Below are 72089 nucleotides of genomic sequence, written 5' to 3' on the forward strand. Positions count from 1 at the left end.
GTGGCTCGATGAAAGCGAGAGATTTCGGTACGGATCATGAAGGTGCCGCTTCAGTTCCCCGAATCTCATTGTACTGTGCGATTGACCAAATGTTGTGGCCGCTGTGTGCATACAGTATACAATACAATACGATTTTATTTATATAGAGCATTTCACAACAGCTACGGCTGTAACAAAGGCACTTTACATACAACAACAAAATAGCCATAATGCTACGAGTGAAATCAATAATTTAACACAAAACACTACATACAATAGACACCGGAAAAACAGCCGAAAATGTGTCAGTCTCAGGTCAGATCAAAAGCCAATGAATAGAAATGTGTCTTCAAACGGGTTTTAAAAATGGACAGAGAGGGGCCTTGCCTAACATCCGATGGTAGATCATTCCACAGGGAAGGACCTGCGACAAAGAAGGCTCGCCATAAATAGTAAGATACCTCCCTGCAACTCGGGAGTCTTCAAGAGTTCTTCCATCAAGATTTTATCAAAGGCTTTGTTGAGTGTGTTATTGCTTCATTGATGACATTGTCATTTCCCTCCGGGGACTGAGTCATGACGCTCCACCTATTTTATTTTATATGTATGCTTGATTCATAAATGCAGAGTCTGTTCTCGTGTCGGCTCGTCAAAAAGCAATACTTCATGTCATGGCCGTCGGCATCCAATAGTGTTACACTGACAAGGCACACACTTGTGTCTGCGCGAGGCAGGGTTAGCAGCTGGTTTGCAATTAAGGCAATAATCCCAATGAGACACGCTAACAATGACACTTCCTGCCTCAGCGTAAGTGGCACATGCTTGACAGCAATTTGAAAGGAAGTGCAATATTCAAGAACCAGAGTCACAGTCGAGCAAAAGTAAATGCTTGCTTGTTTGCAATCTTTGCAGCGTATTATGCTACAGTGTCAGTTGCCGTTGCTTGCATTTGTCTGTGAGGCAGGGAAATTTTACATCGGTGCTACTGGGGGGCCACATAGGACTACACGCTTCCTAACCAGATGTAGGACCAAAATGCTATTTTTAATATGGACTAAATCTGTGCAAAATGCGTGATCTTAATGTTTTTCATTTTTGATAAAAACACTTTTCTGTGCATGTATAGAAGATCCACTATCGTAACAACAAAGAGTTTGAAGCAAACAACAAAAATAACCACATACTGTTTTTTTTTTTTACCAGTGCAAAGGGCTCTCTTACATAAAAATTCATGCACGCATTTACACAATTTTGTGTACTCAGCTGACTTCACGTGCATGTTTTTGAATGTGTGAGGCAGCCGGAGTAGAGAAAACACATCCAAGCATGGTGTGAGCATACAAGTCATAATGAGCATCATAAAGATATTTTTCAGTTTGGTGTACTCGACCCATTATTTCAATCCAATGCAGTGCAAGTAGCATATAGCAAGAGTCAAACTGAAAAGCAATATAATACAAAAGGTAACTGGTGTCAAATTCCTTTCCTTCTGCTATTAAAAGCTAGAACGTCTAAAGTATATTATACGGTATTCCTATGATGGCCAGCAGTACAAAGTGATCTCTATGTCAACCCAAAGGACAAGTCCAATATAATTTGGGTGGATTAATGACCTAATTCCCTCCAGCATACTCTACACTTAATTCAGATGAAATTGTCATAGCCAGACATGATGGTTTTATGACCAACCGAAGCCAAATTGGTGACAGCGCAGCGACACGTGTTGCGCAACATGTAACAGCCAACAGCGCTCACATGTCCTGTGCACGCATTACATGAGACGAGGCAATACCTCTGCCTGATGACTGCTACCCTGTGAAAAATAAAGACAATGGACCAGTTTGTGCGCAGCATAGAAACTATCCACCTGTGTTTACTTAGTTGAGCCCTGCTGTTGCTTCCAGTGTCAACACAGAAAGGACTTCCTCTGTCAAGAACCAGCGAGCTACGCCCACTTAGTGTGTCAAATCGGGACTAATTGCCTGCATTAAGATGACAGGTGAAGGTGCGCGATGGATGTCTCAGTGGGTGGGTGCATTTTGGGGAGGGTCGGGGCGCAGGCTTGACACCACTCCACTCCGGTGACCTGCAGGTGAACTTGGACCAAAGTAACAGGTTCTCCAATTAGGCTTGACACTGCAGGAAGTCGTTCTTACCTCGTTGTACAACAATTAGCCTAGAGGGCCTCCTGCAGAGACCTGCAAAGTGCACAACCTTGAAACCTTCCCAGCCAAGACCTTTGCCTATAGGAAATCTGAGACACAAATGTTTGCGGTTGTCGCCTGCAGTCGTCACAGATATTATAACAGTTATTTAAAAGAAAAAAAGGTGGCGCAGTAGTCATACCCAAAGTGCTTTAGCGCCGCTAGACCGCCTACCCATATTTTGGCCAATATTGACATCTCAAGGACTTTCGCAAGCATTCCAACTTTGAATGCGATCCAAATAAAAGTTTGACGTATGATCTGACAAGTGTGAAATGTCATCACACAAACAAGTCAGAATATAAGGGTATGGGCGAATGAACATTGAGGGGAAAAGAGAAAATACATGTTACAAAGGTGTGATTTCACGAAGTGCTCAATGGGCGCAGGGTAGAATGTTCAATCATACTTCGGATTTGTGTAAGCGCCGTTGTGGAAATACGCAGGTATAGGATGCACATTAAGAGTGTTTACACAAGGCGTTAAAGCGCAGCATACATCACTCAGTGCTAACCCTCATTGTTTGCTTTAGAAATCATCCATGTCCGGTATTTTGCACTAAAAATACACTTTGGAGCATTCTTTGCTTTGCATGAGGTCAGAGTGGAGCCCTCGGGCGCACTACGGGCCATCCTGTCGGTTGTACCGGATAAAGGTGATCAATGTCAAAACACGGAGTGCTTCAATGCTTTGTTCACTTGAATTTATGGCAAGGACTATGTAGCTTCAAAAGCTTTATGCGGCATGGATTGACGTGCCCCGACGTTTACTCCGCCTACTGCAGAAGCCGGAATTACTTGGATTGTCATAAAGAGTGATTGCCAACCCGGACCATTGTTCCACGGCAACATTAGTGTGATGTGAGAGATCATCATACTGTATGTACCGTGTGAAATTTTCAGAGGCAGTTAGAGAAGCCAAAAAATGTACTCAAGTAAGAGTACTCAAATACAAATGCATAAGGGCCAGTGCCACAAGTACACTTTTACTTTTACTTACAGGGAGCAGATAGAAGGCCTATATTTTCTATTTCAAGTGTGGTATATCCATTTGGAATCTGGTGAGGTCTCCTCTCAATACAAAGTCCAAAGTGCTGTCTCTACCAGTAAAGCAATTAAGCCAATCACAGCTCACCTTTTTTCTGATGTCATATTCAGTCGACAAAAGTGACAAAATGGCCGCCCTCTGTGATGGATAAAAACAGGTGGATTTCGCTGCTTAATTCATAATCCATAAAGACAATATTAATCAGAATATCAAGTTTAAACTATAGAACATATTACTGTGAAGATTCTTTGGGGGGTTGACTTTCTCTTTAAGTCAATGGGAGAATCTGAGCTGCCCAAAAAGTACGCAGCAATATGCATTTTCTGACTTAAAGTCAAAGTCAACCCACTCATATTTTTTTCAAGAATATGTTCTATGCAGGCCCACTAGTTGAAACAAGGCAATATGTTTAATATGAAATATGAGTTAAGCAGCAAAATCCAACCGTTTTTAGCCATCTCAGGGGCTAAATTTATACTTTACTACTGTCATGGCTGACAACCATTCCAGGGTCTGCCGAATGTCAGCTGGGAGAGGTTCCAGCTCACCCGTGAAAATAGATGGATAATGTTGGTATGCCGTGAAGCAAAAAAAAAAAAATAAAGACTTTGGAACAAAAACAACAACAAACAATTGAATCATTTCTGTCGCTTTAATAGAATTTCATGAGAAGGTTTGAATGTAAAAACAGAATTCAATCTATGAAAACTCAAAGCAGCCACAATAATACCGGGGAATTGAATAGGTAACCATTACGTGCATTTAAATATATAAACACACAAACCTTAAAGAAGGAAAATGAGCACAGTAAACGAGCATTATTTACATCAGAAAAATACTGCATTTTTCATATGAAACAATTGCAAATACATGTCGGATTTGTGTTCAAGCTGCAAAAATGCTCGCAAGGCAGAGGCAGAAAAACGCTTTTGAAACAAAGTCAGTTACAGGCCGTTAAAGGCAGCAAAAGCCTGCAGGCTGAAAATGTTTGCCACTTTAAATGTTGCTGTGAATCTTTGGCAAAGAGGCTGTGATTTATTTCTTTGGAGAATCTGTCTGACAGCTTAAAAGTTCCTAATGGCTTTTGAGGCAGAAAGAGGAGCCGTCCTGACACCGCAAGAGAAGTAAAACATCCCGGACGGCTGCAACACTAGACATACAAACTATTTTAATAATCCTTATTTCAAACAGCAGTTAAAAATACTGTTGTAAGTATATATATATTTATATATATATATCGATATCAAAATGACCATATATCTTATAATTTACAAATTTCTACAGTATTTGCAGGTATAATCTTGAACAAATATGCACTGTAAAGCTTTCAACAAGAACTCAAATGACAAGGTTGAAATTAACTCGAAAATATATTTGCTTCCCTCTGAAACCAACAAGGCACTGGAGCATTTGTGATTTTTTTTTTTTGTTTTTTGTTTTTGGCAGTGAAATAATGCTACATACTGTCGTTACAGCACGGTAAGGCAAATCCGAACACTTTGGCACACGCGTCATGTGAGGCAGCCCGGCGGATCAATATTGTTGACATAAATTATTTCATGTCTTGTGACTATTTAAGGCCTACTTGATAGAGGACCACACTGCATTTGTAGCCAAAGTACCATTGCATTCATTTTCGTACCATGAGTCACAATTGGGATTGGCAAAGAAACTCACGTACTTTGATATCGTCTTCACATTCTGACGTTGACCCAAAGGTCAATTTAGACTGAGCGGACGCTGTCTCTAAGGAGCACGATAAACCAGACAAATGCATAACTCACAAGTTGTGCTACGGTTTGGTTAGTATTTGAATCTGGCCAGCCCTCCGCAGCATTTTTCCTCAAAAGTACGTAAACTGCAAGTATGTATTTACACTCAGCAATAATACAGTATGTAGGCCGACACTTCTGTTTTTACTCCCATTTTTTTAGATGGCATTTTTTTTCTTCGGAGACATTGCCGCAATGCACCTCCAAAGGCCTCGTTCCACTGGGTTTGCTTTTTCTTTGTCTTTTCTGAGATGTCGCCACAGAGGGATCGAGTGCAAAGAGAAGAAAACAGAATCAGGTCAAATACAAAGGAAATAAAATGAGTCCTTTGTTGTCACAAAGAGAATTTGACATCTTTCTTGAGTTGGGAGAGAAAACAAAAGTGTTGTGTTTATATTTATTGAGTATATTTTCATCCTTGAAAATTTGTGTAGCTCCTCTGTTAGCGCAACATGTCTACAGTGTTCCTGAGGCACAATTTGTTTGCAGGCTTTGGGCCGGGGATCAGTCTTTGGGTGTGTTCTTGTAGCTTAGCTCTCTGCATGAGTCTCTGAGGGTATTAGGACGGGCATCGCCCCATCGGCACCCTCCGTCACCCTCGCTGCATTTTGACATGGTGGATCGGCGGTGGGCGCGGAGCTCAGAACTTCTGGATCCAGCTGAGGCGCCGTTTCTTCTCCGTGAGCCGGCGTGGCGTAGCCCTCTGTCTTTCTCAGCTGCTCCTCTTGCTCCTGCTTCAGCCGCCGCTCCTCTGCTTCTATTTCCTCAGTAGTGGGAATTGAGTTCTTCTTGGGTCTGCCCTTAGGCTTGGTCGGCGCCTCCTGGCCTCCTTTGAGCACCTACAAATACACACATCATCTGTGGATTGTTCTAGTAATGAATGGCCCCAGCAGTCAAAGGCAGTGAATGCGTTGTAGTCATTAAGAGAAGACATGACTGCTGGATACCCCTTTTGCACCCATTTATCTTCAGAGTCAACAATCTCACTCGTTGACCTGATCCTCTTTGACGATGTGTTTGCTCGCTTTTTTTCGTTACCATCACTCACACATCTTCGCCCTCCTTCGACCCCGCCCCCATGGGTACATCTTAATCACTTCAAGCTGTCTGCTCAACATGTGAAACATATCGGCGCTGTCATGTGAGAAACACTTATCTTCATTTTTTTTTTTTCATTTGCTTATTTCTACATGAATCATGTTTCCGCGTTACATCGCATTTAAGTGAAAAATAAAAAGGTTAAGATAAGTGTTTTCCACAGGAGAGCGACGATATGTAAAACATAGTGGAACTGCTAAACTTTCTACTATGACAACGACCATTGAATCATAAACAGAACTGGACTGGGTCGGTCAGTTGTTTGGTGCACGCAGAACTATCCGGATTGTTTTATTACTAACCCGGTTTACTCACTCTTACATTTGTGTGAGGGTTACGACTCTTAAAGAGAAAGTCAAACCAAACATTTTCTTGACAATAATATGTTCTATGTGCCTCCACTAGTCTAAACACGCATTCTGATTAATAAAGCGTTTGTGGAATATGAGTTAAGCAATAAAATCAACCCATTTTTATCCATCTCATAGGGCGGCCATTTTGTCACTTATGTCGACTGAAAATGGCATCACAGTTGCTCAGGGCTCAGGTAACAACCAATCATGGCTCAGTTTCAGAAAACAGGTGAGCCGTGATTGGTCGTTACCTGAGCCCCGAGCAAGTGTCATTTTCAGTCGGCAGTAAGTGACAAAATGGCCGCCCCCCGAGATGGCAAAAACAAGGGGATTTTGCTGCTTAACTCATATTCCTCATACAAAATATTAATCAGAATGCCATGTTTAGACTAGTGGAGATGCATAGAACATATTATTGCAAATAATTTTGGGGGGTTGACTTCCACTTTAAAATGTTCCTTTAAAAATGCATTCACCATTAAAAGCGTTTAACAATAGTTTCAGTTTTATTTACATGATTTCAAATGGGAAAATTGGATTAAAAGTGTACTTTGATTGGCGCACAGTAGTAGCACATCTAACATTTGAACACTTAACCTACAGTAAAAGCATATATAATGTCATATCACTTACCATCTTCTTCCACTTCATGCGCCTGTTTTGGTACCACGTCTTCACCTGAAGCTGTGTGAGGCCAAGGGACTGTGCCAAATCTAACCTGAAACAAAATCAAATGATCACAATTGGCGCCTTAAAAAAGCAATACAGTAATGCTCGGTTTCGAATGACTCTGTCAATAGCAGTTTCATTTAACAAGAGTCGTTTCAGGTTTGCACTCGCAGTGTTTTTAAACATCTGCACCAAGATCACTCATTTAATAAGTGGCTGCTTAGAGAAATAGTAAATGCATCCACCACATGTGCTTGGTCCATGACTAACAAGGCTACTGTCTGGCATGTAATCGGATAGCCTTTCATTCAAGAAGGGGAGAAATGAGATTTCCTCTTGTTCTACTCTGTTCAAAGTCTTTTGGAATCAGGGAATCCAAACAAGTGTGTGTGGTACTTACTGTGTCCAAGTCGAAACAAAAAAAAAGGAAAGAAGTAACGAAGATGAAACAGCTCACTTACTAAAGACTCTTTGTTTTGCAGAAACAATTGAGTGTATTTATTACTAAGTACTTCCTTTGGGGCTGTGACTAACCGTTTAGTCTTGGGTGTAACCAAACATAATTATTGCTGTTGCCATGAAGCTAATGATGATGACAGCAGAGAGATTGCATAAAATCATTATTGTTCAAAAACAAAACAATGTCTGTTTTAACATTCGGGGGCGTAGTTTTGTTGACTAGTACCCGTGCGCTCGGCGAAAAAATGGGCGCAATTTCATTTTTGTGCCGGGGCAAGTCTAGTTTGGCATTTTTGTGAATTTGGTAGGCTGCACTGCGCGATGGTTGGTGTTCCGGCAGACCGAGGGCGTTTTCTATTCCGCTCACCCGGGGCACCTGCCAATTTGTTGGTAAAAATGTAGACAAAACTTTAGACTACCTAAAACCACGTTTTACTCGTGGCGCAAGTGGTGAAACGCGATATTGGTCGATTTGATTGAGATGCATGCAAACAGATTCGGTGCTCCGCGGAGGTGTGGGCACTCTATTAACAGTTGGGTTGAAAAGAATACAATTTTGGGTCAAAAATGGACCGATCCACTACTTGAGGCAATTTGACCCAGCTAAAAAAAATAGGTAGTTTTGGACAAAACAACCCCAAAAAATTGGGCTTTTTTTGTCAAACCAACGCAAGAAGGTGGGTCAAATTGACCCAATTAGTGGATCGGTCCACTTTTGACCAGAAATTGTGTTATTTTTAACCCAACAGTTTTTGGGTGTGGTAGATGTCATCGTATTTTTTTCATAAATGTGACAATCCTGAATGATTGTAAAAATGAATTAATTTAATGGATTATACAGGACTATAATACAATACAATACAATTTTATTTGGAAGACGAAAATGGGCCACAATGTAGATGTTCAAACAAAAGTGACATTATTTCTCATCGACTCAGCACTTCGTAAAAATGCATCACGGATAGCAATGTTGAAACAGAAAAAATCTTCTCATTTTACCATCTAAATTAAGAATCAACTTCACCTGCGAGCAGGTTTTGATGGGTTTTTTTTTGTTCTGTTTTCTTTTCTCTGGTGAAGAGGAACACAATGACGACCATTTTGATGGCATTAGTATGCTTATTTTTGTCCAGGCTGTTCAGTACAATAAGTCGGAATGCATGGAAGCACAAAAAGGAAGATAAGTACACAATTTATAGTTGTAATGTTTTGATATACTGTATTGGAGCATCACACCTTTCATAAGGTTCTTAAGATGTGCTTATTCAATTTTCATATCAGTGCTGGAATGCAATATTATTGTCAAGACACAATTATGGTCCAGCCATGCGTACAGAAAAGGGGGTTTTGCTCACTGAGCTATTTTGCCAGTGGCGATATGATTTAAGAAGAACTTTTCCAACACCTGTGGCCAAGTTAAATTGAGATATTTACAGGTAATATGACATTAAGGGATTTTCCACCAATTTAGATTAGATACACCTTAATAGATTTACACATTTGTCCAAATAAATGTTCAAGCATGCATGTACGCAGGAATGTAAAGGTGTCTTTGGTACATATCCAACAATCTAATGTTAAAATATTGCCCAACTTTACATCAAGGCCCAAATACCATATAAACAACATGAAGCTCCAGATTAAAAAAAAAAAAAAAAGTGGCATAGTTTAGGTAATTTTATTGTATGAAGCTAAGTGTCTATTATATACACCTGCACGTGTTGGAAACATTTGTCGTAATTCACTTTAATACATTTGCTTGCATTGGCCACCATCCCCTTTTTTCATGAATGCGGCTGTGTTTCTTTTTTTTCCACTTCTTCTTTATTTTACCATTAAAGAGCTCCGGGGTGAAAACATTACTCTTGTCTGAACTGGAATGCTGAGGTAATACTCTGGCAGGGCCAAAATTCACATTATGCTAGACGTTCCCCACGGGACAAATAAAATTACGACGTTAACTTTTAACCATCGCTTGATAATTGCGTTTGCGGCTTTGTGAAGTTGTGTGTACGTGTATGTGTTGTACTTTGGAAATGTACCCAATGGCAGCTATCCATTTTATCAAAATGCCACACTTGAGTGATGCTTGTATGCCAATGGAAATGCTCTTGCATGAGGTTGTATATACCAACATCCACACCCCTCGCCCAGAGTCAACTGGGATAGGCTCCAGTTCATTTGTGACCATAATGATTACAAGTGCTGTAAAAAAAAAAAATGGATGAATGCAGGTAGTAAGGTAACCCAAATATTGAAATATAGAATAAATGTAGAGTATAGAAAAAATAACGGGCATTCTCATATGGTCAGTAAGAGAAACAGCCACCCCATTCAATATGTGTGAGAGGGTTGGAAGCACCAAGTAGGCAGCAATCGCGTGGTAGGCCTAATTGAAAAATGTTTTGGTCTTATCCCAATGCCAACAATCAATCTTGGCGAGCAACAGAATACATGTATAGTGTTATGTAATTGGGATACAAGGTAACTGTCTTGCGCTGAATTTACAGGGGAAAACCCCCCGCCAGATTACAAGTAGCTAGACATTTAGTAAAAATTGGGATTCATTTGCAGGATTACAATTTTAAAGTGTCAAGTTTACAAATAACACTCAGTAAACAAGTAAGAGGTAACTGTTTGGACCGTATTCAGTGAAGAATTTACAGTTTTCATCTTAATAATTCGCTGTGAAACTTGTGAGCTGCCAAGGTTATCCAGACTGAAACAAAGGAGCTAGCTGCAAGCTAGTTAGCTGGCTAGCCCCGCACACCACCAGCTGAAGTAAGTACTTCATCTCCCGTCATAAAGCACCCACAGCTTTACTAATTAAAGTATTTATTATTATTAAAGTCAAGTCAAAAATGTTCGTTACAATAAAACGTTCTATGCGGCTCCACTGGTCTAGACACGGGATTCTGATTAATATTGCGTTGGTGGAATATGAATCAAGCAGCAAAATCCATCCGTTTTTATCCGTCTCAGGGAGCGGCCATTTTGCCACTTGCTGTGGACTGAAAACAACATCATAGTTGCTCAGGGCTCTGGTAACAACCAATCATGGCTCTGTTTCAGAAAACAGGCGACCCCTGACATGGATAAAAACAGGTGAATTTTGCTGTTTAATTCATGCATCCATCCATTATCGATACCGCTTATCCTCACGAGGGGAGCCTATCCCAGCTGTCTTCGGGCAGTAGGCGGGGGACACCCTGAATTGGTTGCCAGCCAATCACAGTGTTCGATTCATATTCCACTAAAGTAAATTCAGCAGAAAAGGGATAGTAGCTAAAACTGTTATTGTTGGTAATCATGAACATTTTTAGTCTGTAAAATATAAAGTAGAGTTTCTGTAAAGGTGATAAAAATGTTTCCACATTCCTTCCGGAAATATTCTGGCGACCCAGCTGCCAGATTTTGGTTTGTAAAATTTACTTTTTTTTGTTTTTTACAGTGTGCCATAACATTCATGCTAATTTCCGTTAGCCTCTCTATGGGTTTTCTCGTTGTCTGTTACCTTTGTAAGATAGCAGACTTATGTTAGATGAAATTATGTAGTCGGGTTGAGGATTCCGGTGTTTAAATATAAAATGATTAATTTGTATTTGTTTATGTATTTTGACTTCATCTAGGAGCTGCTTGAACAGCTTGAAGCAAGCACGCTTTACTTTTTGTTTGGAGAAGTGTACAAGTGAGAGAGTGAGAATGGGCTGTCCTTATCAACTACACCGACCTGTCAGGTGTGGACAGGTACTTCTGCTTCTGAAACTTCTTCTCGAGGCCCATCAGCTGCATCTCCGTGAAGATGGTGCGGCTGCGACGGGGCTTCTTCAGGCGAGGGGTGCCGCGCTCTGTCTCGGAGTCGCTGCTAATGCTGAGGGGCGTTTGGCTGGGCGACGGCTCGGAGCCTCGGCCGTGCTGCGGCGACAGCAGGGGGAGGCGGGGTGGCACTCCAACCGGGGATGAAGGTGTGTGCGTTAGGTGGCCTGGGTGGTTTGGAGGCTGCCGTGTGATGACTGAGAGGAGTGGGTAGGCACGTAGTGAAGAGGAGCCTGAAACATCACGTACAAACATAGCATGTAAGTCACATATACAATGTAATAAACACGGGAGCAACAGATGAGAGCAGGTCACTGTAAGTTTAAAGGAACCTTTTATGCTGTTATCGACCGCGCGTAATTGCTCAATTATTAATTGCCCTGCGTTTTCTATGAAAAGTGTTTTACTCTTGACCTCGCTCTAGTAAAGGGCACTGACCCCGATGACGCAGTCTTGTGTTTTACACCACTCTCCTCGACCCTTCACATGAATGATTATTTCGCAGAGGACGTTAAATATGATCAGATGACATGTTGGATGATGTACACGCACACACTGAATCAGCTGTTAAAAAAAAGAAAAGAAAAAAAAACGTCAAAAATCGCAATAAACTCAATTGTACCTCTCCTGTGATCTCTCACTCTTGCATGCAGTCATGCATGTGCACGCATAGTCGAATTTGCCCTCTATCAGAGCACACACAAAGCAGCGAGACGCCAGAATCAATAAAAAGTAACACTTGTCTGGAGCCAGTGGGAGAGAAGGGAAGAGGGTGAGCAAGAGGTTTAGTTGATTGAATGGTCAATGAAAGTCAATGTCACACCGTATCTGCCAGAAACATCTTTACAGCCTCTTGAACAACACAATAGCAGTCGTCCCGGAAGTAAAATGAAACTTTGTGACTGTTGACAGCGGTACTGGCGGCTCAGGTGAGCATTTCTGTATCTGAGTTTTGCTGACAAGAGGTGGGCATTTCACAAAATTTTGCTGGTCCGTCATTCGTCATCCGTCAGCGGCCAGGGTACTCGTCCATCATTTGTTAGTCCGTCCTTTTTTGTGACAAACTGAATTGTAATCATCAGTCCGTCAGCTAGTCCGTCAGAAGGCGGTCCCCCTAAAACCTCAGAAAAATGGGCGTCTGTCAGTGATGGGACGTCGCGGTTAATGACGAAGACACTGACGGATTAAAACCCACTTCTGTCATTAGTCAGCCCGTCATTTTTAAAAGGTGTCCCATCATTCGTCACTTGTCAGCAAAACAGGCAACCGTCAGTGACGGACTGACAGACCGGTCCGTCATTCTGACGGAGTGCCCACCCAATTGTGATGGAAAGCCCAAGCGAATATAAATAAATGGATGGATTATATGGGTGGATTGTATTCACACAAAAAAATCCGATGACAAACGGGGGCACTTAAGGAGGAATGAGCAGGACTTGTCTTGCGTTGTAGTAAGACCTATAAAAGATGCTTACAGACTGTATAACGCCGAGCAAACCGTGCATTCTCCGTATAAGCACATCCACCGTATGGGCACACCTGCTTGCTCTCTACACACAGACACATACAGACATAGATGCACGCAGAAACACGAAGAGACAGTACCTGCAACTGACGATGACATCATGTTAAGATGCTGAGGTCATACTAATCCTCCAACATGAGATTGCTGCCGTTATAACAGGCCTGGACAAGATCTTTTTTTTTTTTGGTATTTGTGTACACAGCTACTACTTACATTTGATCACAATGTGTTTCTCACTATGAATCACCTCCGCTGACACTTACGATATCACGTAAAAAAAAACAAAAAACATACGAGTTGTATTGCTACTGAGGCTGTTGAACGGCACAAGGGGGGATTAGATTCGGGGCCGGGGGGGTTGCGGAGAATGAGAAGACATCTTGTCAGCAAAGAGCTGAGAAGAGAAGGAGCAAAAGAGGAGAATGTTATCGTCACTGGTGACTTTCCACTGACAGCATGAGCTCGCATCTGACACGCTGTTGACAAGCGCCACGTCCTGTCAATAGGCTACAAATAAACTGTTTAAGGAACTGCAAAGAGCACCAGTGCAACAGATACGCTTGATAATCAAGGTCGCTATGTAAGAAATGCTTACGGTAACCATTACGGCTAAGAATAGATCAAGACGTTCAATTTCCTTTTATTACAGATACTATCAACAACATTTCCTCCATTGGAAATGTACATACTTGTCAAGTGACTGTTCTTACAAGAATTGAGAAGGGAAGCAGACAAAAAGCACTCTGTTATATTTTGAGCTTGAATATTTTCCAGCAGTACACTTGAAGTGCAAATATATGCGTGTTGGACTGTGCCCAAAAAGAATTTCGGCTCGTCATATAGCGTTCAAACAACCATCCAGAATATTGACGAAAAAGCATGTATCGACAAAATGTTGTCAGTTTTTTTTACTTTGATCAAGAAAAAAAAAATTGGGGTGGGGGGAGGGAGGAATTTAAAAAAAAACACACACACGTGTATATATATATATATGTATAAGTGTTTTTTGGTGGTGATAAAAAGTAGTATTTGTATATAATCAAACCATGAGCTATTAACAATTTATTATTGTTAAAATATTTTGGCAGGGATTGAATAAATATTCAGTATACCATCTTTATCTTTCTTTAATCCACAAATGCAATTAAAGTCAATTTTGTTGTTTAATTTATTTCTTATTTTTCGTACGGAGGGATATTAAAGAAAAACTCGTAATGCAGCATGTATCTCTAAATTGTTGACCTTTTGTACAAGATCCTATTAAATACTTTTGAGAACAGGCTAGCATTTAATATATCTTTATTATTTTATTGTCCACGGTATACCATCAATACTTATTACACCAATTTTATCATGTAGAAAAGGGTTGGGGTTTTTTTTTGTTACTGTATATGGTGAAGCATCATTTGTTTACATTTTGTGTCATTGTTCAGTGCCGTTTTCTGCATGAATTAAAATATTTTCTGAACTATTTTGTTGAAACTATTCTAATGGGCATGGAAGTCATGCTCCATAAAATGCATGAAATTGTGGCATTAAAATGTGAATATAATCCTACGAGTGTTTCTCTTAATGTATTAATTTAATTATTTTGTTCCTTGAAATGCAGCTGATTGAAATCACGCTTTATTTGAAGAGCGTAAATCTATGTAAGAAAAAACATCAATCATTAAGTCACTTTAAAACACTATATAGCTCTCGAGTTATTTATGGTAGTTGGTTATGTGGAAATGTTGTGCTGATCAAAGTTAATCTCAACTGAAAAGTGGCGAATACGTGTGTGTGCACATACTTGTCTGTATGTGTTGACATGGGTGTAATCAAGCCTAACAAGGCAGCATTATGCTTAATGGGAAGCTTTATTGTCTGACACAGATTTAGGCTTTAAGACGGGATGAAAACTCTCTTGTTGGCTTGGATTTCACTTTGAGCCTGTACAAAAACCAGCGCATGAACGCAAGCACAAACACACTTTTCTTGTTTTGATGGGATTTTTCACCATGCTGACAGGTGAGATTAGGTCACAGTGGATGTTCAACTGAAAGCTCCGCCCTAAGTCTCCCATAAAAAATAAAGGGAGCTGCCATTATGTTGTTTTGCTTTTTAAAATGCATTTACTAATCCATATGTCATTTATGTGCAAAATAATAATATGTGATTGAGGAACTGGCAAGGGAACAGACAAGCAACCCAAAAGCAACAGTTGGTTCTCAGCTCTCAACTGTCGGGTTCTTCTGACACCTATGTCCTTTAGCGGCATCTGCTGGCAGTAGGTGGTCACGACATCCATCAAGTCCTCAAATTCAGTGCAAACTTTCACTGCTGAGGCCCACGTCCGCCTGATAGCTTCTATATCAAGCCCCAAAGGCAATAGATGTTGGAGAATATAGTGTGTCTCTCACCCCCGCAGCCCCGAATAAGTGAGCACCGTGTTCCAGTGCCCCGAAGCAGGTTACTCTATCCATGCGAGCCGTGTAGTGCCAGGCTGCCAGCCATAATGCCCTTCCGTATACATCATATCAGGGATGGGGGGATCACTCCTCCTATTTTTGTATCCCCCACCGCCACCACCACCCATCCCCACCAGCACTGGCATCATCAAGTTGCACTGGTTATTATTGCAGACTTTAGAGCAATTAGCTTTAATGGTTGGTGGAACAGGCAGTAGTAGCCTTTGACTGCATGGAAGCTATTTAGAATACCACAGTTAATGAGTTGGTCTTGACATGTCTATCCATCTATTTCTCTATCCATCTATTTCTCTATCCATCTATCTATCTATCTATCTATCTATCTATCTATCTATCTATCTATCTATCTATCTATCTATCTATCTATCTATCTATCTATCTATCTATCTATCTATGCACATTTCTAATATGCAATACAGTGTTATGATCACTCCAGCTTGTATTGCCTTTTTGCGACTATTTTTGCGCGTTTATAATTCACGATTTTTAAAAACACGGCCGTTTTCATTCAAGTATAATATCATATACCTGCAAGAGGTTTCATTGAAAGGTAAAATGTCATTTAAAACTTGCATAGAAATCGTAGCTCAGTTAGATGCTCTGAGATATCATTCCTAAGCATAACTTCAATAACTTTCGCGAATAATTAACAAATCATCAGACGCCCCCCGGAGCACAAAGGATGTTCATACGGAACACTTAACTGCACGGCGTGATTTATGACCTCCCGAGGTGGGTCTATATGACAGTGATGTGGAACTCATTGGAGCACTGATATTATATACAATGAAATAATAATTGGGTTTAATTAACGAACTATAACAAAAACAATAATTATTAGTCTGCACGGTGGTTAAAATGCTTAATTGCAACAATCTTTATTTTTTTAATCTGCCAAATTTGTATGACACACGTCACTTTTTACATGAATCAGCGTTTGCCAAGAGGACATTAAAATATAGTAAATATTAAGATGGCCTGTCGTGCGTAAAAGCGTGCGTAAACGTTGCCACGCGCTGAATTGGGCTACCTCTTTGGAGTTTTCTATGAATGAATCAAGTGAGCGCAATGCCTATTTCTCTTACCCGAACAAGAGTGAAGAGGCTTCGGTCGGACGATGAGCGACGGGCACACGGAGTAGAGGGAAAACTTCTCAAAATAATCACAAGCCTCCTTGGAGAGGATCTCGTCGATCATGAAGGTCTTGTAGCGTCGCCTGGCAGCCTTCAGCTGGCCGGGGGAGGAGAGCCTCACCTCGGCTTGACAGTGCATGCTGGCTCCCTGTGTGTGAAGGCTCGAAACAAGTGCAGGAAGACTTTGAGGCAGGGCGGGCGAGAAGTCGGAGCACTACACCACTAAGGCTGCTACTCGCATTTTGCGTTGAGAAGATATGTTGGAGATGAGCTGACTGAGAGCCTCACTTACATCCACTTCTATATAAACGTACACAGATCTTTCCCCCTCTCTCTCTCTCTCGCTCTCTCTCTCTTTCTCTCTCTCTTTCTTTCGCGAGGTCTCTCTGTCATGCTTCCTCCATCTGTTTCCGCCCTCCTCTGATGGACTGTCGCGATCGAAAGCAATAGCGGACGACGAGCTCCATTCATTTCAATCGGTCCTTTATTTTATTTTATTTTTTTTCGTTTTTATTTTGCAGCATTGAAATGAAAACATGCGAACCCATATGAACTTGTTTAGTGTCAATTCTAATTGGATTTAGTATGCAATTAACACAATTTTACAAGGATGTTGTGCCCATTTGCACAATGATGAAGATAAATAAAAGAAATTCTGCCGTGACCAAGTGCTCAGCGATTCGTTGACTCTGCTATAAAAATAAAACAAAAACAAATGTTTGCAATTGCGGTTTTAAGTGCTAACCAGGGCGTTTTTGATATTTATTGGTATGAATCAAAGCTGATCAGCATAATTATTTTTCGTAACGTTATAGGGCAAATTTGCGATTTTCTACAGTGAAAACGTCTTATTAAAATCATTCATTATTCAACATTCTCACAATAGCCTAATAATTTTAATACGCGTTTAAATCTATTAATTTAAATTACATTCAGTTATGGCAATTGTGTTTTAACGATTACTAAAACGGAACGATAAAATAAATATATGGAGGAAACAGGCTTAGTTCCGATCTTTTCGGATGGAAAGTGGTTCAGCCAGCTTTAAGGATCATAAAGCGGCTTATGTTAATTCATTTTCATAGATTTGTCTTCAGCCAAAGTTGTCTGACATTTACATGCAGGTTTTCAGTTAATAATGATAAAGCAATGTGCACAATGTATTGTGACTGAACAGTGTTTCTCATTTTAAGTAAATAAGTCAAATGAATGCATGGTACCTTTCCGTTCTGCATAGGTAACGAGAAAGACAAGAAATTGGAGCTACCCTATAGAAAAAAAAAACTGCTGCAGCTGTGCACACTGCAGTCATAATATTGACTCGGTGGTCACTTCATTAGGGACACCTGCGAAATGTAAGGAGATATACACACACACACACGAAAAAACACTATTAAATTACAAAAAAAAAAAAAACACATCTAAATAATTTTCATGTGACAGACTCATTAGGAAGTTTATACCTCTGTATTGGACCTCAATAGACTAGTGTACAGGTGTACCTAATAGTACGCCCAGCAAATGTGAAATAATTCAAGTTATTTAGGTACACCAGCACAACACCATACAAAAATAAAATAAAAATTAAAAAAACCTCTCACAATCTTATTTAGTTATAGTTTAGCTTAGTTTAATTGGACCTCTTTGTGTAGGTGCATCTGATTTTATTACCTGCAAATAGTCATGTAGCTATCAAGTAGCAAAGAGCATTCGGCTACCAGGAAGTACCATCATAACATACGAACGTACTTTAATGGAGGCTGGTCATTGAGGCTTGGGGGTGTGATGTTGTTCATTGGGGTGTGGTGGAGTTTAAGTGGATCCAGTAGCTAGCAAGCTGCCTAATCTGGCTGCTTCGGAGCAGGAGACGCCAGCCAGATCAAGCAATTAAAGCAGTAATACCACCACATGTGTCCCAGTAATAATAATGAAGGCCTTCCGCCTGACGCCCTGCAGAGGATAGAATTGATTAGAGCACACACGAGGGTGTAAATGCACCTTTAGTGCCACATGAGGTTGACGCTTCAATTGTTCCTGGCGGCTTTAAGCACTTTCGGAAGGCGAGATTATGACCTCGGCGTTGGTTGTTATGGGATGTGATCATCACTTTTGTTGCCGGGACACCTGGGCAGGGATTCGAAGAGAACGATAGCAACATGAGATGAGGCGGATCAAAGCGGTTCCTATTCCAGGAGGATTGTCCCAGAATAGCTGGTCTGCGTCCACGTTGGGGTTACGAGAAACACCTCCGTCTAATTGCACGTGTCGGGAGTGAACAGAGTGGGTGACAAATCCGCGTCGAGGCTTGAAAACATCCTAAATAGAAAGGTGACATGTAGTAGCTGATCATGTGGCTGGGATACGTTTACCGTGGTAATTGGCTTCATTGAAAGGATATGCGTGGCGCCACCTGTAGATTACTTCCTAACCCGCTGCACAAGCATATTAGTTACACAGTGGGCCATTTATAGGCGCACATAAAGCCACGCGCTCCACGCAGCCTCACAGCGTACAATAGTTTGCGCAGTGATGAAAGAGGACACACATGTTAAGCCAAACTGTTTATAATCATCAAGGCTTTAAAACATCACCAGTTTGTCTTACAAAATCAAGATTTAAAAAAATAAAAAAAGGAACATTTTTAGTGAGCTCAACACTGTAGAAGTGGTGCTGGTGGAATACAGATTTTTTGCAAATTACCTGAACATTGTACAACTACTTAGCACCATGATTACTTTTTTTGTTACATAATACAAAGGGGCCAAAAGGCCAAGACATGTCCTTTTCTGTCAACTTAAACAAGAATCACATTTCTGTCAGTGGCCAGATGTGGTCTACGAGATGGGCCACTTGATACGTAGAAATTTAAAAACATTATAAAAGTAAAAGAAAACAAAAACAGGGTTAAGATACTAAATCTTTTCGGTTCATGTACAAATCAACCTGAGTATATACACTCGAAAGATATCGTCCACGTGATCATAAATGAGTCTCTTTCCTTCTCATCAGTAGCGTCTCCACCTACTATCTTGGTAACCGCGGTTACCGCTCCTGTCGTCACGGTGCCTGCTGCCGCCCCGGCCGTCATGGTGACCCCAGGCGTTCTGCTGGTGATAGTTGTTCCTGTGGTGGTGCTGCTGCCTGTGGGCGTCGTCATCGTAGCGCTGGTTCCCTCTGCAGCTGTTAGTCTGGGACGAGTGGGTTTGGTAGGGGGCGCTGTCAAACTGCCTCAAGCTGCCTGCACCCCCTGCAGACTGATGCCTCGGCATCTTGGAGAAGTTGTTGGCCAACTGCTGAAGCTGCTGCATCTGTTGCTGACACATCATGTTCATCTTGGAACGGAGAAGAAGAATTAACACATCTCCTATTGGATGGCGACATGGACAAATACAGGCGGAACTTTCATCTTTATGGAGTCTGGAAAATAAGAGGGTTTACCATGGCATGCTTCTGCAGACTATCTGGGGATGAAAAGGACCTCTGCATTAGAGCTGGTGGAGTGTACGGAGGAGACGTGAACTGCGGCGGCATCCTGGAAGAGCAAAATGATCATATATTTATCCGCTCATCAAGCACACAAAAGCGACATGAACCCGTGGCGGCGGCTTGATCTTAAAGCACTTCAAGGATGGCCTTACCTCAGTCCGTGGGGATCAGGTGCACTGGAAGGACTCGAGCTCCCAGGACTGTTGCTGTGGGTGCTGCCTGAAATGGTGTCGAAAAAAAAAAAGTCCATGCGGGACAGTTATAATCTGGGGTTTACGTCACCACGTCAAAACGTTGCCCGGGCATGTTATATATGGTTACAAAACTGAGTTTCCGGAGATTTCAATGATGCCCAACATTATAAGACACAATCAGATCTGCAGGCTCAGCGAGCATTTAAGTCAAACGCTCGCAAACACACACAAAATACACGACCCACAATTTCAGCCTCATAAATGTCCAAGATAATGTCATAATCCATCAAAAACGATCCCGTTATGTCGACAAGGGTCCAGTAAACGTATTCCAGTAATATACTTAGTCCACACCAAGCCTTACATCCATAAAGCCACAGTATTAGCAGCTGCAACCGTTAGATATGACTAAGGCATGCAATGTATCAAAACATAGGTCTTTTTTCTTTGTCACCAGTTCAACAACAACCAATGAACAATTTGTGCGTAAATAGTACCACCCCTCCATATCGATGACTCGTCATCTGTGCCAGTCACAACCAAGCTTGCTAAGCTTTCTGGTGATTTACGCATTGAACAGCCAATGAAATTCTGAACAAAAAACTTATTCGGTTGCCCTGAACGACAAAAAACAATGTGTGTAACTTGCGTCACCCACACTTTCAAAGCCGCCAGCAGTGTGTAAGAGCACACGTGCGTAAGAGCACACATCACACAGTGTCTTTTTTTCCGATGTTCAAATATGGCAAAACAGATTTCAAAAACAAGACACACAGTAGACAGGCAATCGGGGAAGTGAGGTGCAGTGAGTGCAGTGAGTGCAGTGAGGCAAGTACAGTAATGTGGCACTCTGCTTTATGCCCAGTAGGGAATGCTACAATGACTGGCATGTCGCCAACAATTTATAAGTGTTGTTAATAAGTTTTGTATATAAATAATGATTAGTTTGTGCTTGTTTGGTTGTGTTTTGATTATACAAAAAGTAATTGGACTTTACACCAAAATACTCATTCGTACTCGATCTATGCACAACTGTTTGTTTATAGAAAATGTGTGTTTATCCTCTTTCAGTAATATTTGGAATGAATCTGGACGTGGGAAAAAATAGACCCAAGTTTTACTTTTCATTAGAATTCATGATAATTTTTTTATGTTGAAGCATTCCAGAATAGCAGCCTTTTCCCCTAAGTATGTGACCATGGTTGCATACTTGCAAAGGATCACCCAAATAGCATACTTTTGGTTCGCCTGGACCTTTTGGTTCTCCTTGAGAAAACTTGTGTAAAATGTTCATTTTCTGTGTAAAATGTTCATTTTCTTTAACATTATTGTCAAACTTGAAAAGGAAGTGGGGAAGCCTTCGAGCTGTGATTGTGTTATCCAGTCCACCACACAACATTAATTTTCCAGGCAGATTTTTTGGGGGGAAAAACATTTGGGCGAAAATCCGCCTTGTTTTGTGTATTCAAACGTCCATAATTCAGTGCCATTAGCACTTTAACATATTCTGACAGTTGAGGAGGAAATTTCAGTGTTATCGTCAAAAAGAGACCAAAACTATGTTAATATTCTAAATGGTTCAAGTACAGCTTCAAATTTACTTTGCGTTCAGGTAAAAATGACCATAAAAATCACCTTGGGTTCACCTGTTTGGCTGGCTGATCTACGTAATGCCCCGAAAGCATATTGAAATTTATTATTATCTGCGGTGGGGTAATGAATATTGCATAAATTACGTATGGAAAAACAACCGGCATTTGCGCAAACTTAACATACCTGATCGGAATTGCACATGGATCGTTCTACCAAACAGCAACGTTCCGTCTAGGAGCTGCATGGCATACGGCACCGACTCCTCGTGTTTGTACACGGCAAAACCAAACGTTTTCTGTTTGCCATCGCCGTCTTTTGGAATTTTGGTTTTGATGAGAGGTCCTGCCTGCTGAGAGAGTTTTGTTAATGTCGTGGCTAAATAGCCAATGCTAGCATGTTTTGCTAACGTAGTTTAAATTAAACATGTTCTTTTTGTTTGCTCATAGCGTAGACTTTCAATCTGACTTTGGAAGCGAACTACGTTTACCGCGAGGGTATTTAGCGTTAGCGAAGATCTCTTTCGAACGACGGGGTGGTGCTACCAGCTAGCACACGCAACCGATCAGATCTTGCAAGAAAACATCACCTGTAAGAATAGCTCGAATAAAAGCTCCTCCGTCACTCGTGAATCCAAATTCCTAATAAAAAGCGTCCGGTCAGCTTCGTCTTCGATACCCATTGTTATGTGTCAAGTCTGTCTCGTCCTCAGGAGATGCTAACAAACGCTAGCTTATCAAAAGCTTTGATTAAAAACAAAACTAGGCCCGTGACGTCATATTTAATGACGCAGTTTGGCAGAATCTTTCTCGGTTGAAGATAGAAGGATCTATTTTTTTGAATGTGTGCGCACTACTGCCACCTGTGGTCCGGATGACGACTGGAATCTTTGACACAAACGCCGCATTAAAAATATATTGCCAATTGTTTATGATTACCGGTAAATAAGTAGGTTATGTAAAACGCATGAATGAATGAACGAATGAAGTTTTGGACAACATTATGACCGTATACAAATAAATACCACATTTAAAAAAACAAATGGGGCGTGCAAACAGCCCTGCACGGTTGCGCCTCTTGAGCTCGTTTGCGGGGTTTGTTTCTTTCTCAAGGGCACCTCGATAGTAGACAATTAGCCTGGAAAGCCAAACCCACTTTCTTTCTGCACGAAAGAAATGGCTGCACGAAATCAATCGCTATCTGGTACAGCGTTGAGTCTGGATGTTTAGGCTGGTAGTAGAGTAGCATCGTTATAATATTTAGTTGCCTACTTTTGAACCATGATATATTGAAGATGTCCCATACTTGTGTTTTAATTACAGCGTTCGATAAAATAAATAAATAAAACACACCACATTTTACATGCCCACTATTCCTGCTCCTCTTAGAATATTCATTTCCAATTATTTTGGCTTCTTGGCTGTTGCGGACAGATAAGTCTCCCCCCGGCTTTTTAAACACGGTGGCTGATTTTGTCAGAGGCTCAAGTGCCTGGAACCAAATGCTCCTGGCATCACTTATAGTGGAGGTCACCCAAGTGGCATGAGAGGCTTAGCTTCTTCCACCATAATTAGATGGGTTTTGGTGTCCTCTCAACGTATTATTTTTAATCCTTTCAAAGTGTATTGATTTTCTTCTTCACGCTTCGGGGACTGCACTGATGGCATGATGAAGCTCAAGTAAGAGAGATAGTGGTTGTAAATGGATTCCATTTTTAACAATTTAAACTTAATTGATGAATTATCCAAGTTGGCTGCAATCTGGTGCCTTATTGATTTGATATACTTGAAGCCTCTGCGACAAATTTGACTTGCTGAATGATGTTTTCGCCATCCGGTTGTAATTAAATTGCAATTAAATACAACTTGTTGAGAAACTGCTGCTGCTGATTTTTTTTTTTTTTTATGCATCCTTTATTCACCCAGTTAGGAAAGTTCAGGGAAAACTTACTAACACTGCATTTGATATGATAATTTCTCTTAAAATATTGAAACTGCGTGGGTGCAGAAGAATCTGTTAAAAATGCTTAAAAAGCACAACACACTCATGAAAACTACTGCAATATGTTGTTGATCTGTACATTATGTACATTAACAGAAGCCGGTACAACTCGCTGATGCATTAACAGCACAATTCTGTGGTGAATTTGAATTTCATTTCAGATATGGACTACAGTGCTTCTGAGTAAATTTGTTTCATGCAGCGTATTTTACAGACAAAACTAAGGCATAAACGTAAGTGCAGTAAAACAGTAGATGGCAGCATTGATCCAATTATATTTTTGACAGCATGTGTGGCCTTATAGGGTGACAAACAGTTGCTATGCACAGAGGGAAGATGATTTTTTTCAATGATAACATAATAAATAATAATACATTTCTAGTTAAATTTAGAGGTAGGCCTATACTATACTATTACTACTAGTACTAATGATAATATTATACAGCCATGGCCTGGTTTCCAATGACAGGGCACATACGGTAGACAAACAACCAATCACACTCACATTCATACTTTTGGACAACTTACCTAACATGTTTTTGAAATGTGCAAGTAAGTGGAGGAGTATCCGGAGACCATCCACGCAAGCACAGGGAGAACAAGTAAGGTAACGTCCAATCGATTGTTTGTTACTGAACCCTTAGTAACTGTGATGTCATTTTCAGTCGACAGCAAGTGACAAAATGGCCGCCCCTCGAGATGGACAAAAATGGGTGAATTTTATTGCTTAACAGATATTCCACAAATGCAATATTAATCAGAATGCCGTGTTTAGATTAGTGGGCCTGCATAGAACATATTCTTGTAAAGAAATGTTTTGGTTGATTTCCCCTTAATCAGTGGAAACAAGCGTTGGTCAAGCAGAACAACATTGTACTGATTGATAGCATTCATAGAGACACAATGGAGCTTAATTTATAACAGTGGCGTACCTTTTAGCATCATTAAAACATAAGCACATTTATTTCTGTTTTCAAGACCTAATTCATGTATGCTTCTGATTTAAATGTAGCCTCATATTTTAATTAATAGCAAAAGAGAACCCTGATTAAAAAAAATGGGGCCATTGCTCAAGGGCGAGGCAGTGGTCTTTCACTTGACATCAAAGGAGGAAAGCCTAGAAATAGGTCCATGTCAGATCTGTGTGTGTAATCCCATGACTTCACATTACAGCTAATGTAAATTTATACTCGCAGGCACACACAACACAAGCACGCGCACGCATGCGCAAAAATATACACGCACACAGACACACGCACACACTGAGCAATTCCACTTCTGACCTCTGCCCTGGAGCAATTGGTGAGCCTGTGAAATGATTGACTGGTGGCCAGACACTTCCTTCTCCTTGACCGACACCCACCCTTGCTGGTGGCCATCTACATCAACCCTGACATCACTGTACTTCCTTTCTGTTAATTTATGTAACATGGGGGGTGATTTGGAACCATTAGATCAGGGGTGAGCAACTCGCAAGCCTGCATATTTTAGATGTTGCCCTCCTCCAACACTCATTATCAGGCTTCTGCAGAAGCCTGATAATGATCCTGATCATTTGAATCAGGTGTGTTGGAGGAGGGAGACGTCTAAAACATGCTGGATAGAGCCTCTCGAGAACTGGACACCCCTGCGTTAAATCTATGTAAATATTTGTTGGATTCACTTTTAACTAAGCTTTGTGTGAATTCTACATCGTGTAGAATTTAGTGCCATCTAGTGGTGAACTAATAGAATGCAGCAACCTAAGTTTGAAGCATTTTGAGGCACATGCACTACGGTGAGACCACACATTGCAATCCTTGCACCGGCCCCGTGGGATAATGTAACAATGATTCAGAGGGTTTGATGCCCGCTGTTCACATATTTATGAATGCAATATGTAACGTTAGATCCGTTCCTGCGCCGGCGCTTAGACGTGCTCTGAGCAGGCGTTATAGGTTTAGAGGTTGCCATGGATTGTTCATTATTAATTATTTCAGACCGTTTCAAGCTCTCTTTTGAATCCTGTTATGAATCCCGTAAAAAATAGAAATCCCTTTATAACTATTTCTCCACTTTTGAGTGTAGGACTGAATGGGAAAGTTACGGTCTGTCATCCTACTGCATTGTAGATGTGTGATGAAGGATCTCGCTCTCATTCGCTCTCTCTCTCTCGCACGCACACACAGAAAAGAGTTGATCACTGGCAACATGCCACCAAAATTCAGCACTGTGCCACAATAACGGATGCCAGATATTTGTAGGGATTGTCCATGCGGCTGTATGGTCCACTCGTGTGTGCTTGTTATCGCGATATAAAGGCAGCGTGTTGCCGCTACTTTGACAGATAGAATTCTTTGTATTCTCATTTCCAGCGCCGCTCTCCTGTCTTGCATCGTTTTCCATTCTACGCACATTAAAGGGAGAAATCTGCTACAGTGCTGCAGTGCTGAGCAGCAGTGTCCAAAAGAGAGACAGGGAGGCGTGCCTGGCATCGTTCCCCACACAACAGAAGAAAAAAAGACAGTGTCAGCATCCTAATCTAGGTTTGCTCTTATGAGTTGGCTATTCCCACATTCTCCACTCTGCATGCATGGTGACAAATATTAACGTAAGGGGAGTGAGCGTTGCAATAAAAGTGTCTCCATGACACCACTTGGCGTAATACCTTGACCCCTTCAAGTGCCTCGAGAAGTGGGATGTCAGCAAATTTCAGATGACCATGCTCATCCTGATTCATTCCTGGTAAGGAACGTAAATTGTTTCAGGGCGATGGAAAGGAAATGAGACTTCCTGAGAACTAATTAGGAGAGAGTTGAACACAGTATGATGCTCATCTCATCACAATCTCTTATTGAATGCCCTTTCTCCAACTCTTTTCTTTATTGACTGCCCTCTTTCTCGTGGCTGTTTTTTAAACAGCCCAAACACCTCCAGAGAAGATAATGAGCTCTGTCAAAACCTTGCCATTTTCCAGCCAGAAGGAAATATGCATTGTTTCCACACACCCCCCCCCCCCTCCTCACTTTGTTATAATCAACAGTGGATTGTCCCATATTCTGACTGCCGAGCAGAACAGGCCCGCAGAGACGGTAGAGACTGCCGCTCATAACCTATAACTCAGAGCTCAACCCCAGAAGAAGAACACGCTTCCCTTTGAAGCTTTTCATCACTATGTTAATCAGCTGATCACAGGATGTTGTGCCAATTCCTCCAAATGCTAATATTAGCTTCACATGCAAAGTCTCGATATTAGAAACCCTCTCTAACTTGCGTCTACAGTTCAGGCTTACAATCTAATCACTTTCAACAAAAAACATGAGATTTATGTGTATATATATATATATATATATATATATATATATATATATATATATATATATATATATATATATATATATATATATATATATATATATATATACATATATATATATATATATATATACACATATATATATATACATATATATATATATATATATATATATATTATAACAGACATGAATAGATTTCTCATAAAATATCACGCTAATTTGGACATACAGTTTGATGCAGCATTTGTAATTTTTCAGCTGTGGAAAACATTTATCTGTGAACATTCATCGGTGAAAGATACATCTTTTAGATGTGCAGATGATCATATATAAGGATCCATGAAATAAGGACATTGAGTAAAAAAATCCCCAAAATGTCCAAACATTTAATCTCAAGTAACTACAATGAAGTCAAACCGAAATTCACCCTTCATCTCCTCTGTTTGGAGCTTAAAAAGCATCTGGAGTCTCTGAATGTAGAAAGTCTACTGTCATCAATTGGTCTTAAGTCAAAGTGAGTGAAAGGGCGACTGAAATTTAGAGTCAGTCCACGGATGTTTGGCCTAACTTCCACCAAGATATTTTCTTGCGATATCATGAAACTGTTACTTAACATGACTTTTCATTTTCTTTGAGCACACTACGCTACAGTTGACTGCCCTTCTAGATTAAAGGCATGAACCACTGATTCTATAAAAAGAGAGCTTGTATCAACATGCTTTATACCAGCTGCTTCACACGGCACCCGAGGACATCATATTCCATCTGCTTTTCAATCATTTATTGGCAGGACGTCGACATAAATTTGACTGACAGACGTTGACGCTCAATGAAATATTCATTTTATATTCTCTGTCTGGTCATCTACAAGTGGGAGGCAGGGTCCTTTCTCATTCGCTACCAAACGTTGAGGGTCACACATTATCCAGCAGATACTGTTGATGGAATACTGAGCAGAGGGGATATTGATAGCATTGACGTGATGCAGTGAGGACAAACGACGAGAAAGTCACATTGAAACGCAGGCGACTGGGTTATCAGATAGAATCATGCTGTATTCATTATTGAGGAAAACCCTTCCCGGCCATTACATTTTCATGCTTACCATATTTCACATTGATATTGTTAATAAAAACATTGCACTCTAACAGCGACTTATGCGGAGGTGTGAGAAAAGGTGATAAATTAGCAAATTCCCACCGTGTTTTTGTGACAGCACTATAACTACGCTTGAATGATTCACCAAGGTTACTTTGCGCTTTGATGTTTTCTATTTAAAATGTGTCGGAAAGTAAATAAATTATGTAGATGAGCCCACGTGTCGTGCCCGCGGTACGAGAGAAAATGCTGCTGCTTGTAATTTTGCGGGCAGATATACATACGAATTGGACAAACGATGGCGGCGCTCCATAAATCACATCGGTTTGCAAAGTGTGTGGCTGTAATAACAACACATGCTTCCACTTTATGGCACTGCATTCTGTTCTTACAACCAGGGTATTGCGAGCAGATCATGTGGTATAGGAGTATACGCAAAAAAAGCTGATTTATTGTTTTGCTTGAGAGGCCACAGAATCATCAAGTACAGCATGAGTGTGTCAGTGAAGAAAGACAAATTTACAAATGCCAGGAAAAGAATGAGAAAGAGAAGATTTCAATAATGAAGGTCTAATCCCAAATCGATTCATGCTCTACAGAATTCATTAGACTATGAGAGCGTGTCAAGAGCGGCGTTTGATGGAAAAAAACGGTGCCCCACTAAAGCAAACGTAGAAAGAAAAGCATTTAAAAATATATCTATAATGATGTATCTTAATTACTTAATGTCACTTAATTAATATACTTAATTAATATATCACATCAGGAGAGGCGTCAGAAGGTTTGGGTGGTTTCCATTCTAGGAATATTGCTTTTCTGTTTTGTCTTTTTTTTTCCCTCCAGTGTTTTAATTCCCATGATGATGCTGCACAAAGATAAGCACACTGTTTGGAAGGTCCGAAAGACCACCAACAAGGAAATCAATTTCCCAACATTTCCCACAGCTGACTCAAATAACAATCTACAAAATCAGCTAATCACCATTTAGTCATCAATACTTTTAAATTAAAATGGCCTTGAGAAGCATTGTAAAGTCAAAACAACCTGTTAAGGGTTTTTGGAATGTCTGAAACATATTCATTTTGCTGAGGACCTTTACATCCCAAATGAAAATACAGGAGTTTAATGGGAAGTAGATTCAAGATGATTTCAAAGGAATTGCAGCAGCTGGTGAAAAAAAATTACGGTAAAACCGTCTTTCTATAAATTGTTATGGAGTCACTGATGGTGTGTGTGAATGTGAGGTTGAATGTTTTTCCATCCCTTAGGTGCCCTGCGACTGGCTGGCGACCAGTTTGGGGTGTAGTTATCCTTTCGCCTGAAGTCAGCTGGGATAGGCTCCAACTCTCGTAACCCTGAACAGGATGAGTGGTATAGAAAATGGATGAATGAAAATGAATGGAAGCAGACTCTTTTGCATGATTCTTTTCTTTATTTTCTTCTTGTCATAGACTTTGACTTTTGCACCCAGGGCAGCCTTGCATGCTTTAGAAATTCATATTATGTTATTATTCATTTCAGTTTTACTAATGAGAGCTATTTTTTTTCAACATTGCCCGGAGGTATACTTGTTGGGATAGTGTAGTTCATCACTTGGTTAAATATTCAATAGGTTTTAAGTCTAATTTGCACCAGCTGAAAAAGAAAAACTTTTTTTTTGCTTTTGTTTTTGCAAATGTATCATTTTAAGGCTCCTGCGTGAGTGATTCCACTGTGAGATTTTGCAGCGAGTAGTTTGTTGACTACCGCAGAAATGATAACATTGTTTGTTTTTAATCCAAACATCAGCATTTGCATCCTGTTGGCAATATTGCAAATCTAAGTTATGTGCCATTTTCAACCGCATCTTACTGTTTCCCCAATAACATTTTTGCATAATCAATTCATCGCATTTATAATCCAGTCCATCGCTTGACACTGTAATTACTTGAGGGTGTGTCACATTTAACCTTGCAGTATTACCATTTTATGCTAATTATGCCAGTAGGAATATAATGGAAAACAATGACAGGTTTTGAATATCATTTTTATAGAAGACTACAAATGACTAAACTCACATAATTTAATGTTTACACTGTGATTATTGGCCATTTATTTGCCGCGACGTGTTGGGTAAAACTTGTTTATAATAAAGATACATGCGGAAGCCGGAAGCTAATGCTCTGATTTGATACTGAAATAAAATGACACAACTGTAGGCTCAATTTAAATAAATACAATATGTGTGTTTACTATTGGGACCACAAAATGGGTAATCAATCCTGTAATGTCTTTAAACATTGGGTATGATGAGATGGCGGTGTGCCGTCATTTGCCTACTTCTTTACATGCATCGTTTGACCAATCAGTTTGATTTTCCGCTATGTCAAGCACTTTCAGCACACCTCTCGCATGGGCATATTTAAAGGGAATGAGAGGAACCGCTTCGATTGGCGGTGAATTAAGTTGGCTGTGTTCACACCCACAACAGCACAAAAAAGGTTTTTGGTAAAAACGCCACTCGGACCCTGCTTGTATGTGTCTGTGAAAATACCAACACGTAGTCCAACACACACCTGGGCAGATTTTACACCCTGTCAGATTTGCACTGGGCATAAAAATAGAGCTGTATGTGTTTCAGTTCACATCGCTGCTAAAAATAGCGACGCAAATTGCAACCACATTCATATAATATGAAAGAATTTGAGCCATTGACTGCTTTGCTGTGGGGCACAGCTATTAGAAATAGTGTGGCAACACAATGCTGAAGTGAAACTAGTCTTGCTCCGAGCATTGCCCAAATCTTAATGAGCGACTTGGTGGCAGCAGTTGGTAATTGTCATTTCATCAGCAACTTGTGTCTTGTTCTTGTCATTAGCTTGACGTCCTCTCACAAAGTGAGAGCATCATTATCATAATCGCTCCACTTATTTTCACTTATTTTACATCTGCAATAAAACGTTCTGAATGCAGCACACTTACCAAGAAGATTTGTGCAAGTTTAAAGTGCTTTGAATTGAATCTATACAATTATACCATTGTATGGCGGACGGAGATGAATGTAATATATAAGCTACACAAGTGTTACAATTTATTCCATTGGTTTGTATGAATTAATAATGTTCCCTTTAATCCCCAAGATGGGCTGCTACTACAGCAGTGAACAAGTTAAAAGCTCCCATGCAGAGGTATTTTTAAAGCCTCCGCTGTTCTCTCTTGCTGTGCTCTGTCTATCTCCAGCTTCAACTCCCCGATGCATGTTCCACAGCAGAGTGGCAAGCAACCTCCTTTACTTTCCGCTCTGAAGGCACGCAGGAAAGTTTTGCTCCAACAACAAGACCTCCCCAAGGATTTTCCTCTAGGGAGGAAGGCGGAGGGAAAGGACTGTCATTTTACCTGAAATGGTCGCACGCCCCCGAGCAAACATCCAACAGCAAAGCCACAGCACAGGAAACCAATGACACATGGATAAAAAGAGAAATGGAAATGCATCGGAACATGCATATGCACATGCTTACCCATGCGTGGCCGAACACACCAAAAAAGTTCAAGGGCACAAAATAGAAATGTTTTGCAAAAACAAAAACTTTAGCTATGATTCATAAGTGCAAAGGAGTAGTAATAGGGTCACGCTGGGTAATGAAACAGGGTAATAACTTTGTAATATTTTTTCTCCACCACTTGAGGTAAAGAAAAACAACCCTGTCCACCACAATAGTGTTCGTCCGAATGAAAACATTTTTTGAGCAACACGTGATGGAGCTATAGCCCTTACTGCTTAGGGTGAGCTGGATCCAATGCAGGCGGACTTTGGACGAGAGGTGGGGTCAAGGACATCCCCCCCGTAAACGCAGAACATTCATCCTTCATGCTGGGTACATTCGCACACGAGGGGACGCATTTGCGCACAGGATGCGCATATGCAGTGTGCGGCGCACGGGGCGAGGCGTGTAGAGCACCGAATAAGGTCGAGGGAGGAGAGAGGCAACGATTTCTGCAATGACAGCACTCGACATTGCTGACAAATCGGAGGGACGCGCTTGGCCGGCACTTGCAGGTAGTGGGTTGACATGTCATGAAAAGACACCACAAGCCAAGGGGGGAGGGGATGAAAGCAAATCAAGAGGAAGCTAGATGAAAAGGAGTGGGAAAATGAACAAAACTTTTATCAATATATTGGTTAAAGTATTTACAGTATTGTTACTGCTGCACTAACAGTAGTAGTAGTGGGCAAATATTTGTATAGTCTCTATACAAGTTCGTCAGTGACAGATTGACCAACTTTCCGTCAGTATGCCCTCCTCTGATAATAGTAGTAGGTTTTACCTTGCATGAGTATATTTTCCACATTTCTGGATTGTCCTCCACAGTTCAAAAGCTCACGGCCTCCAATAATAATCCAATAATGCATTTTTTGTTTGGGATCCAAAAGTATTCAGGGGTGGAATATAGCCTGGATTTCTCTCCGATCACAGCAACCATGCAAAAAAAATGAAAATAAAAAATCGACATTCGCACCTATGGGCAATTAAGAGTCTTCCATCAAGCGGCAATGTTTGGTTTCTGGAATGGTTGAGGAATCTGGTGTACCTGTTAAATTTTAGTTGAAAAATTAATATGTGTCCTGATTGTGAAGCACAGTATAGTTAGTTACAGCTGTATAGTCTACTTGAATGTACAGTTAACAAGAGACAACAAAAATAGGACAAGCTGTGTTGTCATTAAGATGAAGTCTGTCTCTGTCTGCGCAGTCATTTAAAAAAAAACACAACAACAACAACCTCTCTATTCAGCCCCGTCTTGCCAAATTAAGTACAAATTAACCCATCCGGTCATGCATAAAAACAAATCTCCCAATGAGATGAGAACGTCAATCAGACTCATTAAGAACTCCTTCTGTGTATAGGCTGCAAGAATGAATGAGAGAAAGTGCGAAGGGGGAAAGGCTCTGCCTCATCATCCACTCTCTACCTGTCATAAATCACCCTTATCCAATTATGATAAAGTCTGCACCCTAGATTATAAACTCTTTTTTTTGCACGGCCAGGCTAAAACTAATTCTAAAAGACGTATCCTACAATGAATGAGAGGGAGATTTCATTTGAGCTTCACCGGGCCATATCCTTTTAATTAATGGGGCTTGCTTGAGTGAGAGATCGGTGCGAGTATTTAAAATGTTAAATGGTTTTTCTGATTCCCTCCCTCTTGCTTCGCGCACACGCAGCACCGCTGACACATACAGTCAGTTTTATGTGTATGCATGCTGTCATCTTCACGCTATATGACATCCCAGATTAATTTAGCCTTGGCTGAAAGCAGGGACTCAAGTGTGATTGTAGTACAGTATGTGTGCATGGCCGAGACGTGACAGAACTGTAATGATAGACTGATACTTAACGTCATCTGCAATATGGTTTATGCCCATCTTTAAATGTTTTCCCATTACACTAACCACAACAATAGGTACATCTGCGCAATCTAAAGAGATCCAATATAAGAGGTGTAACTAAACGTCTTTCATTATATTATTAGATAAAAATGCTCAGTTTTGGTTGATGCACAGCCACAGCAGGGCAGGCAATTGCCCGGGGCCCTGAGACAGGGCTTACATTGGCCCATATCAACAACAAATCGCGCTGCTTTCGACACTGCAATGACAATGTGTCGAGATTGGTTCTCCCCCGTATACGGCTCCTAGCTAGCTGTTGCTGACTAGCGGGTAGTAGCCCCCAAGAGACAGCAGCTATTGTTCCATATCGGTCACACAACTTTAACCATATTCTGCATGGATACTTAAAGCGAAAGTCAACCCAAAATATATTTTTTAAGAATATGTTCTAAGCAGGCCTACTAGTTGAAACACAGCATTCTGATTAATATTGCGTTTGTGGAATATGAGTTAAGGAACAAAACCCACTCGTTTTTAGCCATCTCTGGGGGCGGCCATTTGGTCAATTCTGTCGACTGAAAATGACATCACACACACTCGGGGCTCAGATAACGACCAATCATAGCTCAGCTTCAGAAAACAGGTGAGCTGTGATTGGTCGTTATATAAGTCGACAAAAGTGACAAAATGGCCGCCCCCGGAGATGGCTAAAAAACAGGTGGATTTTGCAGCTTAACTCATATTTCACATTAATCATATTGGCTTGTTTCAACTAGTGGGCCTGCAGAGAACATATTCTTGAAAAAAATATGTTTGTATTGACTTCGTCTCTAAACATTCAATAATCACCTATAAATAAATAGCAATATAAATACAATGGAAATAAATAAGAGACAAATGGATTGATATACCTGGCTTATGCCTAGCGATTTTTGTCCCGCTCAAAGCAATCCCGGTGTATTCACCACCGTGAACAAACACATGCGAGACACGCAGCGAGTGTTTCCATCAGTCGTCAGCAAAAAGGGAATCCAACCGTGAAGGACTTTGAAGGAACGTCAGTACTGACCCGGTTAGTGACGATTCCAGTGACGGACGAAAAAAACACTTGCATCTGTATTCAATCCATCATTTTTCGAAATTTCACATCATTCTCCAGCCAAATGGGCATCCGTCGGTGACGGACTGACAGACCTAGTTTCGGACACGATGATGTTTGTGTGGCCGTAATTTAATTTGATTTCCCGCCGGCATGTTTAAAGTATTTATACAACATTAGTGTCAACTTAGAGTCAGAAGCATTGATTGGGAAAAAAGTTTGAAGCAACCAGCAGAAGTGACCTTACAATCTCTGTTGGACATTGCCGTCTGCAACAATAGCCTCATGTAAAACATTTATAGTATAAAGCGATTTCCACAGCTGTGTCTCATCTGAGGAACAAAGCCCCAAAAGTGTAAAACGACCATAACTATAACTGTGATTTAAACCAGAAAAACAAAAAAGAGCAGAGAGGGCTAAGGGAAAATCCCGGTCACATTGCAGATTGTTTAGCCTCTCGACCCTCTCAATCCATTCCTCCCCAGTTTGCTCCATATCGCCCACCCGACCCCCTGACCACCCCCCCCCCCCCCCCCCCCCATGAAAACCAATGGTCCCTTGGGCTACCATTTGTGAAATCATCTCTGCCCTCACAGCTCTGCTCAACTGTCACATCGCATCTCGCACATGCAGACAGTCAGTGCTAACAGTGTTGGGTCTTTTTTCATACTTCATAGACACAGTGTCCACCTCCCTTTGTGCAGGCATGCAACCTGCTCGTTGCATATTCTACCATCGCCCACTGGCAGTTTCCATCTTTCTTTTACAAGGATCATGAAGGCGTTAAAACTCAATGTTATATACTGAGCTTGTCTTACCTTCTAAGCATGTTGCAAGTATCCTTCATATATCTTTTGACATTAGTGTAATTCAGACCAGTCGGCCTCATCTTAAATGTCAAATCCCCTTTATACTTATATTTTTACTAGTAGGTCATAAATATATTTATATCCAATTTTCATGACAAAGCGCATAAAGCGAGAGAAGCTCTGAAACATTTAATCATAAACCTTGGGGATCTGTGTTTTTAATGGAAGGTAAAATTTAGGGCAGGATACAGAAGAATGAGCCTAGCTCGGGGAAAAAGAGTTTCATAAGAGCTGGCCAAATGCATTGTGAGAGTGCAGTGCAGGGACAAGAGGCCTGGTGGGATAAGGCTAAGTGGAAGATGACGGATAGAGAATGTTCGGGGGGGGGGGGGGGGTAACAATAGATAAAATGAAGAGAAAAATTATGGAAAGGAGAAACTTCAAAAACCGCCCTTGTGCCATTCTTCAATCTGACGTCTGCAACCTCAAGTGTGAAACAGGTGTGTTGTTGTTTACGACAAGTGAAAGATGACTTTTGTCAGTTAAAGGCCCATTATAGAAGCCGAGAGACAACGCATTATGACAGAAGTATGGAGAGACTTCAAACGCAAGCTGTGGGCTGGAGTCTGTCAAATCAATAACAACTCCGTGTGCACCTCTGCCATGTCCGCTCCTTTGAGTGCATGCATGAAAGGCCTCATCGCACACAGTAAAATAAACTTCGGCAAAAGTTCAGGGGCACTTCATTTGGTACTGTACACCTGCACACTCAACTAAGATACAATACACACATATAAACTACCCTTTTTCATTTTTTCTTAGAATTATTTTTGTAAAATGATTGACCACGTTGAAGAAAATGTCTTAAGCGACAAAAGGAAATGATCGCCAATTATCTCAACGTTATCATCGAAATGTGGTTGGATTTAAAACAAGGCTACAGTGGCTGTCCATATAATTGTAACCACTGTGAAGAACTGCCCTGACATTGTCAACCGCTGAAGCGTTAAGCACATATTTGGGCCTCTTTTGCTGAAATAAATATTTGCTGACAGCCCTTTCCCAAAACCCCTTCCTCACAGATTGGCCCGGGCGTATTTTTGTACCGTGTCAAGAGATGGTTTCTACCCTTCAATCACACAGATTTAAGACACCAAATACAGACCTGCACATGTTTGAGTGTCATGTAAGATTTTGTCGGCCCCGCTGCGATAAGCAAAGTTGAGCATGAGTGGAAAAGTTAAACAAGAGCACAGCATCTCTTGTTCACTCAATTTGTTATTGAACTTAGCCAAGCTAAAAAAGAAAAGGAACGAAAAATATGTACGTTTTGCAATTTCACGCAAAACTGCTTTGCATTAATGTGGCATATTCAACAGCTTTTGTGTTCTGAATAACGATTATTTCTTCTTCTATGGTGTGCTGCACAGCTGCTCATCTGGCCACTCTGCATCTTGCTACTTTCCTTTAGAATTACTTTTTGGGGAATCACGTTACTTTTGTTTTGACATACTTTGATTTTCTTCGTTTATTTGTTTAGTTGGTAAAATAGGAACAAGATTCTGCCTTAGTGTAACGGCAAACTAAGCCTTCCATCATGTGTAAAATGTGCCCAAATAACTTTTTTTTACTGTACATATTTTCTTAATTACTCAAGAGAGGATTTTTACACCTGGATGTTTTCTATCTCACCATGCTGCAACACACCTCACTCAAATGATAAGATAATCAGCAAGGTCTGCAGGAAGCTGGATAACAATCCCGATCATTGCGTAAAGCGTCGTGATCATTGCAGGTGCGTAGGCACAATTTCATGCCAGACAAGTCACATCAGGTTTTAGTGTTCCAAACCGTACCCTGGCAAACCAAATCCAATTGTAAACAATGCTGGTCACAAAGCTAAAGTAAAGATGCAGATTCTGGCATCTTTCTATTTTTGTCTTTGTCTGTGCTCTCTGTGTCCACTGGGACGCCTGTCACTTGAGCATCCCTCTAAGGTTCTGTGCCCCAGTGAGGAAAAGAGAAACAAAGCATTGCAGGGAGAATGGGGCTGGCAAGGACACTTGTCAAACTAGCAGGCAGGTTTCCCATCATGGCATTCCAACTGTGAAAGTGATCGATATTGGGCCACGCTATCTTTAATTCCTTGGTTATCCTAACTCACCGATTTGCGTGCCCACTTATGTCAGGAAGAAAAATGCTATGCATCAGCATCGTGCCGCCGGGCTGTGTTTGCCATTAAGCGTTTGATTGCATTATGGGACATAAGCATGATTGATGCCAGCGGGGGGAAATGTGAATGTTGCCGACAGTGCAGCTCCTCTGATAAAGTTTCCATTTGCATATTGACCACTTTGATCGCTGCATGAAAGACTTCAAGTTACAGCAAAGTTGTGTAACAGGCCTACTTGAACATGAAATGATCTAAACTGAGGATAGAATATATTGTTTTGCTAATGGGGGAACTATGAACGGATTCTGAAAACCCATCAACAGGTATTTCATTGTTAAGGCAAATGTATATATTTGTCAGACAGCATCATAATGCCATCATTGTACATGTTTTGTCCCGGAATTGAGCAATGACATTCTTATTTTGCCAGTGTCCCTCCACTGAAACAAAGAATATAAAAGATTAAAACAAGATCAATTTGAAATCATGAAACCTAAATGCTGAACAAAAGGGGGGGCTAGGCAATGTGCGTAAGTACAATTTAAAAACTATGACAATTTCAAAGAAAGACCTGCTTATTTCAGTTCAGCAGTAGTAATAGTAAAGTAGTGGTGTATATAATGTGCATAGATGAAGGTATTTGACTATTCAAGTATTGCAGATTGCGGAGGTGTTGCGCAAGAGTGGGCTGAGTACACCGCCCTGGGGGATCACAGTGAGCCCGGTCCTTGTGCCGGATGTCCGGAGGCCAACTCTGGCTTTCTGGGGACTGTCTGTGAAGAAATACAGCATCCAGTTGGAGAAGAGAGGAGTTAGCCAGATGGTAAGCAGCTTCTCAGCCAGCCTGCTTTGGATGACCATGTTGGATGCTGAGCTTTAATCAATAAGCCACATTCTAACATAAGTGTTCTCTTTTTCTTCGTGTGTTAGAGCTGTATGGATGCCCGTGTTGACGGCATCATCAGTGGAGCGGTTCTGGGATAAGCAAACCGGAGGGGTTCTAGGGAGTGGGAGGGGTGGGTTTTTATACATTTTTTGCCATTATTATAGCCTTTTTTTTTATCTCTGTGAAGCACTTTGTGTTGCATTTCTCATGTATGAAAAGTGCTATGTAACTCAAATGTGATTTGATGTTGATGATCTTGAATTGAATTTCAGTAACACATGAGGAACATTCTCCCAGACTGTCTATGGAACAAATGGGATCCACAATAGTGGAGCACTATGAGAAAAATATCTGGCATAAAAACATCCCTCAGTAACCATCTAGTAAAATCATTAATTCATAGCCTGTTCATCTATGTCGTTTACTTTCATAATAGGGCATTTGCCCTTTAAATTAAGCCTGAATGCTGAGTTAGAGCATTATTTTATATGAGCATCACCCAAGCATGCTCCTGGGGGCAAGGTTACATGATGACCGTGACTGATGACTCGGCTGTGCTGTTCTTTCCATTGGCATCTTTTCCTTTAGATGAATCTAAGAGTCCTTTCAATATCACTCCTTATTAAATCAGCAATGTCATGTCAACAGCAATGATTGTTGTAATTTCTAAACTCGGCGATGCAGATCAAGGTTTGTTCTCAGAGCTACATTAAGCACATGGTCATTGTGTTGACATAGATTTGGGCATATCTGCTTCTAAGTCTGCAATAGAATCCTACATTGCACCTTTTATTCTCCAGTGCATAAAGGGAAATAACAGCCAGCCTGACATGATGTAGTAGATGGGCTTTAGTGTAATGGGTGATAACCAAGTGATGGTCAGTTGCATTGAATCAGCTGTGAAAAAAGAAAAGAGGCAGCGTTGATCCACTGTACTAATGGTAGGCTGTATGTGTTCCTTGAATGGGCCAGACACATAATCAGATAGAGTATTGCAACATCCAAGAAGGGGATCTCATCCAAAACTGAGCATCTTCCATGTATAATCTTAGTTTTTTTTGTCACCATCACCACTTGACAATGTGAGATTTTAAAATAGCTGAATATGCTTGTGCCAAGGCTTCAGGGAACTAGTGTGCCCATGAATTATTCATACTCTGATAATCAGAAGAAGACAGGTTGTCAGTCACCAGATTTTTTTCCCTCCTCATGTGTGAAGAAACTGGAGACAGTGCTGCAAGAAAGTGGGAATCTACGGCTCTATGGAAACCGTTGTCCTGACGCCCCTTGTTTTTGAAGATGAAGTATGTGTCCCATCTTCTCCTCTGGGCAAGGCCAATGGCGTACATAAACATCCACCTCTAAATAGCACCCAGTCACTTAGGGAAAACATCCCAATATTCTTCCCATCATATTGTATCCCGTGTAATAAAATGATGGCGGGCACTTCTCTGTTGACAAGTGGAGACAACCCCATCCTGCCTAACAAAAAAAGCTAGACATCTCATCTTCAACGTGTCTTGAGTCACTACTGTTTCTGATGGCTATACGATGGAGAGAGGGGACATTGCAGCATGTTCGTCTGCAAACTTTGATTTGAAAGTGGATAATACGGTCAGTAACAGCACTTTGGAAAGTTATCGATTAGAAATGATAGACGATCAAAAGATAGGCACTTCAATCCCATCACAGTTGTTTTCAGGGTTTATGTGAGATGATCTTGGGGATCAAATGTATTGATTTAGGCATCTACTATATCTGCAGTTTAACGTATAAGTGTGAGACAAATGCGTCATTCATCGAGTGCTACAATTCAATTCACTATTTCTTGGGAACACAAAGAACCCTCAGGCAGAGGACAGTCTTTCAGTGGCTATATGGCAATGCACTATTCCCAAAAAGGGATTTATAATGGTGGTCATTCACAAGTACATTTAACCTGTGAGGAATACTGTCCTTTTTGCACTTGTACGCAAACAGGAAGAGTCACCATTTTCCCTGAGGAGGTGGTGCAAATGGATAGTGCAATGGTCTGTACCGTGGTCTGTAACTGCCTTGTGGCTAAATGAAATGGAGACTCTCTGTTAGGGAAATCACTGATCTTCCCCTTATCCGGTTAAATGTAAAGGGGCAGGATTCCTACCAAAGAGAGGCATGAAATGTAACAGTGTGTGATATGTGTGCCTACCAGCCCAACACGAGTGTCTACTCTAATTATGGCATTTGCTCTACTTGCCTATCTGGAATGTGTTGTGTTACTGGATGTTTCGCTTTTTTGGTGGCATAATGAAACGGGCTCAATTAAAGCACCCGCTGGCTATAATGAAATGGGCAGCAATGACCAAACATTTGACCCTACTAGAAATGTAAGAACCGTATGTGTGTATGTAAAGTTACAAAGCAGAGTGTTAGCCAAATGCTGGTGCATATTGGGCTATACATATCTTTTATGCGCCTGCATTTTCATCTACACAGATTCTCCCGTACAGAAATTGACACCCATTGCGTGTAAACTGGCAATGAAACAATGAAAGACCAAAAAGGAGTGTTTCACTGACAGCTGTGGCTGCCTTCAAAGCATGAAGTGAATGCTAAAGCGCAATTATCAGGTGAGATGATAATTTTTATCTGGTGTGTTGGAGAAGGGAGACATCTAAAACACACTGGACAGGGGCTCTCGAGGACCAGTGCCGGACACCCCTGATCAACGTGAAACGTACCACCGAGAATGCTTCATCAAGAAAGAAGTTTGAAAAGCAAAATTCGATGCCCCGCCCCTGTCATATAGTATGTCGAAAACTCAAGATTTTTTTCCCCTTTTTGTCCTAGGTGTTGAGATTGCACAGCCCGAGTTTGAAGTCCATCGTATGAAATCTGTGACACAACGGCGCAAAAGTACGACCCCAGTATAGCCCCCAAAATGGGCAATTAAATACTTATAGGTCACTCCTGTACATTTTGGACTTTTTGGTACGTCTGAGGATGCTACACGTGCCTCCCAATTTCCGTAGCCCTAAGTTAAGCGTACTGGGTTAGGGCTCCGTTAAACCTCTGCATGGAACGCTACAGACCAATTTTTTTTGTACTTATGTACGACAACTTTAAAATATAAAATGTTTCACCAGGCCTGATTTGAACTTTGGTTCAGGGTCTTAAAAAAGTGATTCCTTGCGAAGAAGAAGGATAATTCCTATAGGAAAAAAAGGGACGTCGCAGCAATTGCTTTGAGAAGTGATGCTTATCCAGGTTGTCGGTCACGTTTTTGTCATTTTTTTTACTCTAACGTTTTCAAGGCGAACCTTGTGATCTCCAAGTTGTTCATACATATGCATCCACCCAGCCATCAAACTAGCATGTACTGATGAAAAGTGAGTCTGTCAAGTAACAACATCTGAAAAGAAGTGTCTAGGATATACGTAGGCCTCCAGAAAAGGGACAAATTAATTAGTTACTATACCATGAACAGAACAAAAATATGTGTATATACTGTTGCCTTGTGTCTCCTACTATGATATTTTCCAAAATGTAATTAATGATGCTGTCTGCCCACCACCCCGACTTCTGTATAATGCCACTGTCATTTATTTACTTTTTTGTGTTATCTTGATAAAATCCATCCATCTTCATATATTTTTTATTTACATGCAGTACCTTGGCGGATTGGGTCACCCTGCTGAACACACACGTCTCCTCTCAAATTCATTTTGGAGCTCTTCAAACACTGGAGCTTCTTATACCAAATCAATATTTGGCTGTGTATAAGAATAATTAGTTAATGGGCAAATGAATCAAGGGGGATTTGTCGAACTGCTGTTTCTGTGAAATTTGTACCCCACATTGTTAATTGCCAAAGTGTAATCTCACTTAGATATGAAAATATTGGGCATTTTGATATTGACAGAAGTAGTGTTGAAACAAATATTGGCCTGACTCCACTATAAATGTGGAATTTGTCTGGGAAGCTATCAGTAAACAACAAAATAACCAGAAGACAGGAGGAAAATACAAATAAACGTTGATAGTCTTTGGAGAATGCAGACGGGGTTAATCCTCAGGTTGCAATGATTATTATTATACAAATGTGATTTGCTACACCTTACTGGTTATCAGATGAAAGGATTCATTACTAATGTCAACCCCTGGAAATATCAAATTGACTAGAATGCATGGTATAAAACCATTTGTTGCTCGTAATAGTCAGAATAATCAAATAGATCCATTAGCATTGTGAAACAAAGTTGCGGAACACAAACGACGTGTTTAAATGCCTTGTGTCATGAACGAAAGGACAAGATCCCTCATACAAGCGGCCAAAAGCGGTGTCCAGGCTCTCTCAGAGAAAGAATGAGAAGCTCAGTCATCCGGGAGGAGCTCAAAGTAGATCAACTGCTCCTCCACATCGAGAAGAGCCAGATGAGGTGGTTCGGGCATCTGGTTAGGATGCCTCATGGACGCCTCCCTTGGTGAGGTGTACCGGGAACATCCTACCGGTAGGAGGCCCCGGGGATGACCCAGGGCACTTTGGAGAGACTATCTGTTAGTTTGCCTTGGAACGTCTTGGGATCCACCGGAAGAGCTGGATGAAGTGGCTGGGGAGAGGGAAGTCTGGGCTTACCAGCTAAAGATGCTGCCCTGGCAACACAACTCCAGATAAGCAAAAGTAAATGGATGGTTAAATGTGTCTTTTAAATGTATACGCTAGTAAATAATTACTATAGCCTACAGTATTTTCATTTTTTTTCCTGTTCTGAAAATTGTGCATTGTTGTTTCCTGTCACATTGCTGGTTTTACAGAATGCCTTTCTATGAGTATTCTTAGGTTTAAGATTAAATTTAAGATGAAGATTTTCATACAGTCTCCATATGCAGATTTTGCTTGATATTGAAGTGAGAGTGTAAAAGTCCACTTCTGAGACGGATGCAGTGGCTGGAAGCCAAAGACAAACTTCCTTGTCAGACATTGACATTTATCTAGTATTTTCAAAGTTTGGCCTCATTTTAACACTAAGCAGAACAGTACGGAATCATGTAAAGAGAAGAGTTCCTGCAGCCTGGACAACATTTACAGTCTGTGGTCTGGACCTGAAAATTTGGTTTCCATCAAACATAGCACTTGTCATGTGGAGGAAAAAGCATGTCAAAATCTGAGGGAAAACAGAGCTTCATGATAGTATTTATAGAAGGCTTCAGTGCATGTGTATCAATGTACAAGGGACGAGAGGCAAAACAGCACAATCAAAAGAGAGCCAACAAAAAATCGACCGATACAAAGTAATTGCTTTTTTTACTGACACTGTCAGAGTGGGATTAATTTATGTAACCTTGTACATAAAACAATTTACCATACTTCTGTGCGTATGTGCACTTTTAGTTAGAATACAAGAAATACAAGCCAATTGACAAGACAACGAGGAACACCTGGACAAGACAAGACTGGCTGAGGGTACTGATTGGAAGACACAATGGACCCGGTTGACGAGCACAGGTGCAAACAAAAGACCTAATGAGCAGGACAGAACAAAAAACAAGCCAAAACAAAAACAACCTAAACATAATCCACACCAGTGTTTCTCAACCTTTATTGAGCCAAGGCACATCTTTCACATTGGAAAAAAATTCACGGCACACCACTTAGCAAAATATTTTACAAAGAGTATACAAAAATGTAAGTTCAGTCATGTAGTGGAAGAGCATTTTATTGTTCTGCCTGTTACTTTACGAGGTTGGCGTAGAAACCCCCAAAAGTTATCTGTATTTTGGTTGGTTCATATATAACAGACAATCGAGATTTTTAGGTTGTTTTATTACCTGACATGTTTCGGCGTGTACTTCTGACTTCATCAGAGTGTCACTGCCGGAATTTCGATTGTCTGTTATATATGAACCAACCAAAATATAGATAACTATGAAGCCAAAATCAACATAATACAACCCCCAAAAAATATTAGAGTTTATTTATTTTGTCAAATTCATTGGCATTGACTAATTTTCTACCGCACTCATGGAGACCTCTCACAGCACGCTACTGTGCCACGGCACACTGGTTGAGAATCACTGTTGTAGACAAACACAAATCACGATTCACGACATGTACAAAATCATAAAGAATGCAGTAACGTACTGTAGATCATGGTTGTCTTTAATCACACATTTCTAGTTACCTTTACAATGCCGCCAAGCGGCTTTAGCTGTTCTGCAGTAATTGTTGCTGTCAGCATGTCAGTGACCAAAATAAACGACCAGACTTTCTTCTCCACAGGCACATCTCTGAGGTTGCCTCATCGACAGATGTCCAGGGATTACCCCGTCTGTGTTTTTGTTTTTGAGTTTGCTTTACTCGCTGTAAAACGTCAGGTATTTTTAGACAATAGCGGAATGAACAGCTGAATGAGCAGGCCGCACAGAACGTGCATCAACACATGGGAGGTCCTGCGTTCTGACAGCAGGTGACTCCTGCATTGATCCTCTTCCCCCTTGTACTTGTTCTCTTTGAATGGGAATAAAATCAACGACACTAAGACACAGTTACTAACCACACAACTTGTGGTTGATCACAAACTCTTCTTGTCAATTTTATCCGTTGTTGTAGGATTATGGACGGGTTCGAATTGTATTATAAGTTTACCTAAATCATTCGCTTATTCACTCAACTACAGAGTACCAGGCATCAGGGGAATATTTTGGTTGTACATATTTTCCATATTTTAATACATAAAATGTATATCATTCAATATTGCATTATGGCCTAAATCTAGGTCTATGTTTCGGATAGTGTTTAGGGCAGCAGAGAAGACCTTGCTAGCTTTGACCGTCTACCACTGGCATTGATGATGGCGTAGACTTTGGCTCTGATTTAGCTAACTGAGCCACAGTCTGCGGTCCGGTTACAGTTGTGCACATTTGTTTATTTTTATGTAGCTTGTTTGTTTTAATTATTTATAATAGAATTTCATTAGGTGAGTTTTTTCCTCTTCACTACATTATACAGTATTCCGCTGTCTGTTTTTCTCCATCTGGCCTAGAAGCTCTTCTGCTTGCCAGTTTATTTTAGTCCCACAGTGACTGTGCCATCTGGCTACCTGATGTATTGATACAGATTAGCTCTGGAGAGATCAGACTCATACATTAGGTGGCGAGAGAAAATGTAGTTACCTTTCTCTCACATGAGAATCCATTTCCGCCCAGCTCTTTTGCAAACTATCGATGTCGCCTGCTTCACGCACACCTCTTAACCTTTTGTTTCACTCAGTTGCATTTGCAAACGATTCCCTCGTCAAGTCAAAGCCAGAGATTTATTCTCACTTGGGCTGAGGTAGTTGTCTTATCGATGGAGATGTAGGCTACTGGGTGGTTGTGTGGAAATGGGAGTGTATGAGAATTTGGGATGGTCAAATTACATACAAAATCCCCGCTACCCTAAAGACTTTGGGTCTGATCCGAAAGGACCTTCTGATTTGCTATACATATGTAAATCAAGTGGTTGGCACATCTACTTCACAGTTCTTAGGTTAGGGGGTCCAATCCAGTATCATTGGTGTGTGAAGTTCTCATGTACTCCCCGTGCTCTTACATTCCTCTTACATTCCAAAAACATGCAACACTGAAGACTACACCATGGGTCCCCAATGTGGTGTTGGCAGGCACTGGATGATCCCCAAGCACCACATGAGTAGCCCACGGATGTCTTGTGATCTTCTCGGAATGTTGTATAAGTGGTCATTTGCAAATCTGAACATCGGCAGAGATTTATAGAAAAAAAGTGTCGCGTATTAATATCTGCTTCCTAATTATTAGCCACCTGCTGGCATGCAAGCACCAGTTTGAGAATCCTTGATTTAGGGGTTATTGTGCCACCTAAACTTTGCCATGAGCTTGAACACTTGGAACGACTAAACCATTGATGTTTACTATGAATGTCCCTGAATGAGGGGAACTGTGTCATAAAAAATACAAATCTGTGTTAAACAATGCATCAAGTGGATGGCCTGAGAGGCAGAACGATGGAAGCTCATCAACCTCTGAGGATGTCTCAAACTGTATGAGTTCAGGACTCATTGTGCTGTTGTTAATGTGGTGTGAGAGGGTTGAGTCAAAACGCATCATTTATTTTTCTTGTTTGTAATTAAAAAAACCATCTATTGGGACTTTATAGGACAAATCACATCCATTCTGATAAGCAACCAAATGAGACCCTCTTATTGACCCGCAAGGGTCACAACTCCTATGAGGCAGTCACAACCAATGAGATTCATCCAGGACAGTCCTGACAGAGGGATGAGAATATATTCAATGAACCATAACACCCTGGGGTCAATATTACCATGGTATTTTTCCTAGAAATGCTATCAATGGGGGATTTTTCTTTCTTGAACACCATTCCTTTTCTTGTCCACCCTTACACGCCAGCCGCACTCTCTTGCAACCCTACGGCAAGGGCATCAGCCCCCTCCTGCAGTTGCTTTGAGAAGACTAATTACAATAAATACACCTGTGGGATCCATTTTTTTTTGTTTGACACAGTGGGTAACAGAGAGCAGCGTTAAACTGTTGTGATTGATTGTTTGCTTCATTGCAGTCACGTGACATGATGGAGGCACTTTTGTACTTTTTCTATAGTAGTCTTTACTGTAAGATTTTCACTAGAAAGTGCAGTGGAAATGCAAAGTCTACACACCCCTATTCAAATGCCAGATTTTTGGTCAGATGAAAATGAAGACCAATATAAATCATTACAAAAACATTTTTCCAATATTTATGTGACCTATGTACAACTGAATTGTTTTTTTTTGGTCTTTTCAAAAGATGTGCACACCTCATTGTCTTATAATCAAAATGTAGCTGTGTTCAGAAGTAACTAATCATATTCAACCTATTTCTAAATGGCAATCAGCCTCACCCTAATATACACATCTATTAAGATGAGAATTGTAGAATTGAAGCATCACTTGATGAAGGGCTAGCAAGGATTTAGTGGAGATCAGTACAACACAGTAATAACACTAATAAAGCCTCTACTTAAAAAAAAATGTTGAAAGCCTACCTTTTAGTCATTGATCTCAGCATTGAATTACTGTAAAATGCTGTAAATTCATACCATGAGATTGTTTTAACTGCTTAAAGAAAGCACTGCAGTCAAGATTTTCTCCTCGTCGTTCTACAATTTACTGCTCTTGTAACGCTGACAGGATTAGATTTGGCCGTTGCACAGTCATTCAGAGCCCTCGTATATTTACGGGGCCAGAAGAGTAAGTAATTGGTGCAGAGTGATAGAGAAAGTAAACAACATGGAGTGTACACTATGTGCGCAATTGTGGTTCAGTTCACTTGATATCACGGCCCTTTAAGATCAAGCAGCCAAAGTCAATACTGACGCTGTAGTCCAATCAATTGTACTCTGATATGGTGAAGGGCAATGTCATTTTGACTGACATTTCATTTATAACCAAGAGCCATGAGACTGCAGAGGTACAATGCAAATAGGCCGTCCTGCGTGGCGTTTATTGACTTACGTAAGAATACCAGCACCAGCCAAGAGCAACTAACCCCTTAATATACTCTCCCTACTGCAGAGCTGGTTGAGAGTGATAAATCGGGGTGCCCAGATGTCCTCTCTGTCCTTGATAGCTTCTCTTTGTGGACTTTAAAGGCCTCCAAAATGTCTTGTTTCTTCCTTGATTGTCGAGACTCTCCGCCGTAATTGGTCAGCATTACTTTCACGATTCCTGACTGGACGACCTGTCAATCATAATAAGCAGCCCCATTGGTCGGTCCGTGATGTCACCGGATGTGTTCGGAATCATTCACTCATTCCCACCTTGTTAATCGCTACACAGGGATTTTTCTATAATGGACACCACGGATATCAATAGAATTGCTCCAGCGTGTTGTGCAACGTTTCTGCATGTGGACGTCTGTTTTATCCAGCAATACAGCACATCTTGGACTAAAACAAAGTGTACATTGTGGGAAAATGCAATAAAGAAAGAAGAGACGAAGAAGTAAAAGAGTCGGATATGCCCCTTCAGGCTGCTGACTCTCAGTGCCCGGAAGTACTGAATACCGTAAATCTGAGAGTTGGTGATGAGGGCTAAAATTGTGGGACATACAAGGAGAGAGGAAGTGACATTTTTAATCACAAGAAAACAGTCATATACTCTGAGTAAATTCCATTCTAAAACAGTTGGGTTAAAAATAACACAGTTTTGGGTAAATAATTGACCGATCCACTACTTGGGTCAATTTGACCCAAATTTCTGGTTTGTTTTCTCCAAAAACAACCCCACTAAAAATCGATATAGTTTTGTATTAAAAAAAATCCCTCAAATTGGGCTGTTTTGTACAAAACAGCGCAAGACAGTGGGTCGAATTGACCCAAGTAGTGGATCAGTCCATTTGTGACCCCAAATTGTGTTATTTTTAACCCAACTGTGTGCATTGTCTTAAAGTTCTAGGAATTTCACTGTGAGTTTGCCAACGGTGAATAAGATGATAACTTACACTGAATTACTATATGTTGGCTAGTTTTCAGAGTTTTTATGGGCTTGTAGGATGTAAGTTGATCAATACTGCAACCCAATTACAATAAAAATGTTTGAATGCATGTTGAAGTTAAGTGATTGCCTTACATTACTATTTGAGTACAAGGGTAATGTACCTGAGGCATGTTTTACTCACTTTGCATTTTTAAAATGTTTTCTAGTGCCCAAAGACATCAGCAGCCCGGTTTGAAGTATCCATCTGTGTGTGTAGTGCCATCTGCGAAGAAACAATCATTTGCTTTCTTCCTTGACCACTAATCAAAGGTGACCACCTGCATTGACGGTTACTCGGACAGGAAAATGAGGCAGAAATTACTCACCCGAATTAAAGTGCTTTTTTTAAACACTCCAAGGGCAGAATGGCTGCTATTGTGCACTCTCATTTCTTTGTCAGAATACAATATTTTAATGTATTGTTCAAGAATGGTATTCACATGAGTTATCTAGATGCAGATTCAAATAGCTTTTAATGACACACATGAGAGATTCTTATCTTTCCCTGATAAAATTCTATTCCTGTTCATTGTTAATCAGAGTGTGTTTACGGGGATTCTTATAATTCTGCTTTGGGAACATGCTGATAGGACAAAATGTTTAAGGGCATTCTTTGAAACTGAGCTGCGTGCCAACATGGAGAGGGCACACTTAATCAAATGTTCATCCTAAAGTCATAGTTCCACTGACTAAGCATTATGACCTTTTCTTAAATTTAAATGACTAATCCAGCCACGCTACTGCATCATTCAGCACTTCTAGTGGGCTTTACTGCTATATGACAACTCTGCTCTGCGGGAAAAAGTTGCCTGGCAATCCATTATTGAAATGTCCCAAACACAGCATTGTCTTATACTCTTAAATTCGTGCCGTAGGTCCCATTTAAGCAAAGCGAACACGCAGGCAAATCTATTCAAACTTGTCTTGTTCAGTCTGCTCATTCATTCATAATCAATGACGATCAGATAAGAAGCATAAGGCAAGCCAATTAAGTGAAAAATAACAATTTTTTGCCACACAATGCAATGCTATGCTATATACATTTAATGGGCATTTCATTAGGTAGCCTACTCCTGCACAATCTAATGGCATCAACCATGAATGTTGCTTGTTCTTTTTCACATTTTTCTTTGTTTATTATTGTCTTTGCAGTTTGCTGTAGCGTAAAGTTGCACTGCATCATACTGCATTATGCACAATTTTTTGGGTTACTTAATTCATTGACTGACACTAAATTGTGCAAGCATACAGTAATTTTCCTGTTAGTGAGTGTTCTGTGGCTTGAAATCAACTGCAATGCAACTTGTTGTGCCTCAATGTCGTAACATCGTGCATTGGACAAACTATGTTTTCATCACACACTTTTCAGTTCATAGACTTTCATCGATCAATATTAATTGTTTAGATGTTTGAAAAATATGCTTTGTGTGGTTAAACAGATTCACTTTCTTTGCCAATGCCATCGCAATCTCAATGGGCCAAGACTTCATATTTGATGAGGTAATGGGCAGACATAGTAGTGGCTGACAGTAGCACTATTACATTTGAGGTTGTGATACCACAGGTTATTAACGAATCTCAAGTAATACCATTATTATGGGTCAGTTCATCTATTAGCTCTGTGAAACTGAAAGTATCAATTATTGGCTGAAACGGCGCACTGAGAGGTTCTGACGGGAAATTCATATGAATATTGAAGACACCCATGATTAATATACTATTTGCGTGAGTCGCCAAGTCAGCCACAAATTCAGGTAAGTCATCTAAAAAGACAGAGTAAGGACCAGGGGAAGGGTAGATAACTGCAAGATAAAACAGCAGTGGCACTTTGGATAATATAATGAGAACCTTGAATGTTTTGAAACCATTGTTTGAGCTAGGGCTAAGTTTAAGAGCAAATCAGGACAATACTCCCGCCCTTCTTAAGAGGACGCGCAACATGTGAACTCAAAGTTTGGAGGAGATGCCTGATTTTAAAGTAAAAAACTAATTTGGTTTTAACCTAGTGTCATATAGACCAATCATATTAAGATTATTGTATCTGATAAAGTCATTAAGCCGCTTTTGAGGGAAGTTATTTAATATTCATGAAAGCGATTTTCATTAGAGTGAGCTGATCGCTGCTATTTGTCCCCACGGGATTCCTGGTCATAATATTCATAAGACTGTGTCATCTAGAAGTTAGCCCTGGACTTACAGACTTTTGAAATTTAAACATTCGCTGTTGAGTTATAGATGTGGTTTGGACCCAGCATGTCCCAAGGAAAAAATAACACATTTTTGTCACGCAAGCTTGTGTTTTTCCTTACTCGCACATTCTCAAAAACAGCAGTGTGTCTGACATGTTTGTACATCTTCACATGACCAACTCCTGCAAGTGGATCGTGTTTGTCAGGAAGTGAGGTTCTAAGCCCTGTGGAGGACCAGACTGGAGCCTTGTGGCAGTTCCACAAAAGGGAGCTTTATTTTTAGAGGTTGAACAACAGGAAGGAGAAAAAGAGGCCAATTCTACCTGGCAAGATATGCAAGAGTGATGACATAGGCTCAGTGGAGTGTAAACTGAGCACTGAGAAGAGTTGTTATGCGTTGACACCACCGAGGGAAAGACAGGTTAAAAGTAACAATGTGAAGAGGTGAAGAGAGGGAGATAGGGACACAGTGAAATTGTAGAATGCAGGAAGTTGATCGGCTGCCCGTGAGAGGTATGACCCAGTCGCTGGAAGGGAGAGGTGTTCTGAAAACTCAGTTGACTTATGAACATGTCATAGGATTTCATCTAACACAATAATGCAGTCTAATTAGTAGAAACACACATAGGAGCTTCTGAAGATGAACGACCACGTCGTATGGACTCAGAGAGCCCTACTTTGGTCGACTGGCGCCCGTGCGCTCGGCGTAAAAATGGGGGTAACTTCATTTTCGTGTTGGCATGTGTCTAATCTACCATGTTTGGAGCCGTGTTGCGCCTCTCTGGGCGTTCCGGCGCATGACGACACCTCACCCCCGACTCATCTGACAATTTGGTATCATAAGGTAGTCAGCGTTTGGCGTAAAAACGGGCAGCGATGTATCTCAGCATGTTTGTGAATTTAGTAGACACACTACACCTGTAGCTACACCCACCTGGGTATTCCTGCCACAACCCCCAACGCATCTGCAAACAAACTCAGACAGTCTCCAATTGCCCACGTCACATGCACGGCCAACTACATCATCCGCAAGGGGAGATCTTGCAGTTTACCTGCCAATGTCATGCCCTGATTTTGATGCAAATGAGGGATGCCGTTAGAATTTGACGAAAAGACGACTTCCGTCCCACAACAGCTCACAAAGGCGGTTTATGTCCATTTCATTTTCATTTCGTAGGGATATTGAAGATTCTTTTTCAAATCATTTATTTTTTATTCAGTTGTCATGAAAGCATCATGTCTCACCGTCATGGCTGAAAAAGAATGTAACCTTCTCCTGACTTGGTGCTGGCATGCACACAGTGTTGTGTGGAATACTTGCATATCAAAGAACATTAATATACAATAAGCAGCCTGTTCAAAGCTGGTGGTGAGTGTATGGGGACTACATTGTGTATGAGCACATTTCACCCACATTTGACTCATGTACAGTATGTCGTCAAACCAAGTACATTGTTACATAGAAACCAACGGTGGCAAACATGAATATTGTTCTAAAACACATACAGTAGCTCATTAACAATTGAGATGACAAGGTATTAACTCAAGAGTAAGCGATTTATTGGTATTGTAAGCTGTTTGCTGTGCTGTGCAACATCTTTGTTAAAGGGAACATGTGCAGTGAGAGAGAGAGAGAGAGAGAGAGAGAGAGAGAGAGAGAGAGAGAGAGAGAGAGAGAGAGAGAGAGAGAGAGAGGGAGAGGGAGACAGAGAGAGATCTTAAACATGTATTGGAGCTTATTGGATTGTGCTAGTGTACCTAATATATTGGCCAGCGTTTTTTTTTTTTTTCTGAGTGTGTCAAGCTCCTCTGCTTTGTTTACCTTTTGATCTCCAATACGCCACTAGGCGTTTATATGAGTGTCCGGCGCCGGCAGCTCTCATTAGCAAGTGACCCGCTTACTGAAATCTCCAAGTTGGCTCGGCGTGTAGTCGGGGATACTGCAGAGTGAAGATACGGCTCAAACGCCAGCTAGCTGCTTCTCAGCAATTCGTTCAGGTATCTGAAAGCAGCGTATTCAGTAGTCGTCTCTTGACAGGCTGCACATATTGTGTCTGCAGGGGTTTTGTGGCTTTATTGGTACTTTTTTCTCCTCTTTTTTTTTGGCTGTCTAATTGTAAGAACTGCCACTCTGTCTGCATTCACCATGTAAAATACTGAATGTGCCGGACATTTTTTTTCATTTTATATCTGCAGCATTATAACATTGTTATTGTATTTGTCACTATTTCAAAATTAGATGTGACATGCAGCAGCCCACAAGGACTCATTTACATAACACAGCACACTGAACATGCTTTCCATTCGTACATACTCATGGAAGACATGCATCATATAAGCCTGTGATGTCACTGGGGTGTTTTCTCTTATGTCCTATACAAAGCATGTTTTAGGGTACTCCCTAAAGATGGGCATACACTGTTTGAATCAACAGTTTCCATCCATCCATTATCCAATCTGCTTATCCTCACAAGGATTGAGGGCGTGCTGGAGCCTATCCCAGCTGTGGTTTTCAAACTCACTTTATCATTTAATGCAGTTTGTCCTGCATAGTTTGCAGGCAACAATTTGTAAATGGAATTTCTGACTTGAAATTCAATCGACTGCAATTACCTTATAATATTGAAACAAAATGTAAATAGATTCAAATTTTTTATGTCTTGTAAATCAAAGACCACAAAATGTTGGTGCCTTGAGATACCAGTGAGCCGACTTACGAGTTTTTGAGATGCAAGCAGTTGATTGGCGGATTTTTTATTTCTTAAAACAACTTGGGTTTTTAAACAGATTTGTTGCTATTAATATTGTGACATGACGACAACGATATATTGTGGCAATTTTAATATCGCAACATCACGATATTACCGTGACATCCCTAGAGATTACAAATCTTCATCTATCTATGACAGCAACATTTAGTGACACACAAAACAGTTCAGTGGCACACAAAAATCATGAGAATAAATGTCTTCAAAATTTAATTCGAATATGCTTGGAAAAAGAGCAGCACAGTGATAAGGACACGTGCTATATCGAAAATTGGATCATTAAAAAAAATGTTTTAAAAATCCATGAAGGCGATTAGTTCCCAACCAAGTTGCAGACTTGGATTTGTCCATGTGGGTGACATTCATAAGCAGTTTGATGGCATTAATTGAAATGACACGGAGGTGCTCACATTGTGTACTGGTGTACTACTTCCGGGCTCTAATAAAGCAAAAGCACTTCCTGGTAGGGAATGTGTCACAAAAACTGCATAATAGGTCACAGTTAGAAAGGTCAAGATAGGAACTTTTAAAAACCAACATGAAATAGAAACGAACACTCTAGATCTATAGTGTGAAGATTAATTTATAATTACCCAATAAACCAATCAATAAAGAGCACAATGAGCTAATTAAAAATATCAGATTTTTTATTTTTCTTCACTGGAGTTTAATGCTGCTGGCATTCAGGAGCGTGACTGAAATGCAAAGCAGATTTGATTTCTAACTCCCATGTTCTCGGTTTCGGGTCTTATAGGGAGTTATTTTTGAGGGAAATGTGGGTCACGACTGGCAAGGTGTTATTTTTAAACATCAGCCCCCTTTCGCCAGCATCTGAGCCACAAGAAAGTCAAGCAGCCTTGATTTTTCTAAGGAGATTTGCTTTACTTTGCAACATCTCTTCGACTCACTTCTCAGATGTCAAACAAAATCCTAGACAGATACAAGCTATTGTGTCTGGCCTCGGTCCAGTAGAATGAGACACAAGGCGCTTGATGAGGCTCATAGTGGAATCCCCCCCCCTCACGGCATAATGAAGTGAAAATGTCTCACTTGGACGCTTTCATAGCGCTGCGCACGTCACTGGGGCAAACTTTAATTACTTTCTAGGTTCCATGTTACAATCTTCAGCGAGTCTATATTTGGAATGCTGAGACACTCCTCATATTTGTTCTGGAGTTTAACTCGGTCATTAGCGTGGTTCTGGTGACTGAACACATCTTAGCGCAGGGAGAAATGATATGGGAATAATCACTTTTCCCTGTTGGTGTGTGCGTCAAGATGACTTTTCCACTTGACCCCTTTTCCATTTCAAAGTTTGACACGGCCACGATTCAATATTCTGCTACTTTTCAGATACCCAATTAGCCACTTGGATTGACTGGATTATTACATGTTCCATCTATGTGCAGAAATGATTGATATTCTATATATTCTATAACTGGGGCTACACAGATTTCTGTCGGGGCCATAACCAACCAAATCACAGCTTCAAAATGTTTTATTTTGAAATGGTGAAGTATTGCCCATTGTAGAGGCAAACGGGAAATTAGAAAGCATCTCGATGGCTGTATTTATTTTCTACTGCATTCCGGATCTCATCCGTTGCGCTTGAAAGATGCTCTCTGCGTCCGAGTAGCGTATCGAAGCCCATTTGTCTGAGCACCTCCATTCTGTGCGCTGGTAGGACCTCTCATCTTTTTCATTCTCATCCTGTCACATTTTGAGTAATTTGTTGCCGAATCACACAAAAGCCACTTTGACTTCAAGGAGCATCACTCATATTGGGCCTGGAAAACAATGACCCTTCAAGCACAACTCTCATGTTTATCATGTTCAGACTTTTTTTTGCCAAGGAAGAAAAAAGAAGCCAACACACTACATAATTATCATAAACCGCAAGTGACAGAGGATATTTCGCCACAGCGGCCAGATATGTAAAATGGGTTTCTGCATGCACGATGACGCCGATCTGCAAGTATAATGACTTTGGCAAGAAAACGGCTTACCCTAAATAAGTATTTAATGAATTTCAAAGGTCTAAGTGCTATTGCACCATTGTTGTTCCAATCATCCATCATTTAATGGACTTTTCCCTCTGCGTCACCTTGAGCACGACCGCCGCAATAGTGATGCCTTTCAGGGCAAGTAATTAGAGTACAGTGGACTCAACTGGTACTTTGAAACATGCAGTTAGAATGTCCACCCCACAGCCCTTCAGTTTGGAGTTTGATTTTCAGCTACATATATATATATATATATATATATATATATATATATATATATATATATATATATATATATATATATATATATATATATATATATATATATATATATATATATATTATCGATCATTATCGATCATTTGGGATGTGCCAATAATAATAATCGATAATGCAAGTTTGGCCCTGAAACTGATTATTGTCATTTCCATTCATTCCTACGCCAGAACAAGCAGAGGTCAAGCAGTTTTGTAAAATGTGTACACTTTCGAGGTTCCACTGTAGTTGCACAGCACAACAATTAGGAAACCTAATTGCCAGATGCTGTGCTTAAAGCCCCCTTTGGTGTTCCTCCCTTGATTTGGATGCTTGCTTTGTTAAACGCTGACAATCGACTTTTTATATTGTTTCTGGAAAGGATTTTTGTCTGCAGCGGGCAAGCGGGCCATCTATCACCATGCCATCTTTTGCCCCGTGCCTCCTCTCCTTGGACTCAGTTCCTGTCTGTTGGAGCTCATTAAACACGACGAAGGGAAGTGAGCGGCGTGTCCTGCGGAGGAAGCTTGTCTTCCAAAAGCATTACCATAACCCTAGTGCCTGCTGTCCTACAGGCATGTTGCTCGACCGCTCTCGCTCGCTCTCTCTCCAACATGTTTGCCGTGGCCCTCAGCCATGTGTGTGTATATTTACTATTATTAGGAAGTGAACTGCTGGAAGGTATGGAACATGCCAGGAAGGGCAGCTATTTTTAACAGCTGGTGCTAGGCCTTGATCCTATGTTTTGCCACCGCTCTTATGCCTTACCTCTGTCAAGGAGCTTATGTTTTTTTCTCGTTAACTGTCCATTTTTGTTTGTGTGCCATGTTCTGTCAACAGTTTTTGATACCAATATTTTTTTTTCCTATAATGGCTTGATATTTTTTCGAGAAGACTGATAAATTAAGATGATGACAAGCCACAGATTAATACCCCAATGAAAATACTGCTAATTTGTGTGTTGTGCATAACCGGGAAACATATTTTTTAATGGAATCAAGAAAATGGAGTAATGGAAATATTACTTCTAATGTTAAATTATAAAAAGCATTTTCTGTGTGTATGTAGTCAGGCTCTGATGCAGCATTAGGGCTGCACGATATATTGAGATATCGAAAAAATATCGATATCGCGACAATGGCCTATGCAATATGTATATCGCAAAGATGTGCAATAATTTTCTCATGGAATTTTATGCTTTTATCTGAATTTGACCACACTTGGTTTGTGTCCTTGCTCCTGGTATTGCATCATCAGTGTGTGGATAAGATGCCTTTTCGTGACTTTAAATTCCATGAATCACTGTGTGAATGATATGTGAGTGTAAAAGCATTTTGGGTATTTTTAAGGTAGAAAAGTGCCTTACAAGTAAAGGCCAATTACCTTAACTTTGATAAAATGTGACAAAGCATATGACATTTTCTCATTTGGGAGTTTTACTGTTTTCAGCACAATAGGATGGTGTCTTTCTTTGCGTTATGTTTGACAGTTTTGCCAGACTTGCCCCCACCTCAGGGGCTTCCACTGTATCAATCAAGAACAGTAATAGTGCAGTGGGTGTGCAATCGGTTTTTTGGGTTAAATTTCCACAACAGTGGTAATGTCCCTATGCTAGACTCAGCCAGAAACCCCCAAAAATGAGCTGTGTTGCCAGGCTGTGAAATAGTTTCTTGCATGAACGATGAAGAGCTACTTTCATACAGTCGGTGATGCAGTCCTCGCTGACATTGCGGCGCTAATGCAGATGAGAGAAGTGCACCTCTTGCTCTGAGCAAGCGCCACTTGCAGCGTCCAGCAGTACAGGCAGCCGGCTTCTTTCACTCACATGTGCCCACTTCCTCCTTTCAAACCTCCGTCTTCACATGTTTTGTTTTGACACTGTTCATTATTTTTTTTCCTCTTTGACACCTGATTCTTATTCTCCATCCTGCCAAAGGAAACTGCGTAGCTTGTTTCGTTGTATCTCTTTAAATAAAGCCTAATTTAAAAATCTTGATTGGCTTGATAGAATTGTTTTTAGGACGCTTGATGAGAGGCACACACACACACATGAACAATAGGCCTTCGTGATTGTAGCCTATTACCCAATAACCACTTTGGGAGCTGTCACACTGGTAACAATAACATGAAACTGTTAGCTAGGAAAAAAAAAGTTATGCAAATGGGATTCTGTTTTTTTTTTACATATTTTTACCCTGTTGTCATGGCTACTATTGGAAGCCAGGTTGTGCGGTTGATGCAGAATGGTTCTCATTTAATTAACTCCCTTTATTTATAAAACTAACATCACTGTCAACATACCTCAAATCATTTTATTTATTTTTTGCTCCAGTCTGGCCCAATTCAGATTTTGGTCAGGGCAGTGTTAACAGGAAAAAAAGATGCATGGGTCCTCAGATTAGAATCAGGCATTACAAATTTGGATTAAAAATGGGATATGAGACGTGTATCTGCCAACGTGACTAAGAAGTCAACCCCCCAAAAATCTTTACAATAATATGTCCAATGCGCCTCCACTAGTTTGTACAAAGCATTCTGATTATCATTAAGTTTGTGGGATATGAGTTAAGCAGCAAAATCCACCCGTTTTTAGCCATTTCATGAGGCGGCCATTTTGTCATTTGCTGTCGACTGAAAATGACATCTCAGTCATCTCAGATGAACCTTTAATGTACCATATTTAGATGCTTTATGCTTTTGCTGTGTTTTTTAATATACTATGGACTATTTATTTTACAGACATTATTTGTCACATGCGGTTCAATGTGTGTGATGAACGGGTGTGTGGCATCAGCCTCCCACTGAAAAGGCTCGAGCAGATCTGTTTACGTTGGAGCCGCACTGGCTGCTAATGGATCATATGCAATATTTATCCACATCGGAAAGAGACCTGGTCCTGACATGTCGATTTCATTCATGTTTATTGTATTCTTATTTTCAAACCGATTCTGATATCAGGTTATCAACTTTCACACGTTATTTCTCTTTACCCTCCACGACACGTTTTTGAATTGTGCCACTCGGGAGCAAAAATGTTGTCCCGTCAATCATGTATTGTAACCTCAGCTTTTGACTTGCAATAAATGCAGCCTTGGAGAAACAAAGCATTGCCTTCCTGAAATTTGCATGTCCATAAAAAGAAATGCTTATGACCTGAGTCACCTTCATCTTTTATGGCCTAACAGTGAATGTACTCGCGCACATATATGCGAGAGCAAGAGACCGAGTGGATGATTATAACAGTCCTGTAGATGAAAAAGCTACAAAATGTGACATTGCGCGAAGAGCGAGCAGACGCGCAGCTGGAATCAACCCAACGATTTCATTTAGCGAGACTAACAAATCATGCGGTCTTATTCACGTTACAACTTTAAACTTGTGTTTGCAATAAAATTGCAGCAAAGCACTCACAGACTTGGAAGAGGATCCAAGTGGATTGCAGCACAACGTAGATACGGGGAACCTTTTTTGCTTTTTAATTCACTTGTTTAGCTTTTTGTGTGAGAATCATTAAATGGAGCCCAGTTATCCACCTACAGCACAGAAGCTGACTCTACGTTGAGCGGACCGGTTCAGTCATGCATAAATGGCAACCACCCCCACCAGGCATGTCATGTATTTAACACAAAAAAAAAGAAAAAGATGTTTAACCTTATCTTATCAGACTACATTCAGAAAACTGAATTTCAACATTTAATAGGGGCGCACCACAAAATATGGCATCAACAATAACAGCATATTACTGTGAATGGTTGGTCAATAATGTAGGAGTATCGCCATTACGTACACTGCCACATCAAAACCTTTACACATCCTTCGACATAACATGAATATCCAATAGAGAGCAGAATTATTTGCAGTACATTAAATGTATTTATTTCGTGTTCAGCACTTTTGGCTCTCGATGCTGTAATGAGCTGCTTGATATTTAGTGGGTGGCCATCCTGACTAAAACAAAGTGACAGCTGCATGCTAGCTTGTAATTTGTTTCCTACGAAACCCCACTTTGGTGTCCAAGCTCATTAAATGTGAGAATGTGTCACAAGCTGTATTTCATTGCTAAGTATACATTGGTGTTGAGTACACAACACCTCCAGTCTAATGCACAATGCAAGCATGTCTGTGCAAAGCAATGATATCTGGTGCAGTGCCATGTGTTCCACAACACAACTGTGGATGTTTAAAGGGGAAGTTAAGGCAAATTATTTCTTTACAATAATATGTTCTATGCAGGCCCACTAGTCCAATTGGCTTCCCGACTTTCTGATTAGTATTTCATTTGTGGAATATGAGTTAAGCAGCAAAATCCACCCGTTTTTAGCCATCTCAGGGGGCGGCCATTTTGTCACTTGCGTTGACTGAAAAAATGACTTCGCCGTTGCTCAGGGCTTAGGTAACGACCAATCATGGTGCAGCTTCTGGAAACACGTGACCTCAATTTTGAGTTCAAAATGGACCGATCCACTATATGGGTTCATTTGACCCACTTTCTTGCGTTGTTTTCTACAAAACAGCCCAATTTTGGGGTTGTTTTGTACAAAACCAGCCATTTTTCAGAAAGTTGGATCAAATTGACCCGAGTAGTGGATCGGTCCATTTTTGACCCAAAGTTGTGTTATTTTCAACCCGACTGTTTTTAAGAGTGCACCGTGGCTAAATCTGTATAATGATTTGTGTCATCATGCTTCAAGTATATTCCACACAATCTCTAAAATGGATTATATCCCCCCATTGCATCGCTTGTTTCAAAGACCACAGTCATCTGGAAAATATGCTTGCTGTGAAATAAACGCTTCCTCTTAGATTTCTGTGAAGCTAGCGTACTTGAATAAATGGAAATTGCAAACTATTTTTGTTGCAAGAGGTTGGAGACAATCTTTATTTCGAGTGGCTGCAAGGCATCCCAGAGGATGCAGGGACTGGTAGCCGTGTTTGATTGTGTTCATCAGCGCACCTCTCTGGAGTGTTTGCCTCAACTCAGTCAGCTTGATAGCTTCCAAAGAGTAGATGTCGCATTACCTGATCCAGACATGATTGACACTCGAGACCCACACACCTCTATTATAATATTCATGACCTGTGTTATTGGAAACTGCAGAGGAAAGTTGGTGGATCTACCGCCCATTCCCAGGAGACCAGCAGTTACTTCGCTTCTCTGCTCAAGCTGGTTAGTTTGATATGGAAATTCTCTCATCGTGACTCACTCGAAGCCAAGCTGTGACTGGTTGTGCATCCCATCAGAACAACTTAAGACCACCATGAATAATGTTGTCATTGAGGGAGGAGGCAAAGAATCAAGGCAGACTTAAGAAAAACACCTCCAAGGCCTTGAGATGAGGTTTTTCCGATTTTCCTTAAATGGCCAGCAAGGATGACTCCTGTTTGCGCATTCATCAGAAAAAACTGATCCACAGAGATTGTTTTTTCCCGATCCACTGACAGATGAAACCTGTTATTGTTTTGAAAGCTCAGGACAGAGGTGGAGATGTGAATGCTGAGCATGGCAGTTGACACGATTCATGTCTTTACCTTGTGCTTTGGCGTTCTTTGTAGCCGTATTTCCACACCTCATACTTTAACCTCACAACCTGCCCAATACGAAATTTTAAGGTGGACTTGCTTTTGTACCAGAGGCGCATCACCTACCTCAACAAATTAATGTATGTGAGAAATGGTGGTGTATTTAATGCATGTTTGAGTTTTGGTATACAAAAGAATGTTTGGGTTATAAAAATATCGAGTGGTTGGGTTTGGGTTGATCTTAGTTCAACACAAGTAGAGTGTGTATGAATTTGTTCATCGCTTAATCTAACCTTACTTTGACCAGCGCCATGATGTCCTCTGACATTGTCCTTTTTTCTATGGTTATGATCTGTTTTCCACAAAGGTTATTGAGCAGTTACTCATATTTTACACTAGAAAAATTTCAAGGCACACCACCAAACAAAAATGTCACATATAGTATACATAATTAAATTATGATGATCTCATTTAAATGAATTTCATTTCACAATTTTATATTAATTTACCAATTACGTGTAATTGGATTGCGATTGGCTGACATCCAGTTCAGGGTGTGTGATATCCCACCTCTTGTCAGCTGCGATAAGCTCCAGCACAATCACCACCCTAATGAGGATAGGAGAATGGATTGATGGATGGATGAAGTCAAGTTAAGTCTCAAAGGGCTTAACAGGCCTACAATTAGCCAAGATTGGTACCATCTATTGGTCTAAATTGGTCTAATTTGCCCAACCGAGCAAAGAAAACTCAAAAACCCAAGGGGAAAAAGAAGCACCTTGAAGAAGAGACCACGGATGGAAAAATCACCCTCCCATCATAAAAGGCTGCAATGGTGCCGAGTTAGCCACATTTATCATGGTGCTCTACAATGGTTAGTTCATACAAACCTCAGTTCCTCGGTTGGTCAATGCACAATCCTCCGTGGAAACACTTCACTTAATGATGTTTCAACGGAGACATCCATGACTAGTAGAGTGGGAGCCAGTCGATGGAGGTGGATTGGGCCTAGCTAAGGGGCTGAATGTAATATATATCTTAAGATGCTCGCCGTTATTAGCAAGCCGCTCAGGGGTCATTCTAAACAGGCTACTAGTGTCACACACAGACGCATGATCAGGGATGGGAGGGAGTTACCTATAAAAATAATTTGCGCGCGCCGATCTCGGAATCAAGTCGGCTGTGTTCACTCCCACAATGGCCCAATCACCCATTTCTAACTGCGCCCGTCTATGAAAATTACAAAAGAAGGAAAACTCTGCACTTTGAACTAGACTTTCATGTCTAAAAAAGTCAAAACAGATGTAAATGTAAAATGTATAAATGTAGGTAAAGACAAAAAAAGCTGCAGGTGTTCGTCTCTCATTTGCACGTCACAGACAGTGAAGTGAAGAAGAAGTGAAATTGGATCATTTCCTGCTGCATATCTAACGACTTGTCACGGCACACAATGTTCTCCTGACGCAGTGATTGGGAATTAGTGCTCTCAAGCACTCTGAGCTTTGTTAAACTTTGACAATATGTTTGAGATGGTCCTTGAGATTTTTGTTGATAACACTAAACACCTAAACTGTATACGTTGAAAGCCATTGGTTGTGTATACAGTCGTTGACTTTTGAGAGGTGCCCTCTCAGTGTAGTTGACTGGCCGTCAGTTCGGGGTGTGGTCGAGCTTTCTTCCTATGACAGCGGAGGCTGGCTCCATCCCCTAAGCATAATAAACAGTATGGAGAACGTGTGGATGTTATGTTATTTCACGTGTGTTCAAGTTTTAATGTAAAGCTCCTGGCAATCGTGACTATTATGCCTAATGTCATTTTCTTCATTAAATATTATGGTCACTGCACTGAGACACTGAGGCATTTTCTGTATGCATCACTGACATTTCATCAGGGTAACTCCCTGTGATCTTTATTAAAAAAAAATAATAATAAAATCAAACAGCAATACAGTCAGATGTGTGTCACATGGTTCATAATACCCAATAGGGTCCACCTTCCTTTGTGATGAATTTTTCATTTCTTGTCATTCTTTCTTGCTAGGACTTGTCAAAGAAATGATCATGCTTCACTGGCGGCTGCATCGGTCACGCCTCAGCACATAGTCGGTCTGGAAAATTGGCTGGGCTTTAGTATAGTCCCCAGCTTTGAGTGTAGAAAAAGCTGAGACCAATACCGTTTTTTTCCCCCCCATCCTTTTTACAAAGGATTTGCTCATAAAAATACCTGTTCAAATCCAATCACCACATTCCCCCAAAGTGTTTCTGCAGTATGGAAGATTATTTTGATTTTTCATCAATGTCTTTGAGAGCATTTAGATATGACTGCCTTTTTCCTGTCACCAGTGTGTAATTGTCTATGTAAGACATTAGGCTTCCTGCATAATAGACCATTTCATGCCTATAAATTGAAATAAAGTGATATGCTCGGTGAGGATAATACATGCAATGACATATTTGACCTTGCAAGCTCTGCTTCCTGACAAATCCCGAGGGGACTGGGGAAGCATCCTTCAGTCATTTAGCAGACAAATGAAACTGCTTTGTTGAAGGACAAAAGGCACCCGTTAACACACAGTTTCATTTTGGAAGAAAATCCTGGGCTGTATACTAATTTATTGAGAGGAACCCTTTAACCAGAAGAATTACAACTGTATTGCCTCTAAAAGAGTCTGTCCTACGTAATGGCAACATTGTTAAACAGCCATGTAGTGTTTTTCCACTCTTCGAAGTCGACAGTTATCAATGGAAATCTTCTACACATCTGGCCTTCAAAACTGAGAAGGGAACCTCCCTGCTTTGCGAAATGCACACTCTTTTCTGACATGTTTTTCTCTCTTAGTACTAAGATAATGCAAAGTACATTTTTTAAAGAGATGTGTCTGGATCAGATACTGTACTTCTTCATCTCACTCGGCGAGAAACAAAATGACCTGATGATGGCGTCTTAGCTTTCAAACAGATGTCATAACTTGGGAATGGATTTTCATGTCCCATGGAGCAATGCAACATATGGCTTCCTTCTAGTCGGTCTTTATTCTTGGCACTTTGCTGAATGTATACATAACACTTTTCATTTTGTACTATGCTCCAATTTCATCTAACAGTTTTCACCTGCCCTCCTCTCTAGTTGAGAAAATGAATTCTCTAGGTCACCATTTGTGGAAATATCATGTGCAATCTGTTGACATAGATCATTTCAAAATTTGCCTCCAATCAAAAAAATTGTCGATTTCTTGGAGTGGTAAAACTTTGAGAAATGTGCATTGTTCTAGCAGCCTCCACTTGACATATATACTGTCTAATTTATGCTATTGCTCCATCAACTTTTTCCTCACATCAGTCACTCCCCAATGACGAGGATAGGAAAACAGTTCATCAAGTAAAAAGCAGTACTAGAAATATTGGATGGAATGGACGCTAAAACCAAACACCCTGAGAAACGTATCCTCTGTCTAATTCCGCCCGTTCTTCTGTGCCGATCGACTTTTTGGAACAAGCAGGATCACAAGCTTCCCACTCTTTGCTGATAAACCTGATGAGGCAAAACAATCAATGCCAAAGGAGGCTTTCAATTTAAGTTTGAAATCACAGACAAATCATCTACTTTGCTTGGTTCTGTGTGGGTAAAATCCCCTTACCCTGCTAAGCAGCTGGAGCCATGAGAATAATCACACAGATCCATCTTGACAAGCTAACTTGTCGGGCATACCAATCAGCACCGTATGCTGTGATAAATCCGCAGCTAGGATTAACACAACAGGTGCCAATTTGGATTTCTTTTCTTTTTAAGACATGACAGCTAGACTTTGTACACTACTCACAAAAAAGTTATAGATGTTTAGCTGTGAGGTGAAACTTCAGGATAACCTGTAACAGCGGATAATTCATTAGATAATGAATCATTTGTAAATTCTCCAAATTTTTCCATGCACAGCTTTGCGCACCACACAAGATTTACGCCATTCACAAAAATAAAACCCCTGGGCTCAGAAGGAGACAGGGGGATGGTGGCTGAGATGTCAACCGTGCTGGACACCGGCCCGACCCCCCCAACCCCCCAGGATACTCTGACAGCACTCCACAGCTGCTTCAGCAACAGGCTTTCAAACCCGCGCTGTGTGAAGGAGAGATTCCGTCGCTTCTTCCTGCCTGCAGCTGTCAGAGTATACAACTGGAACCATACGAGTTCCTAGCCCACTTTGGAGGGCGGGGCTCTAGCACTTGAATCTCAACACCGCTAAAATTTTAGAAAGTGTTTCTTGTTTTTTAAACTGTTTGCATGTATTGGTGGTGAATCAATCCGGTTCCTTGAGGGCCGTTGTCCTGCCTGGTTTTCATCTCTCCACAGGATTGAAGACTTTACACATCCATCCAACCATCCAATTTTGTCCAAAGGTGAGAATGGGATTTTGGATAGATGTTTCTCTGTGTGTGCTCTGTGATTGACTGACCACTAGTCCTAAATCCAGTCCAGGGTCTACCGTGCCTCACACCCAAATCGGCTCCAGCTCATCTGTGACCCTAAAAAAGGCTCCATAAATTGATGGATGGATGGATAATATCAGTATTTTTAGATTTCAGTACTTGGATGCCTTCATTTTAACTAGGCAATTCCATTTCATTAAAAATCCATTAAACATTTTTTCTCCAAAGCTACAGATTCAGTATGATACAACATTGCTGGTATGAAGGCAATGCATTCTAATGCAGCATGCAAGGTGGTGGAAATTGCATTCCAACATGATTGATCTGTTTATCCTGGATCGAGCTAGGTGACAATTTAACATTATCACCTTTCCCAAAGACAGTCATGCAATTTAAGATAAACAACCATCAGTCATATGGAGCATCCTGGTGTGTTTGGTTTACTCAACCATTTACTCTCAATTGAATTGATAAATTCATTGACTTGCTGAACTGCTCAATCATCCCCTCTCAGCTCATCATTTGCCAACTCAGCGCCGACACACACCAACTAATGTACGGTAGAACTGTGCGTTTCCTGAATGCAATTCAGTCAGACCTCGTCTCTCATTAGAGCGGGATAACATGTTTCTAAGCCCTTATCCTCCCATATCTCGTGTTCCCGAAGAAACACTCATAAATAAATTGAGGGGGAACATCCACTTTTGAACTTGCTGGGCTTTGCAGTACAAGAGGACGAGTGCTGCGCTCACTGGATCATGTGGAACAGGACATGACAGGAAGTTGTCTAAAATGGGCAAAAGCTCCTTTTCTTCTTCAGGAACAGCAGAAATGATCCTAAAGAATTGTTTCTAATCTGATATGCAATGTTGTCAACGTGTCATAGAAAAGAAATGGTGTATATGGCAATATTGCATTGTGATGATACCTTCAACGGTACACTTGTAAAAAAGTACAATGACATTTCGACAATGCTGACACTGGCCTGTTTTAATTGTCTGCAATTGTGAAGCACGACCTTCATCAATGACATGTGCAATACCTTTCCAAACTTTCCTCATTGGCCAGGGGCCATTTTCTCCCATGGTGGCGCAGATTCTCCCATCAACTTCAATCCGTCATTTATGCACCTTTATGCCAGAATTCGTTTGCAGCTCAATGTGACAGTCCGTGCTTGCTTCATCATAAAAAAATATCCATACAGTAATATTTTATTAAGGTCTTTGTAGTGTATGTTGCTGTTTATCAGTCTGCCATCTTTAAAAAGGCAACAACAACAAAACCTCTCACCAGTACTGTAGTCCATTTCTTTGTGTGGTTGTTATGTGCACCCAGTTTGAATCTATAAGCCGAGTGGTCAATGCTGCCTCAAGATGCTCGCCATAAATCTCTTGCGGGGGCCGCCCTCTCCCTCATCAAATTATAAAAGATCTGTGAGCCATGAAACACTAACGGTGACGCATCACACTGGTGCCTAAAAATAGTGAAGGCCTGAACAAAACAATTTTCTTCCACATTCATGTTGTTACTCAAGAATCCTTTTAACTATGCATTTCTCATTCCCTGAGGGAGGCCGCACAAAGAGGTGGTCGAGGCCAGACATCCTAATGTGCAATGCGTGTGTTTGTAGGGCGGATAAGCAAGTTGGTAACACATCCCCATGATGTCATCATGAGGCAGACACTGCTGCTCTGCCCAACGAAAACACTGGCTGAAGTGCCTGCCCTCTTCTCGGCCCACAGGTCAGAAGTGTGTCTTGTTGCTGCTATCCCAATTGCAAATCTACTCAAAACAAAGCAAAACAACTTGAAATCAAAGGGATTATATTTTTATGCATTGCATTTTTTGACAGCTCAACACCTGAAAGTAACCATGGAACCAGGCCTATCGCTATAACTCATTTTTCAGGACGATAATTTTTTCTAGAAAATATAGTATTGATTTGTTTTTTTATGGTACGACAACGTCTAGTAAAAACAATTAAAGTACATCCTTTTTAAAAGCAATTGCTGTTCAATGATCAAATGCAGACTAACAAAATGTCTTAGATAAAAAGTATACATAAAAATGACTCAGGCTCTGTTAAAAAAAAAAAAAAAAGCATTTCAACAAATATCACCATAAAACATACAACCATGGTTCTAAATTAACACCAGCAGATTAAAATTCATCTTGGCAGGCGTTGATAAATACTCACGAGCCAGTTTGGCCGGTGATGCGTGAGGTAATTGTACGTGTCGCCTCGAACTGCGCTCTGCAGCCAGGGCTATTCGATCAATTCTGCAACTCCAAACCGGTATCTGGTGCCGATCGCCAGTCTCTTTAAATTCCTGGCCGGCATGTTTGCAGAACTGATAAAAAAGTCATGAAATAGTAGTGGTAAAGGCAGAACTGAATCACTCTAAAAAGAGTTGGGTTTTTGGATTGTTTGTGTTGGGTCAAAATTCTGGGTTATGTCTTATAAATTAACCCAATTGTTGGTTCAAATTAACTATATATTGGGTTATATGCCAGTAATGTTTTGTGTCAAAAATCAACCTTACAGGCCCATACACAGGTGCCAGATGTACACTTTGATTAAGTATGACAGCCACCGACATACTGTTCATGTTGACACACGTAGCATCGTGGTCAAGTCAACGACACTTTTGACATTTGGATTTCTTCATTTATCACACTGTTTTGGTAAGTACTTCACACATTGTAATGTTTTGAAAACAAGTTGCTTGTGACTGAGCGTGTGTGTTGGACAGGACGAGTGCTGGAATCGTTAAAAAAAAAGGCATTGGTTTGCCGCCATTTTAGGATGTGACACTTCACAAGAACTGTGCGTGCTCCAAATAATGTTTAATATGAACTTTATGTGTTTACTGTAATCCACAGGAACATTTCTATGATTACCAGAGTGGCTCTGGTTACCTTGCTTGGAGATTGAAAACGGTTGAGCGCAACTCTCCTCAAGAGGTCAATATATCTCAACACACTTTTCAAGATGGACCCACAACTCATCACAGCCCGTGTGAAAGTGTGAGACAGTTGTCTGGTGATGACCGCAAGGAAGCAATGCTTGGTTTAAAGAACTGAAATAAATACAAATTCAACTCATGCACTGATTTGCATTTCCTGGCTGACAGCCAATCAGACTCATTGTCACTTTATTGTCACTGACACCACATTGCAGACTGCCGTTGGTGTCTTAATCATTCAATTCATATCTAAAAAGAACCATGACACAAAATATATTAATTTGCCACAATTCTAAACACTACTTGTTAATTTGGATTTGTTCTTACGTCCACCATGAATGTTCTGAACAAAATTCTGAACACGCTTGCATTCTACTTTATGAAACCATGACTGAGCACCGCACAACAAACAATGACCTCCCTGCCCTGTTAACAGAATCATATCACTGAGTAGCCTGAGACCATACCACACGCATGAGGACCGATTAGTGAGCTGGACTAAAATCCACTTCTGCCCTTGCTTAATCAACACCTTCAAACGTGTCACCCCTAAAAATGGACGTCTGGCTGGTCTGGCCCCGGGACGGAGTGCCCAGCTCTGCCCAAATGTACATCATCCCCTCCTGTTATTGTTGCTGAAATTATGTCAACGTCAGGAGTGATGTACCTGAAGATAAATACACATTTTTTTTAACTTTCACTTGTTATCAATATTTTTGGGGGAAGGGGCAGTATCCTTAAGTGTTATAAATAAAATGAATAAAGAATAAAATATTGGAATAACCCTATTATTTGCATTGTTTTGACCCAATTTCTTGTGTTGATTTAACCCTAAAAGTTGGGTCAAAACTGAATTACCCAATTTTTTGGTTCAAATTGACCCAAGTCTGGGTCGGTCCTTTTTTAACACAACAATTGGGTCATATTTCACCGCAAAATAGCTATTTTTGACCCAATTGTTTTTAGGGTATAGGATAGCTGTTAGCCAAAGCGCATGGTTGTGCCGGCTAGCATTAGTGCTATTTGGCGATAAATTGCGCTAGCCTACCATACACTGCCGAAAATAAAATGTTGCGTGCGCCGATTACCAGACCGGACACATGCAAACCAAACTGAAAGAGTTTAAACGAACCGTTTAAATGGTTTACAAAAGCCGTTCGACCCATATTGTGTAACAACCAACATGGTGACTAACAGGAGAGGTAACGAAGCAGCGCAAGTGACTGCTGATTTATCGAGTCCGGGGAAAAAAAACCCTAAAGTGTCCATTTCATTCATCGAACGATAAGTCGATACAGTAATTATCGTGACGGACCTATATGGAACTATTCATTTGTTAATATTTTTTTCTTCTTCAACCAGCTCAACGAATCCTGCAATGACTCTTCTCTCCTCATGAAAACATACTGTAAATGCTTTAAATGTTGTGATTAGGCAAATGACTACTACAAAGTATGTTTTAATACCTCATACTTAATGTCATCAATGGACATATATTTCCAGTACCGAATGAAATAAATGGGGTGAGCGTGTTGTGCTGGGAGAAAGAGCAGTTTTCACACTGGTGACTTTTCAAAGCCCTGTGGTATAAATATCAACCATCTGTGATGCCATCTGCATTGGGGTGCTATATCATACACTAAGGCCAAGCCACCAAACATAGACAGGTTGCCTCTCGTGGCACCAACTGGACTGCATGTGATATATGCAGCTCAACGACAATCAGCGACAACCAACAATGAGCTGGTGTCATACTTCACGTCCACCTGCCATTAATTTTCACTCGAGTGAGGTCATCTTTTAAAAGAGCAGCCATGATGTAACATGTGTGTGATTCCACTGCCTAGACTTTGGTCAAACCTTTGGCTTAATCGGTTCAAAACCTTTTGCTTTTGAAATCTTGATGAACTGAACTTACTTTGAATATTCCACACAGTGTTATATCATCGCTGTCCTGTACAAAGTCCATTTATTTTTACGTTAATGGGGTTTCTGCGTTACAGGCATCGCATTAACGTAAGCATTTTAAAAAATGACAAAATTGGACATACGCGTTTCTCACAGGGCTGCGACGATATGCAACGCACAATAATGATTCAACCTTCAATTATTTGGATGACGTTTGAGGCATTTTTCTCCCTATAATTTAGTTTGGTTGCTAATTTTTTTTGTATGACTTTGAAAAATACACTTTGGAGGTTTTCTGTACTTTGCCACGAGAGTCTGATGCTTTTGGGGCAAACATTGAAAAATCCCATTCCCACTTCATCATTTGTTTTTGTTTTTGATCACAACTTTCATAACAGTTGCAACTGCAGGACAAAACGTCTTTTGAAACAAGTCATCTGTCATCTTTTGACATCAGTTCTGAAAGTACTTTTGTTGCTTTACTCTTTGATACCGATTTCCTGCTGTGACCTTTTGAAATCAAGGGAAATACACCAAAAAAGTCAACCAAGGAGAAGAAAAAAGCAGAGAGGAGTGTGTTTTCAGTGGTACACAGGACTGAAGACACCACTTTGCAGCATCTTATCTTGCTCTTGCTACGACACCTTGAATTATGTTGCGTATTTGTCGCTCTGTCTCCCATCAAGTGATGTCTGTGTGCATGTCGCTTTGTGTGCTTTGTGAGTGAGTGCATGCGAGAGCTTGTTTCAAGCTATCTAGTTATTGGAACGGAAAGGAATGGAGGAAGGCTGGTGCTAAGGCTGAAGAGCAGGCAGACCTCTTGAGAGGGGAGAGAAAGGGAGAGCGGGAAACAGAGGAGAGGCCACCGGGGAGCGAGAAGCCTTTTGTTATTTCTGTCGATTGTTGGGAAACTGTAGAGGGGGATTAATTTCTTTCAAGTTCTGAGAGCCGAGAACAGTTCTCGATTTAGATTAAACCATCTCCGTTCGACCATTTT

At 40.7% G+C, this 72089-nt stretch overlaps 2 protein-coding genes across 2 annotated transcripts; both read right to left on the reverse strand.

Annotated features, from left to right (window-relative positions):
• Positions 1-3955: 3955 nt before the first annotated feature.
• barx2 (BARX homeobox 2) lies at positions 3956-16804 on the reverse strand. The gene is made up of 4 exons (XM_086035960.1): positions 16479-16804; positions 11312-11630; positions 7087-7171; positions 3956-5841 (listed from the first exon to the last, which is right to left on the reverse strand). The coding sequence occupies exons 1-4, from the start codon at positions 16663-16665 to the stop codon at positions 5533-5535; spliced, it is 900 nt and encodes a 299-aa protein (XP_085892086.1). The 5' UTR covers positions 16666-16804; the 3' UTR covers positions 3956-5532.
• Positions 16805-19074: 2270 nt separating this feature from the next.
• Positions 19075-22590, reverse strand: rbm7 (RNA binding motif protein 7). Its single transcript, XM_086036848.1, has 5 exons — positions 22386-22590; positions 21983-22145; positions 20165-20231; positions 19965-20058; positions 19075-19858 (listed from the first exon to the last, which is right to left on the reverse strand). The coding sequence occupies exons 1-5, from the start codon at positions 22476-22478 to the stop codon at positions 19532-19534; spliced, it is 744 nt and encodes a 247-aa protein (XP_085892974.1). The 5' UTR covers positions 22479-22590; the 3' UTR covers positions 19075-19531.
• Positions 22591-72089: the final 49499 nt, after the last annotated feature.

The sequence above is a fragment of the Filicampus tigris genome, chromosome 7 (assembly GCF_054856515.1).
Source record: "Filicampus tigris isolate MCC_2025a chromosome 7, RoL_Ftig_1.0, whole genome shotgun sequence".
Lineage (NCBI taxonomy): Eukaryota > Metazoa > Chordata > Actinopteri > Syngnathiformes > Syngnathidae > Filicampus > Filicampus tigris.

Excerpts from the sequence above, each read along its gene's own strand:
- barx2 (XM_086035960.1), bottom strand. The coding sequence starts at position 16,665 with ATGCACTGTCAAGCCGAGGTGAGGCTCTCCTCCCCCGGCCAGCTGAAG. Across the intron at positions 11,631-16,478 it reads GCCTCTTCACTCTTGTTCGG|GCTCCTCTTCACTACGTGCC; the intron begins GTAAGAGAAATA and ends GTGATGTTTCAG. Across the intron at positions 7,172-11,311 it reads TACCTGTCCACACCTGACAG|GTTAGATTTGGCACAGTCCC; the intron begins GTCGGTGTAGTT and ends ATTTTGTTTCAG.
- rbm7 (XM_086036848.1), bottom strand. The coding sequence starts at position 22,478 with ATGGGTATCGAAGACGAAGCTGACCGGACGCTTTTTATTAGGAATTTG. Across the intron at positions 20,059-20,164 it reads CCTGATCCCCACGGACTGAG|GATGCCGCCGCAGTTCACGT; the intron begins GTAAGGCCATCC and ends TTGCTCTTCCAG. Across the intron at positions 19,859-19,964 it reads GTCTGCAGAAGCATGCCATG|ATGAACATGATGTGTCAGCA; the intron begins GTAAACCCTCTT and ends CTCCGTTCCAAG.